Here is a 71,229-nt window from a genome sequence, read left to right on the forward strand (position 1 = left end):
GTGATGCAATTCCAAATTTCACCACATGACGGTGCCCAATTTCGACTTCATAGGACATATTAAACACTTAGCTTGTTATTATGTTCAAGGTAATCAGATTTGTTTATTATTCTAATGGCCTCTTCAAAACTATTCTGGATTACTACTTTGGATCTATTCTACATTACTTGGCAACAACATACTCTGTAACAGATTAGGCAGTATAATCATATATGTTAATTTGAGAGTGCCCACACTCAATCTACTTATCGTGATGTGTTAAATCAATTACTGTTAGACATTATTTGTCTGATAATCTACCAAATCTTTGAATTGAAGAATTTGTGATTTAATTAATAGCTTGTTCAGGGTAATCAGACTTGTATATAATTCTAATGGCCTTCTTTTGAAAACTATTCTGAATTACAACTTTGGATCTTATATTACTTTGCAACAATCTACTCGGTGACAGATTAGGCAGTATAATCACATATGTTAACTTCAGTGCCCACACTGTATTTATTTATGGTTATTTGTTAAATCAAGTACTGTTAGACATGAAATAGGAAGTGTTTAACATAAATGTTATGGCTACTCACCATTGTAGCTCGCTCCTGGTCAATGATATGAGCCTCTTCTTGCAGTGGAAAACTTGCAGCCAACAAACACCGTGGAACCTACAGGAATGAAATTAAACATTAACATTTCGCCTGGACCAACATTCACACGTACAACGCAACGCGGCTACACTTCTGCTATTACAAACGTAAATCTCCTTAAACACAACGAGTGTTACTTACCGTGTACGCTCTAGGCAAAATTGGATGTGATGCAATTCCAAATCTATCTGAAACGGCAGTTAAAAGTAGAGTTACATCAAGTTTTCTTTTTTAATCAACACAATCATTTACAACCGTTGACCAGAAAGAATCGTCGAAATTCGACGTCCCCCACAAACGCCACGCTCACTCGCTTTTCAGGGCAACAAAAGTACTTCTTTTTAAAAACGATGAGTTGTACTTACCGTGTACGCTCTGGACGGTCCAGTTGCAAGCAGAAAATAAAAATATTTCTCTTGTTAGTCGTATGTTACCATCCGCTGTGTCTTTGTCAACATCGCCGCCATTTTCCTACTTCCTGCTGCGAGCCACGCCCACGGATTTAAATTTGGGCGGAAGCTCTTTCCATTGGCGTCGTTTTCGCGTATAGCAAATCCGATTGGTTGGGAAGGGGGCACGGTTATGCAGCCGAGGGGTCCTGTGATCGGTGGGATGTAAAGTAGGCGTCGACGTCACGTCCGCGTCACGTGACCACGACGTGGCAGACGTCATATAGCAACCGCTGTTTTGTTTAGTAGACTTACAGTTGTTATGCATTGACATAATGGCGCACACACCAAATAGATTTAAATAAATTAAATAATTCTTCTGCCCACTCTCTTTTAAACAAGTTAACTCTCCCCGCGGATTTGAATTCCGGCGAAAGTTACGCCCATCGACGTCACGTATGTCACGTGACCACGACGTGGCAGATGTCATATAGCAACCGCTGTTTTGTTTAGTAGATTTACAGTTGTTATGCATTGGCATAATGGTGTGCACTCAAAATAGATTTAAATAAATTAAATATTTCTTCTGCCCACTCCCTTTTAAACAAGTTAACTCTGCCCACGTCCATTGACGTCTTGTCTGCGTCACGTGACCACGACGTAGTGACGTCATATAGTAACCGCTGTTTTGATCAGTAGACTTAGTTATTATGCGTTGACATAATGGCGCACTGGTTAGCATGGCCACCTCTTAAGCATGATGTTGCGGGTTCGACGCCTGATCAATGTTAGCATGGAGTGAGCTGAAGCGCATGGCGCTGAAGATTTGAATCTTTGAAATGCGCTGAGGTCTGACATATCAGGCAGAATGGTTTGCCATCACGTTCAACAAAAAATAGAAACTTTCCCACTCTGATTAAAACGTCCTGTGTTCATCTACGTATTTTCGTTTTGCTGTGCATCTTTTCCCTGCCATTTCGAGAGCCCAATTGACACTCATAGTTTAAAGAAATGTGTTTGCCCATCCTACTTTGTGGAATTTCACCACATGCGCTTTTGACCAAAATACCAAATTGAACTCAAGTGAAGCCAACACGCACAACCCCCCCCACACACACAAATGTTGATATGAACATAAAAGAGCCGCATGCGGTTCGGGAGTTGCGGCTTGGCCAAACCTGTACTATACAACTTTATTTGTATAAAATTTTCACAACAGCTGTCACACAAACAAAGCGGGAAAAACCGAAGACGTGCGTGTTCCGCCCACGCTGGATTTATTTGCACCTTTGAAAAGACACCGTATTGCCGCAGATGTGGCAAAGAGTACTTTTGGGCATCTGAGACGGAAGGATGTCCAAAGCATCACGTCACCTGCTCTGGTAGGCATGGTGGTGGGACGTTGAGGTCAACCGCTTTGGGGTTGGCTGAATCTTTGATCGCAGGATGCCACACACTTGAAGACAGAAGCAGAAAAGCAGAGCTAAATGCAAAATGTACTCACCGGTGACTCCAATTTTTTTCCCCCCTGAAGAAACAGCTGGACGGGTGGCCCCGGCTGGCCAGTGGGACTCTTGTTATTCTGACCCTTTTTAGTGCGCGTTTGGGGCAACAACCGTTTTTTGTGGCGCTCTCTTCTGGTTCAAAAGTGCCCTGCATGTGAATTTGCTTTTCCTGCCTTCTGATTGGATGAGCGCCGGTGTGACGCGGTGCCTCTGTCACCGTGGCGGGGGGTATACGTTGGCATCGGAGCGTCTGCCAACGTCTGAGACCGGCTGGCAGTGTATCGGAGGTGTCGAGTGCGGTGCCGCTGGAGCTCACTCACCAGCTGGTGTTAGGGCCACAGAATGAAGGCCAAGGAGAAGAATAGAAAGAGAAACAGAAACTTCTCCTCCAATTGTTTGATTTGTCTCTTCTGAGCTTCGATGAATTCTTTCAGCTCTTTGTTCCTCTAGGACGGACAAATGGAAAGTGGCATTCAAAAGCCAGTAAGCGTGCAAGTAAGTGCCGGGCTGGCTTTGGGCCCTTACCTGTTGCGCGCTGTGCAGCAGATCCATTCTCTCTTGGAGGATGCAAGCGTCGCGCTCCCTCAACTCGCACATCAGGGCTCGCTTCCATTGGTCCACGGCGCTCCTAAGCTCTTCTCTCTGATCCGCCGTCAGCACGTCATTCACGCCAGCGTGGCTGGCTTTTTCGCCGTCCGTGGCGGGGCAGTCCCGCTGCGGTAGCGCCTCGTACAACATGGCCTCCAGCTCCAGGATCCTCTGGGCCGCAATCCTCGTCCATCAGTGGTCCGGCGGGAGATTTGAGGGCGGCTTACCTTATGAGCCTGGTCCATGGAACACTTCCTGAAGTCCAACTCTTCATCCAGGTAGCCCTTCTGCTTGCAGAACATATCCTAGCACAGCTCAAGGTCAGAATTGTTGGGGCACATTGCCGGAGTTCCCCTTGGCTGATGTCGCGTGTCTGTCTACCTTCTCACTTTCAATGTCCAACATCTTCTGTTGAAGTGCTGACTTGGTCACTTTGATGTATTCTAACCACTGAGGAAAGGCTGCTGTCACATAAGCAGAATGCGAGAGCGTGCGTGGACGTGCGCGTTACCTTCTCGGCTAGGGTGAGAAGGGTCCTGGCGTGAATCACGACCACCTGCTCCTCGTTGGTGAGATTCTGCAAGAGCCCAAAGGCACAGCGTCAACAAGCTTCTTTCAGCGCAAAGCCTTCCAAAAGTCACATTTGAGCCGCCGAGTCTCGTGGAGTGCAAACATAAGGAGTTCGACATACACTTACGGCGTTATAGCCCAGGATGTCCAGCTTCTTCATCAGATCACTGATGACGATGTCCGGGGGAAAGGCGCAAGGAGCAATGTAAGGTGTTCTGGGACCTCGGGTTAAGGTTAGGGTTGCGAGGGACGCCTTACGTACGCTCACGCCCTCGGCCTCGCAGTAGATCTGCAAAGGGCTGAGGCCGTCTGGGAAACGGACTTGCAGAAACTTCAAGACGGGGGAGCGCCACTCCCTCTCCTGAAAGGCAGAGGCATGCATCCGTCCGTCCGTCCGTCCGTCCGTCCGTCCGTCACATCTCTGGCCTCAACACGCTTGTGCGAGTCTTCCCACCTCCAGCTCCAGGATGCGGAACTCAAGCAGTTCGTTTTGGTCTCGGATATCCTGGATGTGCTCTTTCAGACGCGCTTCTTCCGCCTCCATCCGCCTGACCTGAAAAGACAGTCAGACCTCATCTGCGGGGCTTCCCGACAGGTGTGACGCCAAGCGACTCCGCCCAGCGCCTTTCTTTCCGTCACCTTTTCGGCCAACTGCTGATTGCTCTGACGCAGCAGCTGCTTCTCCTCCACCCACTTGACATTCTAGAAGAGACAAACGCGTGGACAGCTTTGGAATGTTGTGTCATTTTCATCCACAAATTCTTTGGTTGACTGGAAAATGACATTTGCTTTTCTCCGCATTTTCCCAGCCACGTTCGGGGGGGGGGGGGTTGGTCCAGTAATGCCAGACGGATGAGTGACTGAAGAATGTAGCTATTTTGTCTGAGAAAAAGGTGTGCTCATTGATGAGCTTACCTGTCCTTGTTGCTTCAGCGCTGACTCCAGATCTGCTACTCTGCTTTGATAGTGACCCATTTCTACCATCAGCTTTTCTCTGGTCTGAAAGGAGGAGGAGGGAGGCTCCTCCTCCTCCTTATCAGACCAGAGAACACCCGAGGCTGGGTGAGAACGGGGAGGCTGCGACCCGGCCGGGGGTTGCGGGAAGGGGCGCCACCTTGATCTCCTTCTCGGCGTCGTAGTCCCCTTCGCTGGTCTGGGCTAGCAGAGCGTAGGCTCGTTGCAGCGCTTGATATTCTTGCGTCAGCTGGCGGTAGCGAAGCTCCGCCTCTTCATGCACACACCAATGCAACACAGCACTAGTACCAGAATCAGTCAGACCGGCGACAAAGCACCCGCGACGCAAAGACGAGTCCGATTCCAGGCTGAAGAGGAATGTTTGGTGCCAATACGCTGGCAGAAATGGCGGGCTACCTCTTCGGGTTCCGTGTCGGGGGTTCTGTCGGTGTGAAAAGACAAGGACGATCCGTCCGGGTCCACCAACACGTCTTCGTCGTAGCCGTAAAATGTTTCGATGACCTGCGGGCGCGGAAGCAAACATCTCTCTGAACAAACTGAAGCGACACCTCACGATGAATCGACGAGAGGAACGATAGCGAGAAAAAGGCCATTTCATCTTGCGCAACACCAAGCAGCCGCAAACAAACAGACTCACCTTGCAGGACCTCACGCTTTGTTCCTCCTCAGAGATTCTCGACGTCGGTATCGTAGCAGCAAATCTCTCTCCTGTCGACACAAATAATCCGCCTTTGAGATTCTTTGGATGCAAAGGGAACGAACGGCTCCGGCGCAGAAACAAACGCGACTCACAATGACATTTCTGACATGAGCTCCTGTCTCCAGAGCCTGAAAAACACGTCACCGGCGATGATTGGAGGGACGCTCGTCTTTTCCAAAAGTGACAACTACAGGGTGTGTCAGGGTTTTCCAGATTATCTTTATCGTATCATTGTGTTGCTTTGACTTTGACTGCGACCTGTAATAAATAATATTATTTATCCCTTATTTATCCCTATCGCTTATCCCTTCCTACACAAAGTCGTAAAACACCCCTTGCTATGTTTTGACTAGAGGTCAAGGGCTTCCTCTATTCAATCCACTCTTACACCCACCCTGTTTCTCTTAATTAAAATGCTCGTGCAGGAGCCGAGAGTCAGACTTCATTCGTACAACGGATGGACTCTCCACCTGCAGGTGTCCAAAAGAACTTACTTGTCTCCCGTGTGGTTCTTGCAAAATAAGTTGGAGCGAGCGCAACTCTAACAGGGTGCATTTGCCACTAGCTGCCTACGGACAATGACGTCGCGCTCGCGGCTCATGGTTGACGGGCTGAGCAGCCGGGCAAGTCCGTCGTTTTCAGCGCACAGCGAGTGGCAAAGGCGCTGACAAAACGGGAGCTTTGAGCTGCTGAAAACGGCAAAACAAGTCTAAAGCGTGTTCAAACGCGTGCGCACAATGCTCCTGCTTGAAAGGTCGGAATTTAAGGGGCCAATTTTTTGGATGGCGGCCGCCGGCCAAGCTTTGGACGGAAAAGGTTTCCTGGCGACAGCGAGCGAGCGCGGCGCTGCCGTACGTGCACCGAGTCGCCTGCCTGAAGACCTTGGACAAGTCGTCGATGATGTGCCGCTGCTCCACAACTTGAAGGAACTCCATTTCACCGTCCTGCTGGCCGCAACCGCGGTCCAGGTCATTGAGCGAACTAGGCCTTCTCTGTGGAACACAAATGCAGTGGACTCTGTTGGCACGCCGCCGTTGTCCGCGTCGACTTACCAAGCTTGCCATCTCCTCGTTCTCCTGGGTGACAAAGCGCACTTTGTTTTCAAGGCGACACAGCACCAGCGAGAGTTCTTCATTCTTCCTGCTCAGGCGTTTGTTTTTGTACAGGAGTGGCAGAAACTGGCTTTCTGTTTCTCTCAGTCGCTTTAGCTGCAAGCATGAAGTGCGGGATGTGAAAGACGCACAACACGCGGGCCAGAACGTATCCATTCCTTTTGCATCGGTTTGAACGGAATCGTGGCTTTGGCTCCCAATAAAAGACATCTACCAGGCAACCGACTCGCCGCGCCGCTCAACTAATAAGCAAGCGCAATGGGTGCCTCGCTGGATGGCGCGCATCAAACGTAGCGCAAACCTTCAAGCGTGCCGTCAATAAATTACCAGTTCATTGCGCTCTTCAGAAAGCAGGGCGTTTCGATCCTCCAGTTTCCTGATGACTGCGCTGAGCTCAGCGATTTTCAGATGAAACCGTCGCGTGTCCCGAGCCTCCTGAGACTGAAAACGCCCCGCAACACACACACACAAGCACTCGTTCAAAGTTCAAAACTGTTTTTGTGCTACCTTCCTCCAGCAACTAACTAAGTCATGCGTACTGCAAGTGTGTGATGAGGTGGCTTATGCAATGAAGAGGATTGCTAGTAGCGGCGTTGACCCCACTTCCAGGGTAGTTTAGGCCCGCCCTTTGGGAATCCCTCAGGGCAGCGATCTGCTGCTCGGCAGCCTGAGTCTGCAGCTGAAGGCGGTGGACGTGGCCGGCCCCAGGGCTTCATCCAAAACACTAACCGCTCTGTCTTTCAGCTTGATCTCATCCGTCTGGATGTACAAACGGGGAGCGCTCAGGCAGGCGGGCAAACTCATTTGCCAGAATTGTGACAAAAACAAAGAGAGCAACCGGCCAATTTTTTTCTTGAATCGACTAGAACACCTTTGCTGTGACAAAAGCGAAGCGAGCAACCGGACATTTTCTTCTTGTGAAATAGAATAGAATAGAATGCCTTAGGTGTCATTGCACTGCAGGTATACAACGAAATTGGGAACATAGCCACGCACCGCGCATCTGATCAGTCCTACCAGTCGGCGGATCTCCCTCTCGCAGTCTCTCTTGGTTCGGCTCATCTCCTCCCGATGCTGGTGATGAGCCGATCGGAGCTCGGCCGCTCGGGACTGCCAGGCCTGCTGGGCCGCTGCCAGGGCTTCTTCCGCGCTCCTGGTGGAGGCGACACCGCTCGGTCTCCCGACACCGCCGCGTCTCCTCCACCTCCGCCAGCAAAGCGCCCCCCCTCCTCACCTGAGCAGACATTGCGCCACACCGGGCCGTTGAGACCGCAACGGAGCGCCGCGACGCTTACTGGGGACAAGCTACACAATACGGTAGCGGCCGCATCGAAGCCCGACGTGGCGTGCGGATAGTCAGACACGGATAGAGCGGATCACCTTGTCCATGGAGCCGTCCCTCAGGCTGAGGACCAAGGCATTCAGTCGCTGGATCTCTCCATCTTTGATTTTGATCACTCTCATCAGCTCCATTTCATGCTGCCGCAGTAATGTCTCCCTGGTAATGGATAACTCTTTCTGCTTCTCCTCATGGAGTTTGCTTTTGAGTTCCGTCATGGCGGCGGTGGCACGGTGGTGCTCCGCCCGCAGGTCCTGACTTCTCTCTCTCTCCAGACAGCTGACCTGACATGACTTAGACTTAGACAAACTTTATTGTCATCTTGTCTGCACATGGTGCATACAAAACGAAATTCCGTTGCATACGTCTTACAACAAAGTAGTGATATTGCAGTTGAATAGAAGTAACATATCCTATGAAAAAAAAAAAAATATATATATATATATATATATATATATATATTAAAAATAAGTATAAAGTGCAGCAGTGATAATTATGCAATAGTGCAAGTAGGCAAAACAGTATTCAAGAGTGTGCAGAGGAATGCTAAACCATGTATTAAACTTCTATTTAAAGGGTTTATACAAGTTCAGTAAAGTTGGTAGTGCGAGATAGTGCAAGATAGAGGTCCGTAGTGTCATAAAGTACAGTTCTGTGAATGTGTGATGCAGAGTTCAGTTTAGAGCTCAACAGTTCTAGTGTTCAACAGTCTGATGACAGCAGGGAAAAAGCTGTTGCAGAACCTGGTGGACCTGCAGCGGATGCTGCAAACCTCTTCCCAGAGGGCAGCAGGGAGAACAGTCCATGGTGGGGGTGTGATGGGTCATTGATGATGTTACGGGCACGGGACATGCAGCGCTGAGATGAAATGTCCTGAATGGAGGGAAGAGGAGCCCCTATGATCCTCTCTGCTGTCCTCACCACTCTCCTCACGTTCTTCCAATCGGAGGCGGTGCAGCCTCCACACCACACAGAGAGACAGCTTGTCAGAATGCTCTCTATGGTGCTCCTGTAGAACGTCCTCATGATGGGTGGGGGCAGGTGGGCTCTCCTCATCCTCCGCAGGAAGTACAAGCGCTTCTGTGCCCTCTTGACCAGTGCCGTAGTGTTCATAGTCCAGGTGAGGTCTTCTGTGATGTGGACCCCCAGGAATTTGGTGCTGCTGACCACCTCCACAGCTGAGCTGTTGATGATCAGTGGAGCGTGGTGAGGCTGTTTTTTCCTGAAGTCGACGATGATCTCCTTCATCTTCTCCTCATTCAGGATCAGGCTGTTTTCTCTGCACCAGCCCACCAGCTGCTCCACCTCCTCTCTGTAGTCCAGGTCGTTGTTGTCTCTGATGAGCCCCACCACCGTTGTGTCGTCTGCTGACTTCACGATGTGATTGGTGGTGAACCTGAGGACGCAGTCGTGTGTCATCAGGGTGCACAGCAGGGGGCTCAGGACGCAGCCCTGAAGGGAGCCTGTGCTGAGGGTGATGACATCAGAGGTGTTCTGTCCGACCCGGACTGACTGAGGTCTGTTGGTGAGGAAGTCTAGCAGCCAGTTGCGAAGGGGGGTGTTGAAGCCCAGGTGTTCCAATTTTCCTACCAGATGCTGTGGGATGATGGTGTTAAACGCTGAGCTGAAGTCCAGGAACAGCCTCCGCACATGGGTGTTCTTCTCCTCCAGGTGAGCCAGGCTCAGGTGAAGAACGGAGGAGATGGCTTCCTGAGTGGAGCGGTTTTGCCGGTCGGCAAACTGGAACGGGTCAAATAATAGGGGGAGTCTGGAAACGATGTGACCTTTAAGCAGCCTTTCGAAGCACTTCATCATAACCGGAGTCAGTGCAACAGGCCGGTAATCATTAAATGAGGTGATTTGAGGTTTCTTCGGCACCGGAATGATGGAGGCAGTCTTAAAGCACGCCGGCACTGTGGCTTGGCCCAGCGAGGTGTTAAAAATGTCTGTGATGACCCCAGCCAGATGACTTGCACATTCCCTGAACACACGCCCAGGAATGTTGTCCGGGCCAGGGGCCTTACAGGGGTTGACTCTCCTCAGGGTCTTCAACACATCGGCGGAGTCAAGGCAGAGTACCTCCTCTTCCTGATGGGGGACAGTTTTAACTGCTGGAGTGCCGTTTAGTGCCTCGAACCTCCCAAAGAAGTTATTTAGACCATTTAGAAAGTCAGCATCAACTACACCCACCGGGGGGGGGAGGGTGAGTTGTCGTCTGTAATCGCCCGTATGCCTTGCCACATACTCCTGATGTTTTTGACGTCGTGGAAACGATCCTGAAATTTTCGACTGCGGTCTCGCTTCGCTATCCTGATGGCACGGTTCAAGTTGGCTCTCGCTGTCCTCAGTGTCTCCTTGTCGCCAGACTTGAAGGCAGAGTTCCGCGCTCGTAGCGTTTGACGTACCTCCTCAGTCATCCAGGGTCGTTGGTTGCCCCGGGTGATGATATTCTTAGTGGTGCTGACGTCCTCGGTGCATTTGTTGATGTAGGCTGACACAGTCATGGCACACGCATGTCTAATCTACATCGGGAAAACTGGGAGGGAGGGAGGCAGGCAGGGAGGCAGGCAGTGTCTGTCTGTTGAGGTTTTCACCTTGTTCTTCTCCTGCTGAAGTTCTAACTGGACGTCCATCAGTTTGGTTCTCAGCTCGTCATTGGCGGCCTGAAGGGCGTCCGTTCGCTCCGCCTTGGCCCGCCCTGCCGGAGCTCGTTTGGACATCTCTTACTCGAGTCTCGCCCGGTCGTCAGTCAGAGATCACAACATTTGTACCTGGAGAGCACAAACGCAGCGCTGTTTTCCACTGGCTTCGAACTCAACTTCAATCGGTACCGTAACTTACAACATCATAAACATAGAACTAGCTTGACTTATTCATTGAATAAATGCATTTGGTTCTTCAAAACTGCATCACGCAACATAGCGTGACCGAGACGGCCGTTATCCACCTGCGTGAAGTTATTTGGTGAAATGAATGAGATGTTTAAGACACCATCGTTCTGTCTCTATGTAGATGAAGGGAAATAATCGATTGCTGAAGGTCCAAAGGTGTTGTGATAAACAAATAAACATATTAGTGATTAGTGACATATTTGTGATAGACATATTAGGCAGGATAATCACATATGTTAACGTGACTGCCCACACTGTATTTATTTATGGTTATTTGTTAAATCGAGTACTGTTAGACATGAAATAGGAAGTGTTTAACATAAATGGAAGACGAAAGGGGTACTCACCATTGTAGCTCCTGCTGGTCAATGATACGAGCCTCTTCTTGCAGTGGAAAACATACAGCCAACAAACACCGTGGAACCTAAAGGAATGAAATTAAACATTAACATTTAGCCTCAACCAACATTCACAGATACAACGCAACGCAAACTACACAAACGTAAATCTTTTTAAACACAATGAGTTGTACTTACCGTGTACGCTCTAGACGGTCCACTTGCAAGCAGAAAATAAAGATATTTCTGTTGATAATCGTCGTGTTTGTATCCGGTGTCTCGCTCAAGGCCATTGCGCCCACAGATTTGAATTTTGGCGAGAGTTCAGCCTATTGACGTCATTTCCGCGGTGTAATACCCGCATATCTGAAACGGCAAAGTTAAGAGTAGAGTTAAATAAAGTTTTTAGTCAACGCAATAATTTACAACCGTTGACCAGTCGAAATAATCGTCGAAATTTGGCGTCTGTGGCTGGAAGCAGACGCCGAGTTCGACATTCCTCCCAAACGCCACACTCCCTTGCTTTTCAGGGCTAAAAAAAAACAGTTGTAATTACCTTGTACGCTCTAGACGGTCAAGTTGCAAGCTGAAAACAAAAATATTTGCCTTGTAAGTCATCGTGTTACTAACCGCTGTGTCTTGTTTGCCAGAATTGCCGCTTTCCTACTTCCTGTTGCAAGCCACGCCCACGGATTATAATTTTGCCGTGAGTTCCGCCTATTGACGTCATGTCCGCGTCACATGACTGCGACGTAATATTATCTAAAACTGTTTGTGCGGTATTGTGTTGTTCTGTGCGGTATTGTGTTATTCTGTGCGGCGTCGTGTTGTTCTGTGCGGCGTCGTGTTGTTCAGTGCGACGTCGTGTTGTTCAGTGCGGCATGGTGTTGTTCAGTGCGGCATGGTGTTGTTCAGTGCGGCATGGTGTTGTTCAGTGCGGCATAATGTTGTTCAGTGCGGCATAATGTTGTTCAGTGCGGCATGGTGTTGTTCAGTGCGGCATGGTGTTGTTCAGTGCGGCATGGTGTTGTTCAGTGCGGCATAATGTTGTTCAGTAGGCCATAATGTTGTTCAGTGCGGCATGGTGTTGTTCAGTGCGGGATGGTGTTGTTCAGTGCAGGATGGTGTTGTTCAGTGCGGCATGGTGTTGTTCAATGCGGCATGGTGTTGTTCAGTGCGGGATGGTGTTGTTCAGTGCAGGATGGTGTTGTTCAGTGCGGCATGGTGTTGTTCAATGCGGCATGGTGTTGTTCAGTGCGGCATGGTGTTGTTCAGTGCGGCATGGTGTTGTTCAGTGCGGCATGGTGTTGTTCAATGCGGCATGGTGTTGTTCAGTGCGGGATGGTGTTGTTCAGTGCGGCATGGTGTTTTTCAGTGCGGCATAATGTTGTTCAGTGCAGCATGGTGTTGTTCAGTGCGGCATGGTGTTGTTCAGTGCGACATAATGTTGTTCAGTGCGGCATAATGTTGTTCAATGCAGGATCGTGTTGTTCAGTGCAGCATGGTGTTGTTCAGTGCAGCATGGTGTTGTTCAGTGCGGCATGGTGTTGTTCAATGCGGCATGGTGTTGTTCAGTGCGGGATGGTGTTGTTCAGTGCGGCATGGTGTTTTTCAGTGCGGCATAATGTTGTTCAGTGCAGCATGGTGTTGTTCAGTGCGGCATGGTGTTGTTCAGTGCGACATAATGTTGTTCAGTGCGGCATAATGTTGTTCAGTGCGGCATGGTGTTTTTCAGTGCGGCATGGTGTTGTTCAGTGCGGCATGGTGTTGTTCAGTGCGGCATGGTGTTGTTCAGTGCAGGATGGTGTTGTTCAGTGCAGGATGGTGTTGTTCAATGCGGCATGGTGTTGTTCAGTGCGGGATGGTGTTGTTCAGTGCAGGATGGTGTTGTTCAGTGCGGCATGGTGTTGTTCAGTGCGGAATGGTGTTGTTCAGTGCGGCATGGTGTTGTTCAGTGCGGCATGGTGTTGTTCAGTGCGGCATGGTGTTGTTCAGTGCAGGATGGTGTTGTTCAGTGCGGGATGGTGTTGTTCAGTGCGGGATGGTGTTGTTCAGTGCAGGATGGTGTTGTTCAGTGCAGGATGGTGTTGTTCAGTGCGGCATGGTGTTGTTCAATGCGGCATGGTGTTGTTCAGTGCAGGATGGTGTTGTTCAGTGCGGCATGGTGTTGTTCAATGCGGCATGGTGTTGTTCAATGCGGCATGGTGTTGTTCAGTGCGGCATGGTGTTGTTCAGTGCGGCATGGTGTTGTTCAGTGCAGCGTAATGTTGTTCAGTGCGGCATGGTGTTGTTCAGTGCGGAATGGTGTTGTTCAGTGCGGAATGGTGTTGTTCAGTGCGGCATGGTGTTGTTCAGTGCGGGATGGTGTTGTTCAGTGCGGCATGGTGTTGCTCAGTGCGGCATGGTGTTGTTCAGTGCGGGATGGTGTTGTTCAGTGCGGCATGGTGTTGTTCAGTGCGGCATGGTGTTGTTCAGTGCGGCATGGTGTTGTTCAGTGCGGCATAATGTTGTTCAGTGCGCCATAATGTTGTTCAGTGCGGCATGGTGTTGTTCAGTGCGGGATGGTGTTGTTCAGTGCAGGATGGTGTTGTTCAGTGCGGCATGGTGTTGTTCAATGCGGGATCGTGTTGTTCAGTGCGGCATGGTGTTGTTCAGTGCGGCATGGTGTTGTTCAGTGCGGCATGGTGTTGTTCAGTGCGGCATGGTGTTGTTCAGTGCGGCATAATGTTGTTCAGTGCGGCATAATGTTGTTCAGTGCGGCATAATGTTGTTCAGTGCGGCATAATGTTGTTCAGTGCGGCATAATGTTGTTCAGTGCGGCATAATGTTGTTCAGTGCGGGATGGTGTTGTTCATTGCGGCATGGTGTTGTTCAGTGCGGCATGGTGTTGTTCAGTGCGGCATGGTGTTGTTCAGTGCGGGATGGTGTTGTTCAGTGCAGGATGGTGTTGTTCAGTGCGGCATGGTGTTGTTCAATGCGGCATGGTGTTGTTCAGTTCGGGATGGTGTTGTTCAGTGCGGCATGGTGTTGTTCAGTGCGGCATAATGTTTTTCAGTGCGGCATAATGTTTTTCAGTGCGGCATGTTGTTGTTCAGTGCGGCATGGTGTTGTTCAGTGCAGCATAATGTTGTTCAGTGCGGCATGGTGTTGTTCAGTGCGGAATGGTGTTGTTCAGTGCGGCATGGTGTTGTTCAGTGCGGCATGGTGTTGTTCAGTGCGGCATGGTGTTGTTCAGTGCGGCATGGTGTTGTTCAGTGCGGCATGGTGTTGTTCAGTGCGGCATGGTGTTGTTCAGTGCGGGATGGTGTTCAATGCGGGATCGTGTTGTTCAGTGCGGCATGGTGTTGTTCAGTGCGGCATGGTGTTGTTTAGTGCGGCATGGTGTTGTTCATTTCGGCATAATGTTGTTCAGTGCGGCATAATGTTGTTTAGTGCGGCATGGTGTTGTTCAGTGCGGGATGGTGTTGTTCAGTGCGTTATAATGTTGTTCAGTGCGGCATGGTGTTGTTCAGTGCGGCATGGTGTTGTTCAGTGCGGCATGGTGTTGTTCAGTGCGGCATAATGTTGTTCAGTGCGGCATAATGTTGTTCAGTGCGGGATGGTGTTGTTCAGTGCGGGATGGTGTTGTTCAGTGCGGCATGGTCAATGCGGAATGGTGTTGTTCAGTGCAGGATGGTGTTGTTCAGTGCGGCATGGTGTTGTTCAGTGCGGCATAATGTTGTTCAGTGCGGCATGGTGTTGTTCAGTGCGGCATGGTGTTGTTCAGTGCGGCATGGTGTTGTTCAGTGCGGCATGGTGTTGTTCAGTGCGGCATGGTGTTGTTCAGTGCGGCATGGTGTTGTTCAGTGCGGCATGGTGTTGTTCAGTGCGGCATAATGTTCAGTGCGGCATAATGTTCAGTGCGGCATAATGTTGTTCAGTGCGGCATAATGTTGTTCAGTGCGGCATGGTGTTGTTCAGTGCGGGATGGTGTTGTTCAGTGCGGGATGGTGTTGTTCAGTGCAGGATGGTGTTGTTCAGTGCGGCATGGTGTCTTTCAGTGCGGCATGGTGTCTTTCAGTGCGGCATGGTGTCGTTCAGTGCGGCATGGTGTCTTTCAGTGCGGCATGGTGTCGTTCAGTGAGGCATGGTGTTGTTCAGTGCGGCATGGTGTTGTTTAGTGCGGCATGGTGTTGTTCAGTGCGGGATGGTGTTGTTCAGTGTGGCATGGTGTTCAGTGCGGCATGGTGTTGTTCAGTGCGGTATCGTGTTGTTCAGTGCGGTATCGTGTTTCTCAGTGCGGTATCGTGTTGTTCAGTGCAGTATCGTTGTGTTGTTCGTATTGTGTTGTGTTGTTCGTAATGTGTTGTGTTGTTCGTAATGTGTTGTGTTGTTCGTATTGTGTTGTGTTGTTCGTATTGTGTTGTGTTGTTCGTATTGTGTTGTGTTGTTCATATTGTGTTGTTCATATTGTGTTGAGTTGTTCGTATTGTGTTGTGTTGTTCGTATTGTGTTGCCTTTAACACTTAGCCTCTAACACTTAGCCTCTAACACTTAGCCTCTAGCATCTAGAAGGTAAATAAATAGGAAGGAAGGACTCACCGGTGACGTCTTCGCCCACGTCCAAGCGTTGTACTTTGTATTTTCATCCTTCTGACAGTGGAAAACATAGCCAACAAACACCGTGGAACCTAAACGAATGAAAGAAAACTATCATTTGGCCACAACCAACATTCACAGATACAACACAATGTGACGTGCGGGGTTGAGGTTAAAGGTTGAGTGAAGGGCCCTCGTTTTAAACTACTTTTTTGAAAAGGATTGGGAACAAGTAAGACGTATTTAATTTATTTAATGGGAAGTAGTAAGAGCTATTGAATTTAATCTATGTATTATATTCTATTGTATTGTATTCTGTTGTATTCTTTTGGATTGTATTCACACTAACCCCACTAAAACTTCAGCCCACAAAAACTCGCCTCTGGCGCCTAGCCTCTGGCACTTAGCCTCTAACACTTAGCCTTTAACACTTAGCCTTTAACACTTAGCCTTTAACACTTAGCCTTTAACACTTAGCCTTTAACACTTAGCCTAGAAGGTGAATAAATAGGGTTAAAGGTTGAGTGAAGGGCCCTCGTTTTAAACTACTGTTTTGAAAAGGAGTGGGAACAAGTAAGACGTATTTAATTTATTTAATGGGAAGTAGTAAGACTTATTAAATTTATTTAATCTACTTTTCTTCCCAGGCAAAATTTGATGTGCTGCAATTCCAAATTTCCAAAGTGAATGAAGGAATGAAGTCCTTTAAATTATGATTTTGTATAAATACTAGGCATTAACACAAAATCAACGGCACAAAATGGGCAGACTTTACTTGTTTGAAAAGGACTGGTTACAAGACAGACTTTTTTAATTTATTTAATGGGAAGAAGACTTAGTTTAATTGATCTATTTTTGTTCCCTGGCAAAATTCGATTTGCTGCAATTCCAAATTTCCAAAGTGAATGAAGGCAAGAAGTCGTTTAAATTATGATTTTGTTTAAATACTAGGCATGGACACAAAATCTACGGCACAAAATGGGCAGACTTTACTTGTTTGAAGAGGACTGGTTACAAGACAGACTTTTCTGATTTATTTATTGGGAAGAAGACTTATTTAGTTTATTTAATCTATTTTTGTTCCCTGGCAAAATTGGATTTGCTGAAACTGTATTTTGCCAAATCTTGCCTTGAGACCTGATAGGAAGTATTAAACGCTTAGTTAAATCAATACAAGTTGGTAGTAAGAGCGAGTAATGTTGGTTGAACCGATGAATGAAGGTTGAAAGCAATTTAAATTATGACTTTGTATAAATACTAGATATTAACAGAACATCTACTGCGCGAAATGGGCAGAGTTTACTTGTTTGAGAAGGAGTGGCTTATTCAAAACTAAGATTTATTTAATCTGTTTGTTCCCAGGCAAAATTGGATGTGATGCAATTCCAAATTTCACCACATGACGGTGCCCAATTTCGACTTCATAGGACATATTAAACACTTAGCTTGTTATTATGTTCAAGGTAATCAGATTTGTTTATTATTCTAATGGCCTCTTCAAAACTATTCTGGATTACTACTTTGGATCTATTCTACATTACTTGGCAACAACATACTCTGTAACAGATTAGGCAGTATAATCATATATGTTAATTTGAGAGTGCCCACACTCAATCTACTTATCGTGATGTGTTAAATCAATTACTGTTAGACATTATTTGTCTGATAATCTACCAAATCTTTGAATTGAAGAATTTGTGATTTAATTAATAGCTTGTTCAGGGTAATCAGACTTGTATATAATTCTAATGGCCTTCTTTTGAAAACTATTCTGAATTACAACTTTGGATCTTATATTACTTTGCAACAATCTACTCGGTGACAGATTAGGCAGTATAATCACATATGTTAACTTCAGTGCCCACACTGTATTTATTTATGGTTATTTGTTAAATCAAGTACTGTTAGACATGAAATAGGAAGTGTTTAACATAAATGTTATGGCTACTCACCATTGTAGCTCGCTCCTGGTCAATGATATGAGCCTCTTCTTGCAGTGGAAAACTTGCAGCCAACAAACACCGTGGAACCTACAGGAATGAAATTAAACATTAACATTTCGCCTGGACCAACATTCACACGTACAACGCAACGCGGCTACACTTCTGCTATTACAAACGTAAATCTCCTTAAACACAACGAGTGTTACTTACCGTGTACGCTCTAGGCAAAATTGGATGTGATGCAATTCCAAATCTATCTGAAACGGCAGTTAAAAGTAGAGTTACATCAAGTTTTCTTTTTTAATCAACACAATCATTTACAACCGTTGACCAGAAAGAATCGTCGAAATTCGACGTCCCCCACAAACGCCACGCTCACTCGCTTTTCAGGGCAACAAAAGTACTTCTTTTTAAAAACGATGAGTTGTACTTACCGTGTACGCTCTGGACGGTCCAGTTGCAAGCAGAAAATAAAAATATTTCTCTTGTTAGTCGTATGTTACCATCCGCTGTGTCTTTGTCAACATCGCCGCCATTTTCCTACTTCCTGCTGCGAGCCACGCCGACGGATTTAAATTTGGGCGGAAGCTCTTTCCATTGGCGTCGTTTTCGCGTATAGCAAATCCGATTGGTTGGGAAGGGGGCACGGTTATGCAGCCGAGGGGTCCTGTGATCGGTGGGATGTAAAGTAGGCGTCGACGTCACGTCCGCGTCACGTGACCACGACGTGGCAGACGTCATATAGCAACCGCTGTTTTGTTTAGTAGACTTACAGTTGTTATGCATTGACATAATGGCGCACACACCAAATAGATTTAAATAAATTAAATAATTCTTCTGCCCACTCTCTTTTAAACAAGTTAACTCTCCCCGCGGATTTGAATTCCGGCGAAAGTTACGCCCATCGACGTCACGTATGTCACGTGACCACGACGTGGCAGATGTCATATAGCAACCGCTGTTTTGTTTAGTAGATTTACAGTTGTTATGCATTGGCATAATGGTGTGCACTCAAAATAGATTTAAATAAATTAAATATTTCTTCTGCCCACTCCCTTTTAAACAAGTTAACTCTGCCCACGTCCATTGACGTCTTGTCTGCGTCACGTGACCACGACGTAGTGACGTCATATAGTAACCGCTGTTTTGATCAGTAGACTTAGTTATTATGCGTTGACATAATGGCGCACTGGTTAGCATGGCCACCTCTTAAGCATGATGTTGCGGGTTCGACGCCTGATCAATGTTAGCATGGAGTGAGCTGAAGCGCATGGCGCTGAAGATTTGAATCTTTGAAATGCGCTGAGGTCTGACATATCAGGCAGAATGGTTTGCCATCACGTTCAACAAAAAATAGAAACTTTCCCACTCTGATTAAAACGTCCTGTGTTCATCTACGTATTTTCGTTTTGCTGTGCATCTTTTCCCTGCCATTTCGAGAGCCCAATTGACACTCATAGTTTAAAGAAATGTGTTTGCCCATCCTACTTTGTGGAATTTCACCACATGCGCTTTTGACCAAAATACCAAATTGAACTCAAGTGAAGCCAACACGCACAACCCCCCCCCACACACACAAATGTTGATATGAACATAAAAGAGCCGCATGCGGTTCGGGAGTTGCGGCTTGGCCAAACCTGTACTATACAACTTTATTTGTATAAAATTTTCACAACAGCTGTCACACAAACAAAGCGGGAAAAACCGAAGACGTGCGTGTTCCGCCCACGCTGGATTTATTTGCACCTTTGAAAAGACACCGTATTGCCGCAGATGTGGCAAAGAGTACTTTTGGGCATCTGAGACGGAAGGATGTCCAAAGCATCACGTCACCTGCTCTGGTAGGCATGGTGGTGGGACGTTGAGGTCAACCGCTTTGGGGTTGGCTGAATCTTTGATCGCAGGATGCCACACACTTGAAGACAGAAGCAGAAAAGCAGAGCTAAATGCAAAATGTACTCACCGGTGACTCCAATTTTTTTCCCCCCTGAAGAAACAGCTGGACGGGTGGCCCCGGCTGGCCAGTGGGACTCTTGTTATTCTGACCCTTTTTAGTGCGCGTTTGGGGCAACAACCGTTTTTTGTGGCGCTCTCTTCTGGTTCAAAAGTGCCCTGCATGTGAATTTGCTTTTCCTGCCTTCTGATTGGATGAGCGCCGGTGTGACGCGGTGCCTCTGTCACCGTGGCGGGGGGTATACGTTGGCATCGGAGCGTCTGCCAACGTCTGAGACCGGCTGGCAGTGTATCGGAGGTGTCGAGTGCGGTGCCGCTGGAGCTCACTCACCAGCTGGTGTTAGGGCCACAGAATGAAGGCCAAGGAGAAGAATAGAAAGAGAAACAGAAACTTCTCCTCCAATTGTTTGATTTGTCTCTTCTGAGCTTCGATGAATTCTTTCAGCTCTTTGTTCCTCTAGGACGGACAAATGGAAAGTGGCATTCAAAAGCCAGTAAGCGTGCAAGTAAGTGCCGGGCTGGCTTTGGGCCCTTACCTGTTGCGCGCTGTGCAGCAGATCCATTCTCTCTTGGAGGATGCAAGCGTCGCGCTCCCTCAACTCGCACATCAGGGCTCGCTTCCATTGGTCCACGGCGCTCCTAAGCTCTTCTCTCTGATCCGCCGTCAGCACGTCATTCACGCCAGCGTGGCTGGCTTTTTCGCCGTCCGTGGCGGGGCAGTCCCGCTGCGGTAGCGCCTCGTACAACATGGCCTCCAGCTCCAGGATCCTCTGGGCCGCAATCCTCGTCCATCAGTGGTCCGGCGGGAGATTTGAGGGCGGCTTACCTTATGAGCCTGGTCCATGGAACACTTCCTGAAGTCCAACTCTTCATCCAGGTAGCCCTTCTGCTTGCAGAACATATCCTAGCACAGCTCAAGGTCAGAATTGTTGGGGCACATTGCCGGAGTTCCCCTTGGCTGATGTCGCGTGTCTGTCTACCTTCTCACTTTCAATGTCCAACATCTTCTGTTGAAGTGCTGACTTGGTCACTTTGATGTATTCTAACCACTGAGGAAAGGCTGCTGTCACATAAGCAGAATGCGAGAGCGTGCGTGGACGTGCGCGTTACCTTCTCGGCTAGGGTGAGAAGGGTCCTGGCGTGAATCACGACCACCTGCTCCTCGTTGGTGAGATTCTGCAAGAGCCCAAAGGCACAGCGTCAACAAGCTTCTTTCAGCGCAAAGCCTTCCAAAAGTCACATTTGAGCCGCCGAGTCTCGTGGAGTGCAAACATAAGGAGTTCGACATACACTTACGGCGTTATAGCCCAGGATGTCCAGCTTCTTCATCAGATCACTGATGACGATGTCCGGGGGAAAGGCGCAAGGAGCAATGTAAGGTGTTCTGGGACCTCGGGTTAAGGTTAGGGTTGCGAGGGACGCCTTACGTACGCTCACGCCCTCGGCCTCGCAGTAGATCTGCAAAGGGCTGAGGCCGTCTGGGAAACGGACTTGCAGAAACTTCAAGACGGGGGAGCGCCACTCCCTCTCCTGAAAGGCAGAGGCATGCATCCGTCCGTCCGTCCGTCCGTCCGTCACATCTCTGGCCTCAACACGCTTGTGCGAGTCTTCCCACCTCCAGCTCCAGGATGCGGAACTCAAGCAGTTCGTTTTGGTCTCGGATATCCTGGATGTGCTCTTTCAGACGCGCTTCTTCCGCCTCCATCCGCCTGACCTGAAAAGACAGTCAGACCTCATCTGCGGGGCTTCCCGACAGGTGTGACGCCAAGCGACTCCGCCCAGCGCCTTTCTTTCCGTCACCTTTTCGGCCAACTGCTGATTGCTCTGACGCAGCAGCTGCTTCTCCTCCACCCACTTGACATTCTAGAAGAGACAAACGCGTGGACAGCTTTGGAATGTTGTGTCATTTTCATCCACAAATTCTTTGGTTGACTGGAAAATGACATTTGCTTTTCTCCGCATTTTCCCAGCCACGTTCGGGGGGGGGGGGGGTTGGTCCAGTAATGCCAGACGGATGAGTGACTGAAGAATGTAGCTATTTTGTCTGAGAAAAAGGTGTGCTCATTGATGAGCTTACCTGTCCTTGTTGCTTCAGCGCTGACTCCAGATCTGCTACTCTGCTTTGATAGTGACCCATTTCTACCATCAGCTTTTCTCTGGTCTGAAAGGAGGAGGAGGGAGGCTCCTCCTCCTCCTTTCAGACCAGAGAACACCCGAGGCTGGGTGAGAACGGGGAGGCTGCGACCCGGCCGGGGGTTGCGGGAAGGGGCGCCACCTTGATCTCCTTCTCGGCGTCGTAGTCCCCTTCGCTGGTCTGGGCTAGCAGAGCGTAGGCTCGTTGCAGCGCTTGATATTCTTGCGTCAGCTGGCGGTAGCGAAGCTCCGCCTCTTCATGCACACACCAATGCAACACAGCACTAGTACCAGAATCAGTCAGACCGGCGACAAAGCACCCGCGACGCAAAGACGAGTCCGATTCCAGGCTGAAGAGGAATGTTTGGTGCCAATACGCTGGCAGAAATGGCGGGCTACCTCTTCGGGTTCCGTGTCGGGGGTTCTGTCGGTGTGAAAAGACAAGGACGATCCGTCCGGGTCCACCAACACGTCTTCGTCGTAGCCGTAAAATGTTTCGATGACCTGCGGGCGCGGAAGCAAACATCTCTCTGAACAAACTGAAGCGACACCTCACGATGAATCGACGAGAGGAACGATAGCGAGAAAAAGGCCATTTCATCTTGCGCAACACCAAGCAGCCGCAAACAAACAGACTCACCTTGCAGGACCTCACGCTTTGTTCCTCCTCAGAGATTCTCGACGTCGGTATCGTAGCAGCAAATCTCTCTCCTGTCGACACAAATAATCCGCCTTTGAGATTCTTTGGATGCAAAGGGAACGAACGGCTCCGGCGCAGAAACAAACGCGACTCACAATGACATTTCTGACATGAGCTCCTGTCTCCAGAGCCTGAAAAACACGTCACCGGCGATGATTGGAGGGACGCTCGTCTTTTCCAAAAGTGACAACTACAGGGTGTGTCAGGGTTTTCCAGATTATCTTTATCGTATCATTGTGTTGCTTTGACTTTGACTGCGACCTGTAATAAATAATATTATTTATCCCTTATTTATCCCTATCGCTTATCCCTTCCTACACAAAGTCGTAAAACACCCCTTGCTATGTTTTGACTAGAGGTCAAGGGCTTCCTCTATTCAATCCACTCTTACACCCACCCTGTTTCTCTTAATTAAAATGCTCGTGCAGGAGCCGAGAGTCAGACTTCATTCGTACAACGGATGGACTCTCCACCTGCAGGTGTCCAAAAGAACTTACTTGTCTCCCGTGTGGTTCTTGCAAAATAAGTTGGAGCGAGCGCAACTCTAACAGGGTGCATTTTGCCACTAGCTGCCTACGGACAATGACGTCGCGCTCGCGGCTCATGGTTGACGGGCTGAGCAGCCGGGCAAGTCCGTCGTTTTCAGCGCACAGCGAGTGGCAAAGGCGCTGACAAAACGGGAGCTTTGAGCTGCTGAAAACGGCAAAACAAGTCTAAAGCGTGTTCAAACGCGTGCGCACAATGCTCCTGCTTGAAAGGTCGGAATTTAAGGGGCCAATTTTTTGGATGGCGGCCGCCGGCCAAGCTTTGGACGGAAAAGGTTTCCTGGCGACAGCGAGCGAGCGCGGCGCTGCCGTACGTGCACCGAGTCGCCTGCCTGAAGACCTTGGACAAGTCGTCGATGATGTGCCGCTGCTCCACAACTTGAAGGAACTCCATTTCACCGTCCTGCTGGCCGCAACCGCGGTCCAGGTCATTGAGCGAACTAGGCCTTCTCTGTGGAACACAAATGCAGTGGACTCTGTTGGCACGCCGCCGTTGTCCGCGTCGACTTACCAAGCTTGCCATCTCCTCGTTCTCCTGGGTGACAAAGCGCACTTTGTTTTCAAGGCGACACAGCACCAGCGAGAGTTCTTCATTCTTCCTGCTCAGGCGTTTGTTTTTGTACAGGAGTGGCAGAAACTGGCTTTCTGTTTCTCTCAGTCGCTTTAGCTGCAAGCATGAAGTGCGGGATGTGAAAGACGCACAACACGCGGGCCAGAACGTATCCATTCCTTTTGCATCGGTTTGAACGGAATCGTGGCTTTGGCTCCCAATAAAAGACATCTACCAGGCAACCGACTCGCCGCGCCGCTCAACTAATAAGCAAGCGCAATGGGTGCCTCGCTGGATGGCGCGCATCAAACGTAGCGCAAACCTTCAAGCGTGCCGTCAATAAATTACCAGTTCATTGCGCTCTTCAGAAAGCAGGGCGTTTCGATCCTCCAGTTTCCTGATGACTGCGCTGAGCTCAGCGATTTTCAGATGAAACCGTCGCGTGTCCCGAGCCTCCTGAGACTGAAAACGCCCCGCAACACACACACACAAGCACTCGTTCAAAGTTCAAAACTGTTTTTGTGCTACCTTCCTCCAGCAACTAACTAAGTCATGCGTACTGCAAGTGTGTGATGAGGTGGCTTATGCAATGAAGAGGATTGCTAGTAGCGGCGTTGACCCCACTTCCAGGGTAGTTTAGGCCCGCCCTTTGGGAATCCCTCAGGGCAGCGATCTGCTGCTCGGCAGCCTGAGTCTGCAGCTGAAGGCGGTGGACGTGGCCGGCCCCAGGGCTTCATCCAAAACACTAACCGCTCTGTCTTTCAGCTTGATCTCATCCGTCTGGATGTACAAACGGGGAGCGCTCAGGCAGGCGGGCAAACTCATTTGCCAGAATTGTGACAAAAACAAAGAGAGCAACCGGCCAATTTTTTTCTTGAATCGACTAGAACACCTTTGCTGTGACAAAAGCGAAGCGAGCAACCGGACATTTTCTTCTTGTGAAATAGAATAGAATAGAATGCCTTAGGTGTCATTGCACTGCAGGTATACAACGAAATTGGGAACATAGCCACGCACCGCGCATCTGATCAGTCCTACCAGTCGGCGGATCTCCCTCTCGCAGTCTCTCTTGGTTCGGCTCATCTCCTCCCGATGCTGGTGATGAGCCGATCGGAGCTCGGCCGCTCGGGACTGCCAGGCCTGCTGGGCCGCTGCCAGGGCTTCTTCCGCGCTCCTGGTGGAGGCGACACCGCTCGGTCTCCCGACACCGCCGCGTCTCCTCCACCTCCGCCAGCAAAGCGCCCCCCCTCCTCACCTGAGCAGACATTGCGCCACACCGGGCCGTTGAGACCGCAACGGAGCGCCGCGACGCTTACTGGGGACAAGCTACACAATACGGTAGCGGCCGCATCGAAGCCCGACGTGGCGTGCGGATAGTCAGACACGGATAGAGCGGATCACCTTGTCCATGGAGCCGTCCCTCAGGCTGAGGACCAAGGCATTCAGTCGCTGGATCTCTCCATCTTTGATTTTGATCACTCTCATCAGCTCCATTTCATGCTGCCGCAGTAATGTCTCCCTGGTAATGGATAACTCTTTCTGCTTCTCCTCATGGAGTTTGCTTTTGAGTTCCGTCATGGCGGCGGTGGCACGGTGGTGCTCCGCCCGCAGGTCCTGACTTCTCTCTCTCTCCAGACAGCTGACCTGACATGACTTAGACTTAGACAAACTTTATTGTCATCTTGTCTGCACATGGTGCATACAAAACGAAATTCCGTTGCATACGTCTTACAACAAAGTAGTGATATTGCAGTTGAATAGAAGTAACATATCCTATGAAAAAAAAAAAAAAAATATATATATATATATATATATATATTAAAAATAAGTATAAAGTGCAGCAGTGATAATTATGCAATAGTGCAAGTAGGCAAAACAGTATTCAAGAGTGTGCAGAGGAATGCTAAACCATGTATTAAACTTCTATTTAAAGGGTTTATACAAGTTCAGTAAAGTTGGTAGTGCGAGATAGTGCAAGATAGAGGTCCGTAGTGTCATAAAGTACAGTTCTGTGAATGTGTGATGCAGAGTTCAGTTTAGAGCTCAACAGTTCTAGTGTTCAACAGTCTGATGACAGCAGGGAAAAAGCTGTTGCAGAACCTGGTGGACCTGCAGCGGATGCTGCAAACCTCTTCCCAGAGGGCAGCAGGGAGAACAGTCCATGGTGGGGGTGTGATGGGTCATTGATGATGTTACGGGCACGGGACATGCAGCGCTGAGATGAAATGTCCTGAATGGAGGGAAGAGGAGCCCCTATGATCCTCTCTGCTGTCCTCACCACTCTCCTCACGTTCTTCCAATCGGAGGCGGTGCAGCCTCCACACCACACAGAGAGACAGCTTGTCAGAATGCTCTCTATGGTGCTCCTGTAGAACGTCCTCATGATGGGTGGGGGCAGGTGGGCTCTCCTCATCCTCCGCAGGAAGTACAAGCGCTTCTGTGCCCTCTTGACCAGTGCCGTAGTGTTCATAGTCCAGGTGAGGTCTTCTGTGATGTGGACCCCCAGGAATTTGGTGCTGCTGACCACCTCCACAGCTGAGCTGTTGATGATCAGTGGAGCGTGGTGAGGCTGTTTTTTCCTGAAGTCGACGATGATCTCCTTCATCTTCTCCTCATTCAGGATCAGGCTGTTTTCTCTGCACCAGCCCACCAGCTGCTCCACCTCCTCTCTGTAGTCCAGGTCGTTGTTGTCTCTGATGAGCCCCACCACCGTTGTGTCGTCTGCTGACTTCACGATGTGATTGGTGGTGAACCTGAGGACGCAGTCGTGTGTCATCAGGGTGCACAGCAGGGGGCTCAGGACGCAGCCCTGAAGGGAGCCTGTGCTGAGGGTGATGACATCAGAGGTGTTCTGTCCGACCCGGACTGACTGAGGTCTGTTGGTGAGGAAGTCTAGCAGCCAGTTGCGAAGGGGGGTGTTGAAGCCCAGGTGTTCCAATTTTCCTACCAGATGCTGTGGGATGATGGTGTTAAACGCTGAGCTGAAGTCCAGGAACAGCCTCCGCACATGGGTGTTCTTCTCCTCCAGGTGAGCCAGGCTCAGGTGAAGAACGGAGGAGATGGCTTCCTGAGTGGAGCGGTTTTGCCGGTCGGCAAACTGGAACGGGTCAAATAATAGGGGGAGTCTGGAAACGATGTGACCTTTAAGCAGCCTTTCGAAGCACTTCATCATAACCGGAGTCAGTGCAACAGGCCGGTAATCATTAAATGAGGTGATTTGAGGTTTCTTCGGCACCGGAATGATGGAGGCAGTCTTAAAGCACGCCGGCACTGTGGCTTGGCCCAGCGAGGTGTTAAAAATGTCTGTGATGACCCCAGCCAGATGACTTGCACATTCCCTGAACACACGCCCAGGAATGTTGTCCGGGCCAGGGGCCTTACAGGGGTTGACTCTCCTCAGGGTCTTCAACACATCGGCGGAGTCAAGGCAGAGTACCTCCTCTTCCTGATGGGGGACAGTTTTAACTGCTGGAGTGCCGTTTAGTGCCTCGAACCTCCCAAAGAAGTTATTTAGACCATTTAGAAAGTCAGCATCAACTACACCCACCGGGGGGGGGGTTGGGTGAGTTGTCGTCTGTAATCGCCCGTATGCCTTGCCACATACTCCTGATGTTTTTGACGTCGTGGAAACGATCCTGAAATTTTCGACTGCGGTCTCGCTTCGCTATCCTGATGGCACGGTTCAAGTTGGCTCTCGCTGTCCTCAGTGTCTCCTTGTCGCCAGACTTGAAGGCAGAGTTCCGCGCTCGTAGCGTTTGACGTACCTCCTCAGTCATCCAGGGTCGTTGGTTGCCCCGGGTGATGATATTCTTAGTGGTGCTGACGTCCTCGGTGCATTTGTTGATGTAGGCTGACACAGTCATGGCACACGCATGTCTAATCTACATCGGGAAAACTGGGAGGGAGGGAGGCAGGCAGGGAGGCAGGCAGTGTCTGTCTGTTGAGGTTTTCACCTTGTTCTTCTCCTGCTGAAGTTCTAACTGGACGTCCATCAGTTTGGTTCTCAGCTCGTCATTGGCGGCCTGAAGGGCGTCCGTTCGCTCCGCCTTGGCCCGCCCTGCCGGAGCTCGTTTGGACATCTCTTACTCGAGTCTCGCCCGGTCGTCAGTCAGAGATCACAACATTTGTACCTGGAGAGCACAAACGCAGCGCTGTTTTCCACTGGCTTCGAACTCAACTTCAATCGGTACCGTAACTTACAACATCATAAACATAGAACTAGCTTGACTTATTCATTGAATAAATGCATTTGGTTCTTCAAAACTGCATCACGCAACATAGCGTGACCGAGACGGCCGTTATCCACCTGCGTGAAGTTATTTGGTGAAATGAATGAGATGTTTAAGACACCATCGTTCTGTCTCTATGTAGATGAAGGGAAATAATCGATTGCTGAAGGTCCAAAGGTGTTGTGATAAACAAATAAACATATTAGTGATTAGTGACATATTTGTGATAGACATATTAGGCAGGATAATCACATATGTTAACGTGACTGCCCACACTGTATTTATTTATGGTTATTTGTTAAATCGAGTACTGTTAGACATGAAATAGGAAGTGTTTAACATAAATGGAAGACGAAAGGGGTACTCACCATTGTAGCTCCTGCTGGTCAATGATACGAGCCTCTTCTTGCAGTGGAAAACATACAGCCAACAAACACCGTGGAACCTAAAGGAATGAAATTAAACATTAACATTTAGCCTCAACCAACATTCACAGATACAACGCAACGCAAACTACACAAACGTAAATCTTTTTAAACACAATGAGTTGTACTTACCGTGTACGCTCTAGACGGTCCACTTGCAAGCAGAAAATAAAGATATTTCTGTTGATAATCGTCGTGTTTGTATCCGGTGTCTCGCTCAAGGCCATTGCGCCCACAGATTTGAATTTTGGCGAGAGTTCAGCCTATTGACGTCATTTCCGCGGTGTAATACCCGCATATCTGAAACGGCAAAGTTAAGAGTAGAGTTAAATAAAGTTTTTAGTCAACGCAATAATTTACAACCGTTGACCAGTCGAAATAATCGTCGAAATTTGGCGTCTGTGGCTGGAAGCAGACGCCGAGTTCGACATTCCTCCCAAACGCCACACTCCCTCGCTTTTCAGGGCTAAAAAAAAACAGTTGTAATTACCTTGTACGCTCTAGACGGTCAAGTTGCAAGCTGAAAACAAAAATATTTGCCTTGTAAGTCATCGTGTTACTAACCGCTGTGTCTTGTTTGCCAGAATTGCCGCTTTCCTACTTCCTGTTGCAAGCCACGCCCACGGATTATAATTTTGCCGTGAGTTCCGCCTATTGACGTCATGTCCGCGTGACATGACTGCGACGTAATATTATCTAAAACTGTTTGTGTGGTATTGTGTTGTTCTGTGCGGTATTGTGTTATTCTGTGCGGCGTCGTGTTGTTCTGTGCGGCGTCGTGTTGTTCAGTGCGACGTTGTGTTGTTCAGTGCGGCATGGTGTTGTTCAGTGCGGCATGGTGTTGTTCAGTGCGGCATGGTGTTGTTCAGTGCGGCATGGTGTTGTTCAGTGCGGCATAATGTTGTTCAGTGCGGCATGGTGTTGTTCAGTGCGGCATGGTGTTGTTCAGTGCGGCATGGTGTTGTTCAGTGCGGCATAATGTTGTTCAGTAAGCCATAATGTTGTTCAGTGCGGCATGGTGTTGTTCAGTGCGGGATGGTGTTGTTCAGTGCAGGATGGTGTTGTTCAGTGCGGCATGGTGTTGTTCAATGCAGCATGGTGTTGTTCAGTGCGGGATGGTGTTGTTCAGTGCAGGATGGTGTTGTTCAGTGCGGCATGGTGTTGTTCAATGCGGCATGGTGTTGTTCAGTGCGGCATGGTGTTGTTCAGTGTGGCATGGTGTTGTTCAGTGCGGCATGGTGTTGTTCAGTGCGGAATGGTGTTGTTCAGTGCGGCATGGTGTTGTTCAGTGTGGGATGGTGTTGTTCAATGCGGGATCGTGTTGTTCAGTACGGGGTGGTGTTGTTCAGTGCAGGATGGTGTTGTTCAGTGCAGGATGGTGTTGTTCAGTGCGGCATGGTGTTGTTCAATGCAGGATCGTGTTGTTCAGTGCAGCATGGTGTTGTTCAGTGCAGCATGGTGTTGTTCAGTGCGGCATGGTGTTGTTCAATGCGGCATGGTGTTGTTCAGTGCGGGATGGTGTTGTTCAGTGCGGCATAATGTTGTTCAGTGCAGCATGGTGTTGTTCAGTGCGGCATGGTGTTGTTCAGTGCGACATAATGTTGTTCAGTGCGGCATAATGTTGTTCAGTGCGGCATGGTGTTGTTCAGTGCGGCATGGTGTTGTTCAGTGCGGCATGGTGTTGTTCAGTGCGGCATGGTGTTGTTCAGTGCGGCATGGTGTTGTTCAGTGCAGGATGGTGTTGTTCAGTGCAGGATGGTGTTGTTCAATGCGGCATGGTGTTGTTCAGTGCGGGATGGTGTTGTTCAGTGCAGGATGGTGTTGTTCAGTGCGGCATGGTGTTGTTCAGTGCGGAATGGTGTTGTTCAGTGCGGCATGGTGTTGTTCAGTGCGGCATGGTGTTGTTCAGTGCAGGATGGTGTTGTTCAATGCGGGATGGTGTTGTTCAGTGCGGGATGGTGTTGTTCAGTGCAGGATGGTGTTGTTCAGTGCGGCATGGTGTTGTTCAATGCGGCATGGTGTTGTTCAGTGCAGGATGGGCAGGATGGTGTTGTTCAGTGCGGCATGGTGTTGTTCAATGCGGCATGGTGTTGTTCAATGCGGCATGGTGTTGTTCAGTGCGGCATGGTGTTGTTCAGTGCGGCATGGTGTTGTTCAGTGCAGCGTAATGTTGTTCAGTGCGGCATGGTGTTGTTCAGTGCGGAATGGTGTTCAGTGCGGCATGGTGTTGTTCAGTGCGGGATGGTGTTGTTCAGTGCGGCATGGTGTTGTTCAGTGCGGCATGGTGTTGCTCAGTGCGGCATGGTGTTGTTCAGTGCGGGATGGTGTTGTTCAGTGCGGCATGGTGTTGTTCAGTGCGGCATGGTGTTGTTCAGTGCGGCATGGTGTTGTTCAGTGCAGGATGGTGTTGTTCAGTGCGGCATGGTGTTGTTCAATGCGGGATCGTGTTGTTCAGTGCGGCATGGTGTTGTTCAGTGCGGCATGGTGTTGTTCAGTGCGGCATGGTGTTGTTCAGTGCGGCATGGTGTTGTTCAGTGCGGCATAATGTTGTTCAGTGCGGCATAATGTTGTTCAGTGCGGCATAATGTTGTTCAGTGCGGCATAATGTTGTTCAGTGCGGCATAATGTTGTTCAGTGCGGCATAATGTTGTTCAGTGCGGGATGGTGTTGTTCATTGCGGCATGGTGTTGTTCAGTGCGGCATGGTGTTGTTCAGTGCGGCATGGTGTTGTTCAGTGCGGGATGGTGTTGTTCAGTGCAGGATGGTGTTGTTCAGTGCGGCATGGTGTTGTTCAATGCGGCATGGTGTTGTTCAGTTCGGGATGGTGTTGTTCAGTGCGGCATGGTGTTGTTCAGTGCGGCATAATGTTTTTCAGTGCGGCATGTTGTTGTTCAGTGCGGCATGGTGTTGTTCAGTGCAGCATAATGTTGTTCAGTGCGGCATGGTGTTGTTCAGTGCGGAATGGTGTTGTTCAGTGCGGCATGGTGTTGTTCAGTGCGGCATGGTGTTGTTCAGTGCGGCGTGGTGTTGTTCAGTGCGGCATGGTGTTGTTCAGTGCGGGATGGTGTTCAATGCGGGATCGTGTTGTTCAGTGCGGCATGGTGTTGTTCAGTGCGGCATGGTGTTGTTCAGTGCGGCATGGTGTTGTTTAGTGCGGCATGGTGTTGTTCATTTCGGCATAATGTTGTTCAGTGCGGCATAATGTTGTTTAGTGCGGCATGGTGTTGTTCAGTGCGGGATGGTGTTGTTCAGTGCGTTATAATGTTGTTCAGTGCGGCATGGTGTTGTTCAGTGCGGCATGGTGTTGTTCAGTGCGGCATAATGTTGTTCAGTGCGGCATAATGTTGTTCAGTGCGGGATGGTGTTGTTCAGTGCGGGATGGTGTTGTTCAGTGCGGCATGGTGTTCAATGCGGAATGGTGTTGTTCAGTGCAGGATGGTGTTGTTCAGTGCGGCATGGTGTTGTTCAGTGCGGCATAATGTTGTTCAGTGCGGCATGGTGTTGTTCAGTGCGGCATGGTGTTGTTCAGTGCGGCATGGTGTTGTTCAGTGCGGCATGGTGTTGTTCAGTGCGGCATGGTGTTGTTCAGTGCGGCATGGTGTTGTTCAGTGCGGCATAATGTTCAGTGAGGCATAATGTTGTTCAGTGCGGCATAATGTTGTTCAGTGCGGCATGGTGTTGTTCAGTGCGGGATGGTGTTGTTCAGTGCAGGATGGTGTTGTTCAGTGCGGCATGGTGTTCAGTGCGGGATGGTGTCTTTCAGTGCGGCATGGTGTCGTTCAGTGCGGCATGGTGTCTTTCAGTGCGGCATGGTGTCGTTCAGTGAGGCATGGTGTTGTTCAGTGCGGCATGGTGTTGTTTAGTGCGGCATGGTGTTGTTCAGTGCGGGATGGTGTTCAGTGCGGCATGGTGTTGTTCAGTGCGGTATCGTGTTGTTCAGTGCGGTATCGTGTTTCTCAGTGCGGTATCGTGTTGTTCAGTGCAGTATCGTTGTGTTGTTCGTATTGTGTTGTGTTGTTCATAATGTGTTGTGTTGTTCGTATTGTGTTGTGTTGTTCGTATTGTGTTGTGTTGTTCGTATTGTGTTGTGTTGTTCATATTGTGTTGTTCATATTGTGTTGAGTTGTTCGTATTGTGTTGTGTTGTTCGTATTGTGTTGCCTTTAACACTTAGCCTCTAACACTTAGCCTCTAACACTTAGCCTCTAGCATCTAGAAGGTAAATAAATAGGAAGGAAGGACTCACCGGTGACGTCTTCGCCCACGTCCAAGCGTTGTACTTTGTATTTTCATCCTTCTGACAGTGGAAAACATAGCCAACAAACACCGTGGAACCTAAACGAATGAAAGAAAACTATCATTTGGCCACAACCAACATTCACAGATACAACACAATGTGACGTGCGGGGTTGAGGTTAAAGGTTGAGTGAAGGGCCCTCGTTTTAAACTACTTTTTTGAAAAGGATTGGGAACAAGTAAGACGTATTTAATTTATTTAATGGGAAGTAGTAAGAGCTATTGAATTTAATCTATGTATTATATTCTATTGTATTGTATTCTGTTGTATTCTTTTGGATTGTATTCACACTAACCCCACTAAAACTTCAGCCCACAAAAACTCGCCTCTGGCGCCTAGCCTCTGGCACTTAGCCTCTAACACTTAGCCTTTAACACTTAGCCTTTAACACTTAGCCTTTAACACTTAGCCTTTAACACTTAGCCTTTAACACTTAGCCTTTAACACTTAGCCTTTAACACTTAGCCTTTAACACTTAGCCTAGAAGGTGAATAAATAGGGTTAAAGGTTGAGTGAAGGGCCCTCGTTTTAAACTACTGTTTTGAAAAGGAGTGGGAACAAGTAAGACGTATTTAATTTATTTAATGGGAAGTAGTAAGACTTATTAAATTTATTTAATCTACTTTTCTTCCCAGGCAAAATTTGATGTGCTGCAATTCCAAATTTCCAAAGTGAATGAAGGAATGAAGTCCTTTAAATTATGATTTTGTATAAATACTAGGCATTAACACAAAATCGACGGCACAAAATGGGCAGACTTTACTTGTTTGAAAAGGACTGGTTACAAGACAGACTTTTTTAATTTATTTAATGGGAAGAAGACTTAGTTTAATTGATCTATTTTTGTTCCCTGGCAAAATTCGATTTGCTGCAATTCCAAATTTCCCAAAGTGAATGAAGGCAAGAAGTCGTTTAAATTATGATTTTGTTTAAATACTAGGCATGGACACAAAATCTACGGCACAAAATGGGCAGACTTTACTTGTTTGAAGAGGACTGGTTACAAGACAGACTTTTCTGATTTATTTATTGGGAAGAAGACTTATTTAGTTTATTTAATCTATTTTTGTTCCCTGGCAAAATTGGATTTGCTGAAACTGTATTTTGCCAAATCTTGCCTTGAGACCTGATAGGAAGTATTAAACGCTTAGTTAAATCAATACAAGTTGGTAGTAAGAGCGAGTAATGTTGGTTGAACCGATGAATGAAGGTTGAAAGCAATTTAAATTATGACTTTGTATAAATACTAGATATTAACAGAACATCTACTGCGCGAAATGGGCAGAGTTTACTTGTTTGAGAAGGAGTGGCTTATTCAAAACTAAGATTTATTTAATCTGTTTGTTCCCAGGCAAAATTGGATGTGATGCAATTCCAAATTTCACCACATGACGGTGCCCAATTTCGACTTCATAGGACATATTAAACACTTAGCTTGTTATTATGTTCAAGGTAATCAGATTTGTTTATTATTCTAATGGCCTCTTCAAAACTATTCTGGATTACTACTTTGGATCTATTCTACATTACTTGGCAACAACATACTCTGTAACAGATTAGGCAGTATAATCATATATGTTAACTTGAGAGTGCCCACACTCAATCTACTTATCGTGATGTGTTAAATCAATTACTGTTAGACATTATTTGTCTGATAATCTACCAAATCTTTGAATTGAAGAATTTGTGATTTAATTAATAGCTTGTTCAGGGTAATCAGACTTGTATATAATTCTAATGGCCTTCTTTTGAAAACTATTCTGAATTACAACTTTGGATCTTATATTACTTTGCAACAATCTACTCGGTGACAGATTAGGCAGTATAATCACATATGTTAACTTCAGTGCCCACACTGTATTTATTTATGGTTATTTGTTAAATCAAGTACTGTTAGACATGAAATAGGAAGTGTTTAACATAAATGTTATGGCTACTCACCATTGTAGCTCGCTCCTGGTCAATGATATGAGCCTCTTCTTGCAGTGGAAAACTTGCAGCCAACAAACACCGTGGAACCTAAAGGAATGAAATTAAACATTAACATTTCGCCTGGACCAACATTCACACGTACAACGCAACGCGGCTACACTTCTGCTATTACAAACGTAAATCTCCTTAAACACAACGAGTGTTACTTACCGTGTACGCTCTAGGCAAAATTGGATGTGATGCAATTCCAAATCTATCTGAAACGGCAGTTAAAAGTAGAGTTACATCAAGTTTTCTTTTTTAATCAACACAATCATTTACAACCGTTGACCAGAAAGAATCGTCGAAATTCGACGTCCCCCACAAACGCCACGCTCACTCGCTTTTCAGGGCAACAAAAGTACTTCTTTTTAAAAACGATGAGTTGTACTTACCGTGTACGCTCTGGACGGTCCAGTTGCAAGCAGAAAATAAAAATATTTCTCTTGTTAGTCGTATGTTACCATCCGCTGTGTATTTGTCAACATCGCCGCCGTTTTCCTACTTCCTGCTGCGAGCCACGCCCACGGATTTAAATTTGGGCGGAAGCTCTTTCCATTGGCGTCGTTTTCGCGTATAGCAAATCCGATTGGTTGGGAAGGGGGCACGGTTATGCAGCCGAGGGGTCCTGTGATCGGTGGGATGTAAAGTAGGCGTCGACGTCACGTCCGCGTCACGTGACCACGACGTGGCAGACGTCATATAGCAACCGCTGTTTTGTTTAGTAGACTTACAGTTGTTATGCATTGACATAATGGCGCACACACCAAATAGATTTAAATAAATTAAATAATTCTTCTGCCCACTCTCTTTTAAACAAGTTAACTCTCCCCGCGGATTTGAATTCCGGCGAAAGTTACGCCCATCGACGTCACGTATGTCACGTGACCACGACGTGGCAGATGTCATATAGCAACCGCTGTTTTGTTTAGTAGATTTACAGTTGTTATGCATTGGCATAATGGTGTGCACTCAAAATAGATTTAAATAAATTAAATATTTCTTCTGCCCACTCCCTTTTAAACAAGTTAACTCTGCCCACGTCCATTGACGTCTTGTCTGCGTCACGTGACCACGACGTAGTGACGTCATATAGTAACCGCTGTTTTGATCAGTAGACTTAGTTATTATGCGTTGACATAATGGCGCACTGGTTAGCATGGCCACCTCTTAAGCATGATGTTGCGGGTTCGACGCCTGATCAATGTTAGCATGGAGTGAGCTGAAGTGCATGGCGCTGAAGATTTGAATCTTTGAAATGCGCTGAGGTCTGACGTATCAGGCAGAATGGTTTGCCATCACGTTCAACAAAAAATAGAAACTTTCCCACTCTGATTAAAACGTCCTGTGTTCATCTACGTATTTTCGTTTTGCTGTGCATCTTTTCCCTGCCATTTCGAGAGCCCAATTGACACTCATAGTTTAAAGAAATGTGTTTGCCCATCCTACTTTGTGGAATTTCACCACATGCGCTTTTGACCAAAATACCAAATTGAACTCAAGTGAAGCCAACACGCACAACCCCCCACACACACACAAATGTTGATATGAACATAAAAGAGCCGCATGCGGTTCGGGAGTTGCGGCTTGGCCAAACCTGTACTATACAACTTTATTTGTATAAAATTTTCACAACAGCTGTCACACAAACAAAGCGGGAAAAACCGAAGACGTGCGTGTTCCGCCCACGCTGGATTTATTTGCACCTTTGAAAAGACACCGTATTGCCGCAGATGTGGCAAAGAGTACTTTTGGGCATCTGAGACGGAAGGATGTCCAAAGCATCACGTCACCTGCTCTGGTAGGCATGGTGGTGGGACGTTGAGGTCAACCGCTTTGGGGTTGGCTGAATCTTTGATCGCAGGATGCCACACACTTGAAGACAGAAGCAGAAAAGCAGAGCTAAATGCAAAATGTACTCACCGGTGATTCCAATTTTTTCCCCCCTGAAGAAACAGCTGGACGGGTGGCCCCGGCTGGCCAGTGGGACTCTTGTTATTCTGACCCTTTTTAGTGCGCGTTTGGGGCAACAACCGTTTTTTGTGGCGCTCTCTTCTGGTTCAAAAGTGCCCTGCATGTGAATTTGCTTTTCCTGCCTTCTGATTGGATGAGCGCCGGTGTGACGCGGTGCCTCTGTCACCGTGGCGGGGGGTATACGTTGGCATCGGAGCGTCTGCCAACGTCTGAGACCGGCTGGCAGTGTATCGGAGGTGTCGAGTGCGGTGCCGCTGGAGCTCACTCACCAGCTGGTGTTAGGGCCACAGAATGAAGGCCAAGGAGAAGAATAGAAAGAGAAACAGAAACTTCTCCTCCAATTGTTTGATTTGTCTCTTCTGAGCTTCGATGAATTCTTTCAGCTCTTTGTGTCACGCCCGTGCCACAGCACGCTCGGCCTGCACTTTGCTCGGCCACACCCCTTTCGTTACCATAATGTCTGTCACCTGCTTCCTATTGTTACCCTGTGTATTTAAGCCCTGCCCGTGTGTTTCTCCCTGTCGGTGTCTACTGTTGTGTCCATTCCTGTTCGTGCCCAGTGTTCCTGTTCGTGTCATCTGGTTTTCCCTCGGTCTGTCTGAAGGCTCACGGTCAGAATTTTAATCTTGTCCAAGGGGACTTCATGTCGGTCAGTCTGTCTGTTTTGCTGGCCGTGAGCCTTCCTCCCGTCTGTGTCGTTCGTTCCCCACCTGCCTCCCTTCCAACTCCTTTTCCCTGCAATAAATCCTGGTTCAAGCTGCATTTGGTCGCCCTGGCTCAACTCATTCCTGACAGAAGACACCGACCATCACAGCGACCAGCGCTTGGACCAACCCTTTGCCGGCTCCCGCAACTGTTGCATGGTCGCCAAGGAGATGAGTTCAAGCGACGCAAGATGCACGGTTGCCCCCCCCCCCAAAACAGATCCGACGGCGCGGATGTTGCGGCCGCCACTTGTTCCGGCGGCGCGGATCCAGCGGCTGTCACCGTCGGCCTTCAACGGTGCATGACGCACGGCCGCCCCCCGACCCAGTCCCGACGGCGCGGATGCTGCGGCCGCCACCAGTTCCGGCAGCGCGGATCCAGCGGCCGTCACCCCGTCGGCTTCAACGGCGCATGACGCACGGCCGCCCCCCGATCCAATCCCGACGGCGCGGATGCTGCGGCCGCCACCAGTTCCGGCGGCGTGGATCCAGCGGCCGTCACCCAGTCGGCCTTCGGCGGTGTGTGACATGCGGCCACCTCCCCATTTCCTCCCGGCTCTTGTTGGACAGTCTTGGACTTTTTCTTTTTTGGGACGTCGGGAGCCGTCCCTTGTGGGAGGGGTACTGTCACGCCCGTGCCACAGCACGCTCGGCCTGCACTTTGCTCGGCCACACCCCTTTCGTTACCATAATGTCTGTCACCTGCTTCCTATTGTTACCCTGTGTATTTAAGCCCTGCCCGTGTGTTTCTCCCTGTCGGTGTCTACTGTTGTGTCCATTCCTGTTCGTGCCCAGTGTTCCTGTTCGTGTCATCTGGTTTTCCCTCGGTCTGTCTGAAGGCTCACGGTCAGAATTTTAATCTTGTCCAAGGGGACTTCATGTCGGTCAGTCTGTCTGTTTTGCTGGCCGTGAGCCTTCCTCCCGTCTGTGTCGTTCGTTCCCCACCTGCCTCCCTTCCAACTCCTTTTCCCTGCAATAAATCCTGGTTCAAGCTGCATTTGGTCGCCCTGGCTCAACTCATTCCTGACACTTTGTTCCTCTAGGACGGACAAATGGAAAGTGGCATTCAAAAGCCAGTAAGCGTGCAAGTAAGTGCCGGGCTGGCTTTGGGCCCTTACCTGTTGCGCGCTGTGCAGCAGATCCATTCTCTCTTGGAGATTGCAAGCGTCGCGCTCCCTCAACTCGCACATCAGGGCTCGCTTCCATTGGTCCACGGCGCTCCTAAGCTCTTCTCTCTGATCCGCCGTCAGCACGTCATTCACGCCAGCGTGGCTGGCTTTTTCGCCGTCCGTGGCGGGGCAGTCCCGCTGCGGTAGCGCCTCGTACAACATGGCCTCCAGCTCCAGGATCCTCTGGACCGCAATCCTCGTCCATCAGTGGTCCGGCGGGAGATTTGAGGGCGGCTTACCTTATGAGCCTGGTCCATGGAACACTTCCTGAAGTCCAACTCTTCATCCAGGTAGCCCTTCTGCTTGCAGAACATATCCTAGCACAGCTCAAGGTCAGAATTGTTGGGGCACATTGCCGGAGTTCCCCTTGGCTGATGTCGCGTGTCTGTCTACCTTCTCACTTTCAATGTCCAACATCTTCTGTTGAAGTGCTGACTTGGTCACTTTGATGTATTCTAACCACTGAGGAAAGGCTGCTGTCACATAAGCAGAATGCGAGAGCGTGCGTGGACGTGCGCGTTACCTTCTCGGCTAGGGTGAGAAGGGTCCTGGCGTGAATCACGACCACCTGCTCCTCGTTGGTGAGATTCTGCAAGAGCCCAAAGGCACAGCGTCAACAAGCTTCTTTCAGCGCAAAGCCTTCCAAAAGTCACATTTGAGCCGCCGAGTCTCGTGGAGTGCGAACATAAGGAGTTCGACATACACTTACGGCGTTATAGCCCAGGATGTCCAGCTTCTTCATCAGATCACTGATGACGATGTCCGGGGGAAAGGCGCAAGGAGCAATGTAAGGTGTTCTGGGACCTCGGGTTAAGGTTAGGGTTGCAAGGGACGCCTTACGTACGCTCACGCCCTCGGCCTCGCAGTAGATCTGCAAAGGGCTGAGGCCGTCTGGGAAACGGACTTGCAGAAACTTCAAGACGGGGGAGCGCCACTCCCTCTCCTGAAAGGCAGAGGCATGCATCCGTCCGTCCGTCCGTCCGTCCGTCCGTCACATCTCTGGCCTCAACACGCTCGTGCGAGTCTTCCCACCTCCAGCTCCAGGATGCGGAACTCAAGCAGTTCGTTTTGGTCTCGGATATCCTGGATGTGCTCTTTCAGACGCGCTTCTTCCGCCTCCATCCGCCTGACCTGAAAAGACAGTCAGACCTCATCTGCGGGGCTTCCCGACAGGTGTGACGCCAAGCGACTCCGCCCAGCGCCTTTCTTTCCGTCACCTTTTCGGCCAACTGCTGATTGCTCTGACGCAGCAGCTGCTTCTCCTCCACCCACTTGACATTCTAGAAGAGACAAACGCGTGGACAGCTTTGGAATGTTGTGTCATTTTCATCCACAAATTCTTTGGTTGACTGGAAAATGACATTTGCTTTTCTCCGCATTTTCCCAGCCACGTTCGGGGGGGGGGGGGGGGGTTGGTCCAGTAATGCCAGACGGATGAGTGACTGAAGAATGTAGCTATTTTGTCTGAGAAAAAGGTGTGCTCATTGATGAGCTTACCTGTCCTTGTTGCTTCAGCGCTGACTCCAGATCTGCTACTCTGCTTTGATAGTGACCCATTTCTACCATCAGCTTTTCTCTGGTCTGAAAGGAGGAGGAGGGAGGCTCCTCCTCCTCCTTTCAGACCAGAGAACACCCGAGGCTGGGTGAGAACGGGGAGGCTGCGACCCGGCCGGGGGTTGCGGGAAGGGGCGCCACCTTGATCTCCTTCTCGGCGTCGTAGTCCCCTTCGCTGGTCTGGGCTAGCAGAGCGTAGGCTCGTTGCAGCGCTTGATATTCTTGCGTCAGCTGGCGGTAGCGAAGCTCCGCCTCTTCATGCACACACCAATGCAACACAGCACTAATACCAGAATCAGTCAGACCGGCGACAAAGCACCCGCGACGCAAAGACGAGTCCGATTCCAGGCTGAAGAGGAATGTTTGGTGCCAATACGCTGGCAGAAATGGCGGGCTACCTCTTCGGGTTCCGTGTCGGGGGTTCTGTCGGTGTGAAAAGACAAGGACGATCCGTCCGGGTCCACCAACACGTCTTCGTCGTAGCCGTAAAATGTTTCGATGACCTGCGGGCGCGGAAGCAAACATCTCTCTGAACAAACTGAAGCGACACCTCACGATGAATCGACGAGAGGAACGATAGCGAGAAAAAGGCCATTTCATCTTGCGCAACACCAAGCAGCCGCAAACAAACAGACTCACCTTGCAGGACCTCACGCTTTGTTCCTCCTCAGAGATTCTCGACGTCGGTATCGTAGCAGCAAATCTCTCTCCTGTCGACACAAATAATCCGCCTTTGAGATTCTTTGGATGCAAAGGGAACGAACGGCTCCGGCGCAGAAACAAACGCGACTCACAATGACATTTCTGACATGAGCTCCTGTCTCCAGAGCCTGAAAAACACGTCACCGGCGATGATTGGAGGGACGCTCGTCTTTTCCAAAAGTGACAACTACAGGGTGTGTCAGGGTTTTCCAGATTATCTTTATCGTATCATTGTGTTGCTTTGACTTTGACTGCGACCTGTAATAAATAGTATTATTTATCCCTTATTTATCCCTATCGCTTATCCCTTCCTACACAAAGTCGTAAAACACCCCTTGCTATGTTTTGACTAGAGGTCAAGGGCTTCCTCTATTCAATCCACTCTTACACCCACCCTGTTTCTCTTAATTAAAATGCTCGTGCAGGAGCCGAGAGTCAGACTTCATTCGTACAACGGATGGACTCTCCACCTGCAGGTGTCCAAAAGAACTTACTTGTCTCCCGTGTGGTTCTTGCAAAATAAGTTGGAGCGAGCGCAACTCTAACAGGGTGCATTTTGCCACTAGCTGCCTACGGACAATGACGTCGCGCTCGCGGCTCATGGTTGACGGGCTGAGCAGCCGGGCAAGTCCGTCGTTTTCAGCGCACAGCGAGTGGCAAAGGCGCTGACAAAACGGGAGCTTTGAGCTGCTGAAAACGGCAAAACAAGTCTAAAGCGTGTTCAAACGCGTGCGCACAATGCTCCTGCTTGAAAGGTCGGAATTTAAGGGGCCAATTTTTTGGATGGCGGCCGCCGGCCAAGCTTTGGACGGAAAAGGTTTCCTGGCGACAGCGAGCGAGCGCGGCGCTGCCGTACGTGCACCGAGTCGCCTGCCTGAAGACCTTGGACAAGTCGTCGATGATGTGCCGCTGCTCCACAACTTGAAGGAACTCCATTTCACCGTCCTGCTGGCCGCAACCGCGGTCCAGGTCATTGAGCGAACTAGGCCTTCTCTGTGGAACACAAATGCAGTGGACTCTGTTGGCACGCCGCCGTTGTCCGCGTCGACTTACCAAGCTTGCCATCTCCTCGTTCTCCTGGGTGACAAAGCGCACTTTGTTTTCAAGGCGACACAGCACCAGCGAGAGTTCTTCATTCTTCCTGCTCAGGCGTTTGTTTTTGTACAGGAGTGGCAGAAACTGGCTTTCTGTTTCTCTCAGTCGCTTTAGCTGCAAGCATGAAGTGCGGGATGTGAAAGACGCACAACACGCGGGCCAGAACGTATCCATTCCTTTTGCATCGGTTTGAACGGAATCGTGGCTTTGGCTCCCAATAAAAGACATCTACCAGGCAACCGACTCGCCGCGCCGCTCAACTAATAAGCAAGCGCAATGGGTGCCTCGCTGGATGGCGCGCATCAAACGTAGCGCAAACCTTCAAGCGTGCCGTCAATAAATTACCAGTTCATTGCGCTCTTCAGAAAGCAGGGCGTTTCGATCCTCCAGTTTCCTGATGACTGCGCTGAGCTCAGCGATTTTCAGATGAAACCGTCGCGTGTCCCGATCCTCCTGAGACTGAAAACGCCCCGCAACACACACACACAAGCACTCGTTCAAAGTTCAAAACTGTTTTTGTGCTACCTTCCTCCAGCAACGAACTAAGTCATGCGTACTGCAAGTGTGTGATGAGGTGGCTTATGCAATGAAGAGGATTGCTAGTAGCGGCGTTGACCCCACTTCCAGGGTAGTTTAGGCCCGCCCTTTGGGAATCCCTCAGGGCAGCGATCTGCTGCTCGGCAGCCTGAGTCTGCAGCTGAAGGCGGTGGACGTGGCCGGCCCCAGGGCTTCATCCAAAACACTAACCGCTCTGTCTTTCAGCTTGATCTCATCCGTCTGGATGTACAAACGGGGAGCGCTCAGGCAGGCGGGCAAACTCATTTGCCAGAATTGTGACAAAAACAAAGAGAGCAACCGGCCAATTTTTTTCTTGAATCGACTAGAACACCTTTGCTGTGACAAAAGCGAAGCGAGCAACCGGACATTTTCTTCTTGTGAAATAGAATAGAATAGAATGCCTTAGGTGTCATTGCACTGCAGGTATACAACGAAATTGGGAACATAGCCACGCACCGCGCATCTGATCAGTCCTACCAGTCGGCGGATCTCCCTCTCGCAGTCTCTCTTGGTTCGGCTCATCTCCTCCCGATGCTGGTGATGAGCCGATCGGAGCTCGGCCGCTCGGGACTGCCAGGCCTGCTGGGCCGCTGCCAGGGCTTCTTCCGCGCTCCTGGTGGAGGCGACACCGCTCGGTCTCCCGACACCGCCGCGTCTCCTCCACCTCCGCCAGCAAAGCGCCCCCCCTCCTCACCTGAGCAGACATTGCGCCACACCGGGCCGTTGAGACCGCAACGGAGCGCCGCGACGCTTACTGGGGACAAGCTACACAATACGGTAGCGGCCGCATCGAAGCCCGACGTGGCGTGCGGATAGTCAGACACGGATAGAGCGGATCACCTTGTCCATGGAGCCGTCCCTCAGGCTGAGGACCAAGGCATTCAGTCGCTGGATCTCTCCATCTTTGATTTTGATCACTCTCATCAGCTCCATTTCATGCTGCCGCAGTAATGTCTCCCTGGTAATGGCTAACTCTTTCTGCTTCTCCTCATGGAGTTTGCTTTTGAGTTCCGTCATGGCGGCGGTGGCACGGTGGTGCTCCGCCCGCAGGTCCTGACTTCTCTCTCTCTCCAGACAGCTGACCTGACATGACTTAGACTTAGACTTAGACAAACTTTATTGTCATCTTGTCTGCACATGGTGCATACAAAACGAAATTCCGTTGCATACGTCTTACAACAAAGTAGTGATATTGCAGTTGAATAGAAGTAACATATCCTATGAAAATATATATATATATATATACATATACTATATATATATATATATATATATATATATATATATATATATATATATATATATATATATTAAAAATAAGTATAAAGATGAATGAAATGATGAAATGTCCTGAATGGAGGGAAGAGGAGCCCCTATGATCCTCTCTGCTGTCCTCACCACTCTCCTCACGTTCTTCCAATCGGAGGCGGTGCAGCCTCCACACCACACAGAGAGACAGCTTGTCAGAATGCTCTCTATGGTGCTCCTGTAGAACGTCCTCATGATGGGTGGGGGCAGGTGGGCTCTCCTCATCCTCCGCAGGAAGTACAAGCGCTTCTGTGCCCTCTTGACCAGTGCCGTAGTGTTCATAGTCCAGGTGAGGTCTTCTGTGATGTGGACCCCCAGGAATTTGGTGCTGCTGACCACCTCCACAGCTGAGCTGTTGATGATCAGTGGAGCGTGGTGAGGCTGTTTTTTCCTGAAGTCGACGATGATCTCCTTCATCTTCTCCTCATTCAGGATCAGGCTGTTTTCTCTGCACCAGCCCACCAGCTGCTCCACCTCCTCTCTGTAGTCCAGGTCGTTGTTGTCTCTGATGAGCCCCACCACCGTTGTGTCGTCTGCTGACTTCACGATGTGATTGGTGGTGAACCTGAGGACGCAGTCGTGTGTCATCAGGGTGCACAGCAGGGGGCTCAGGACGCAGCCCTGAAGGGAGCCTGTGCTGAGGGTGATGACATCAGAGGTGTTCTGTCCGACCCGGACTGACTGAGGTCTGTTGGTGAGGAAGTCTAGCAGCCAGTTGCGAAGGGGGGTGTTGAAGCCCAGGTGTTCCAATTTTCCTACCAGATGCTGTGGGATGATGGTGTTAAACGCTGAGCTGAAGTCCAGGAACAGCCTCCGCACATGGGTGTTCTTCTCCTCCAGGTGAGCCAGGCTCAGGTGAAGAACGGAGGAGATGGCTTCCTGAGTGGAGCGGTTTTGCCGGTCGGCAAACTGGAACGGGTCAAATAATAGGGGGAGTCTGGAAACGATGTGACCTTTAAGCAGCCTTTCGAAGCACTTCATCATAACCGGAGTCAGTGCAACAGGCCGGTAATCATTAAATGAGGTGATTTGAGGTTTCTTCGGCACCGGAATGATGGAGGCAGTCTTAAAGCACGCCGGCACTGTGGCTTGGCCCAGCGAGGTGTTAAAAATGTCTGTGATGACCCCAGCCAGATGACTTGCACATTCCCTGAACACACGCCCAGGAATGTTGTCCGGGCCAGGGGCCTTACAGGGGTTGACTCTCCTCAGGGTCTTCAACACATCGGCGGAGTCAAGGCAGAGTACCTCCTCTTCCTGATGGGGGACAGTTTTAACTGCTGGAGTGCCGTTTAGTGCCTCGAACCTCCCAAAGAAGTTATTTAGACCATTTAGAAAGTCAGCATCAACTACACCCACCGGGGGGGGGGTTGGGTGAGTTGTCGTCTGTAATCGCCCGTATGCCTTGCCACATACTCCTGATGTTTTTGACGTCGTGGAAACGATCCTGAAATTTTCGACTGCGGTCTCGCTTCGCTATCCTGATGGCACGGTTCAAGTTGGCTCTCGCTGTCCTCAGTGTCTCCTTGTCGCCAGACTTGAAGGCAGAGTTCCGCGCTCGTAGCGTTTGACGTACCTCCTCAGTCATCCAGGGTCGTTGGTTGCCCCGGGTGATGATATTCTTAGTGGTGCTGACGTCCTCGGTGCATTTGTTGATGTAGGCTGACACAGTCATGGCACACGCATGTCTAATCTACATCGGGAAAACTGGGAGGGAGGGAGGCAGGCAGGGAGGCAGGCAGTGTCTGTCTGTTGAGGTTTTCACCTTGTTCTTCTCCTGCTGAAGTTCTAACTGGACGTCCATCAGTTTGGTTCTCAGCTCGTCATTGGCGGCCTGAAGGGCGTCCGTTCGCTCCGCCTTGGCCCGCCCTGCCGGAGCTCGTTTGGACATCTCTTACTCGAGTCTCGCCCGGTCGTCAGTCAGAGATCACAACATTTGTACCTGGAGAGCACAAACGCAGCGCTGTTTTCCACTGGCTTCGAACTCAACTTCAATCGGTACCGTAACTTACAACATCATAAACATAGAACTAGCTTGACTTATTCATTGAATAAATGCATTTGGTTCTTCAAAACTGCATCACGCAACATAGCGTGACCGAGACGGCCGTTATCCACCTGCGTGAAGTTATTTGGTGAAATGAATGAGATGTTTAAGACACCATCGTTCTGTCTCTATGTAGATGAAGGGAAATAATCGATTGCTGAAGGTCCAAAGGTGTTGTGATAAACAAATAAACATATTAGTGATTAGTGACATATTTGTGATAGACATATTAGGCAGGATAATCACATATGTTAACGTGACTGCCCACACTGTATTTATTTATGGTTATTTGTTAAATCGAGTACTGTTAGACATGAAATAGGAAGTGTTTAACATAAATGGAAGACGAAAGGGGTACTCACCATTGTAGCTCCTGCTGGTCAATGATACGAGCCTCTTCTTGCAGTGGAAAACATACAGCCAACAAACACCGTGGAACCTAAAGGAATGAAATTAAACATTAACATTTAGCCTCAACCAACATTCACAGATACAACGCAACGCAAACTACACAAACGTAAATCTTTTTAAACACAATGAGTTGTACTTACCGTGTACGCTCTAGACGGTCCACTTGCAAGCAGAAAATAAAGATATTTCTGTTGATAATCGTCGTGTTTGTATCCGGTGTCTCGCTCAAGGCCATTGCGCCCACAGATTTGAATTTTGGCGAGAGTTCAGCCTATTGACGTCATTTCCGCGGTGTAATACCCGCATATCTGAAACGGCAAAGTTAAGAGTAGAGTTAAATAAAGTTTTTAGTCAACGCAATAATTTACAACCGTTGACCAGTCGAAATAATCGTCGAAATTTGGCGTCTGTGGCTGGAAGCAGACGCCGAGTTCGACATTCCTCCCAAACGCCACACTCCCTCGCTTTTCAGGGCTAAAAAAAAAACAGTTGTAATTACCTTGTACGCTCTAGACGGTCAAGTTGCAAGCTGAAAACAAAAATATTTGCCTTGTAAGTCATCGTGTTACTAACCGCTGTGTCTTGTTTGCCAGAATTGCCGCTTTCCTACTTCCTGTTGCAAGCCACGCCCACGGATTATAATTTTGCCGTGAGTTCCGCCTATTGACGTCATGTCCGCGTGACATGACTGCGACGTAATATTATCTAAAACTGTTTGTGTGGTATTGTGTTGTTCTGTGCGGTATTGTGTTATTCTGTGCGGCGTCGTGTTGTTCTGTGCGGCGTCGTGTTGTTCAGTGCGACGTTGTGTTGTTCAGTGCGGCATGGTGTTGTTCAGTGCGGCATGGTGTTGTTCAGTGCGGCATGGTGTTGTTCAGTGCGGCATGGTGTTGTTCAGTGCGGCATAATGTTGTTCAGTGCGGCATGGTGTTGTTCAGTGCGGCATGGTGTTGTTCAGTGCGGCATGGTGTTGTTCAGTGCGGCATAATGTTGTTCAGTAAGCCATAATGTTGTTCAGTGCGGCATGGTGTTGTTCAGTGCGGGATGGTGTTGTTCAGTGCAGGATGGTGTTGTTCAGTGCGGCATGGTGTTGTTCAATGCGGCATGGTGTTGTTCAGTGCGGGATGGTGTTGTTCAGTGCAGGATGGTGTTGTTCAGTGCGGCATGGTGTTGTTCAATGCGGCATGGTGTTGTTCAGTGCGGCATGGTGTTGTTCAGTGCGGCATGGTGTTGTTCAGTGCGGCATGGTGTTGTTCAGTGCGGAATGGTGTTGTTCAGTGCGGCATGGTGTTGTTCAGTGTGGGATGGTGTTGTTCAATGCGGGATCGTGTTGTTCAGTACGGGGTGGTGTTGTTCAGTGCAGGATGGTGTTGTTCAGTGCAGGATGGTGTTGTTCAGTGCGGCATGGTGTTGTTCAATGCAGGATCGTGTTGTTCAGTGCAGCATGGTGTTGTTCAGTGCAGCATGGTGTTGTTCAGTGCGGCATGGTGTTGTTCAATGCGGCATGGTGTTGTTCAGTGCGGGATGGTGTTGTTCAGTGCGGCATGGTGTTTTTCAGTGCGGCATAATGTTGTTCAGTGCAGCATGGTGTTGTTCAGTGCGGCATGGTGTTGTTCAGTGCGACATAATGTTGTTCAGTGCGGCATAATGTTGTTCAGTGCGGCATGGTGTTGTTCAGTGCGGCATGGTGTTGTTCAGTGCGGCATGGTGTTGTTCAGTGCGGCATGGTGTTGTTCAGTGCAGGATGGTGTTGTTCAGTGCAGGATGGTGTTGTTCAATGCGGCATGGTGTTGTTCAGTGCGGGATGGTGTTGTTCAGTGCAGGATGGTGTTGTTCAGTGCGGCATGGTGTTGTTCAGTGCGGAATGGTGTTGTTCAGTGCGGCATGGTGTTGTTCAGTGCGGCATGGTGTTGTTCAGTGCAGGATGGTGTTGTTCAATGCGGGATGGTGTTGTTCAGTGCGGGATGGTGTTGTTCAGTGCAGGATGGTGTTGTTCAGTGCGGCATGGTGTTGTTCAATGCGGCATGGTGTTGTTCAGTGCAGGATGGTGTTGTTCAGTGCGGCATGGTGTTGTTCAATGCGGCATGGTGTTGTTCAATGCGGCATGGTGTTGTTCAGTGCGGCATGGTGTTGTTCAGTGCGGCATGGTGTTGTTCAGTGCAGCGTAATGTTGTTCAGTGCGGCATGGTGTTGTTCAGTGCGGAATGGTGTTGTTCAGTGCGGCATGGTGTTGTTCAGTGCGGGATGGTGTTGTTCAGTGCGGCATGGTGTTGCTCAGTGCGGCATGGTGTTGTTCAGTGCGGGATGGTGTTGTTCAGTGCGGCATGGTGTTGTTCAGTGCGGCATGGTGTTGTTCAGTGCGGCATGGTGTTGTTCAGTGTGGCATGGTGTTGTTCAGTGCGGCATAATGTTGTTCAGTGCGCCATAATGTTGTTCAGTGCGGCATGGTGTTGTTCAGTGCGGGATGGTGTTGTTCAGTGCAGGATGGTGTTGTTCAGTGCGGCATGGTGTTGTTCAATGCGGGATCGTGTTGTTCAGTGCGGCATGGTGTTGTTCAGTGCGGCATGGTGTTGTTCAGTGCGGCATGGTGTTGTTCAGTGCGGCATGGTGTTGTTCAGTGCGGCATAATGTTGTTCAGTGCGGCATAATGTTGTTCAGTGCGGCATAATGTTGTTCAGTGCGGCATAATGTTGTTCAGTGCGGCATAATGTTGTTCAGTGCGGCATAATGTTGTTCAGTGCGGCATAATGTTGTTCATTGCGGCATGGTGTTGTTCAGTGCGGCATGGTGTTGTTCAGTGCGGCATGGTGTTGTTCAGTGCGGGATGGTGTTGTTCAGTGCAGGATGGTGTTGTTCAGTGCGGCATGGTGTTGTTCAATGCGGCATGGTGTTGTTCAGTTCGGGATGGTGTTGTTCAGTGCGGCATGGTGTTGTTCAGTGCGGCATAATGTTTTTCAGTGCGGCATGTTGTTGTTCAGTGCGGCATGGTGTTGTTCAGTGCAGCATAATGTTGTTCAGTGCGGCATGGTGTTGTTCAGTGCGGAATGGTGTTGTTCAGTGCGGCATGGTGTTGTTCAGTGCGGCATGGTGTTGTTCAGTGCGGCATGGTGTTGTTCAGTGCGGCATGGTGTTGTTCAGTGCGGGATGGTGTTCAATGCGGGATCGTGTTGTTCAGTGCGGCATGGTGTTGTTCAGTGCGGCATGGTGTTGTTCAGTGCGGCATGGTGTTGTTTAGTGCGGCATGGTGTTGTTCATTTCGGCATAATGTTGTTCAGTGCGGCATAATGTTGTTTAGTGCGCCATGGTGTTGTTCAGTGCGGGATGGTGTTGTTCAGTGCGTTATAATGTTGTTCAGTGCGGCATGGTGTTGTTCAGTGCGGCATGGTGTTGTTCAGTGCGGCATAATGTTGTTCAGTGCGGCATAATGTTGTTCAGTGCGGGATGGTGTTGTTCAGTGCGGGATGGTGTTGTTCAGTGCGGCATGGTGTTCAATGCGGAATGGTGTTGTTCAGTGCAGGATGGTGTTGTTCAGTGCGGCATGGTGTTGTTCAGTGCGGCATAATGTTGTTCAGTGCGGCATGGTGTTGTTCAGTGCGGCATGGTGTTGTTCAGTGCGGCATGGTGTTGTTCAGTGCGGCATGGTGTTGTTCAGTGCGGCATGGTGTTGTTCAGTGCGGCATGGTGTTGTTCAGTGCGGCATAATGTTCAGTGAGGCATAATGTTGTTCAGTGCGGCATAATGTTGTTCAGTGCGGCATGGTGTTGTTCAGTGCGGGATGGTGTTGTTCAGTGCAGGATGGTGTTGTTCAGTGCGGCATGGTGTTCAGTGCGGGATGGTGTCTTTCAGTGCGGCATGGTGTCGTTCAGTGCGGCATGGTGTCTTTCAGTGCGGCATGGTGTCGTTCAGTGAGGCATGGTGTTGTTCAGTGCGGCATGGTGTTGTTTAGTGCGGCATGGTGTTGTTCAGTGCGGGATGGTGTTCAGTGCGGCATGGTGTTGTTCAGTGCGGTATCGTGTTGTTCAGTGCGGTATCGTGTTTCTCAGTGCGGTATCGTGTTGTTCAGTGCAGTATCGTTGTGTTGTTCGTATTGTGTTGTGTTGTTCGTAATGTGTTGTGTTGTTCGTATTGTGTTGTGTTGTTCGTATTGTGTTGTGTTGTTCGTATTGTGTTGTGTTGTTCATATTGTGTTGTTCATATTGTGTTGAGTTGTTCGTATTGTGTTGTGTTGTTCGTATTGTGTTGCCTTTAACACTTAGCCTCTAACACTTAGCCTCTAACACTTAGCCTCTAGCATCTAGAAGGTAAATAAATAGGAAGGAAGGACTCACCGGTGACGTCTTCGCCCACGTCCAAGCGTTGTACTTTGTATTTTCATCCTTCTGACAGTGGAAAACATAGCCAACAAACACCGTGGAACCTAAACGAATGAAAGAAAACTATCATTTGGCCACAACCAACATTCACAGATACAACACAATGTGACGTGCGGGGTTGAGGTTAAAGGTTGAGTGAAGGGCCCTCGTTTTAAACTACTTTTTTGAAAAGGATTGGGAACAAGTAAGACGTATTTAATTTATTTAATGGGAAGTAGTAAGAGCTATTGAATTTAATCTATGTATTATATTCTATTGTATTGTATTCTGTTGTATTCTTTTGGATTGTATTCACACTAACCCCACTAAAACTTCAGCCCACAAAAACTCGCCTCTGGCGCCTAGCCTCTGGCACTTAGCCTCTAACACTTAGCCTTTAACACTTAGCCTTTAACACTTAGCCTTTAACACTTAGCCTTTAACACTTAGCCTTTAACACTTAGCCTAGAAGGTGAATAAATAGGGTTAAAGGTTGAGTGAAGGGCCCTCGTTTTAAACTACTGTTTTGAAAAGGAGTGGGAACAAGTAAGACGTATTTAATTTATTTAATGGGAAGTAGTAAGACTTATTAAATTTATTTAATCTACTTTTCTTCCCAGGCAAAATTTGATGTGCTGCAATTCCAAATTTCCAAAGTGAATGAAGGAATGAAGTCCTTTAAATTATGATTTTGTATAAATACTAGGCATTAACACAAAATCGACGGCACACAATGGGCAGACTTTACTTGTTTGAAAAGGACTGGTTACAAGACAGACTTTTTTAATTTATTTAATGGGAAGAAGACTTAGTTTAATTGATCTATTTTTGTTCCCTGGCAAAATTCGATTTGCTGCAATTCCAAATTTCCAAAGTGAATGAAGGCAAGAAGTCGTTTAAATTATGATTTTGTTTAAATACTAGGCATGGACACAAAATCTACGGCACAAAATGGGCAGACTTTACTTGTTTGAAGAGGACTGGTTACAAGACAGACTTTTCTGATTTATTTATTGGGAAGAAGACTTATTTAGTTTATTTAATCTATTTTTGTTCCCTGGCAAAATTGGATTTGCTGAAACTGTATTTTGCCAAATCTTGCCTTGAGACCTGATAGGAAGTATTAAACGCTTAGTTAAATCAATACAAGTTGGTAGTAAGAGCGAGTAATGTTGGTTGAACCGATGAATGAAGGTTGAAAGCAATTTAAATTATGACTTTGTATAAATACTAGATATTAACAGAACATCTACTGCGCGAAATGGGCAGAGTTTACTTGTTTGAGAAGGAGTGGCTTATTCAAAACTAAGATTTATTTAATCTGTTTGTTCCCAGGCAAAATTGGATGTGATGCAATTCCAAATTTCACCACATGACGGTGCCCAATTTCGACTTCATAGGACATATTAAACACTTAGCTTGTTATTATGTTCAAGGTAATCAGATTTGTTTATTATTCTAATGGCCTCTTCAAAACTATTCTGGATTACTACTTTGGATCTATTCTACATTACTTGGCAACAACATACTCTGTAACAGATTAGGCAGTATAATCATATATGTTAACTTGAGAGTGCCCACACTCAATCTACTTATCGTGATGTGTTAAATCAATTACTGTTAGACATTATTTGTCTGATAATCTACCAAATCTTTGAATTGAAGAATTTGTGATTTAATTAATAGCTTGTTCAGGGTAATCAGACTTGTATATAATTCTAATGGCCTTCTTTTGAAAACTATTCTGAATTACAACTTTGGATCTTATATTACTTTGCAACAATCTACTCGGTGACAGATTAGGCAGTATAATCACATATGTTAACTTCAGTGCCCACACTGTATTTATTTATGGTTATTTGTTAAATCAAGTACTGTTAGACATGAAATAGGAAGTGTTTAACATAAATGTTATGGCTACTCACCATTGTAGCTCGCTCCTGGTCAATGATATGAGCCTCTTCTTGCAGTGGAAAACTTGCAGCCAACAAACACCGTGGAACCTAAAGGAATGAAATTAAACATTAACATTTCGCCTGGACCAACATTCACACGTACAACGCAACGCGGCTACACTTCTGCTATTACAAACGTAAATCTCCTTAAACACAACGAGTGTTACTTACCGTGTACGCTCTAGGCAAAATTGGATGTGATGCAATTCCAAATCTATCTGAAACGGCAGTTAAAAGTAGAGTTACATCAAGTTTTCTTTTTTAATCAACACAATCATTTACAACCGTTGACCAGAAAGAATCGTCGAAATTCGACGTCCCCCACAAACGCCACGCTCACTCGCTTTTCAGGGCAACAAAAGTACTTCTTTTTAAAAACGATGAGTTGTACTTACCGTGTACGCTCTGGACGGTCCAGTTGCAAGCAGAAAATAAAAATATTTCTCTTGTTAGTCGTATGTTACCATCCGCTGTGTATTTGTCAACATCGCCGCCATTTTCCTACTTCCTGCTGCGAGCCACGCCCACGGATTTAAATTTGGGCGGAAGCTCTTTCCATTGGCGTCGTTTTCGCGTATAGCAAATCCGATTGGTTGGGAAGGGGGCACGGTTATGCAGCCGAGGGGTCCTGTGATCGGTGGGATGTAAAGTAGGCGTCGACGTCACGTCCGCGTCACGTGACCACGACGTGGCAGACGTCATATAGCAACCGCTGTTTTGTTTAGTAGACTTACAGTTGTTATGCATTGACATAATGGCGCACACACCAAATAGATTTAAATAAATTAAATAATTCTTCTGCCCACTCTCTTTTAAACAAGTTAACTCTCCCCGCGGATTTGAATTCCGGCGAAAGTTACGCCCATCGACGTCACGTATGTCACGTGACCACGACGTGGCAGATGTCATATAGCAACCGCTGTTTTGTTTAGTAGATTTACAGTTGTTATGCATTGGCATAATGGTGTGCACTCAAAATAGATTTAAATAAATTAAATATTTCTTCTGCCCACTCCCTTTTAAACAAGTTAACTCTGCCCACGTCCATTGACGTCTTGTCTGCGTCACGTGACCACGACGTAGTGACGTCATATAGTAACCGCTGTTTTGATCAGTAGACTTAGTTATTATGCGTTGACATAATGGCGCACTGGTTAGCATGGCCACCTCTTAAGCATGATGTTGCGGGTTCGACGCCTGATCAATGTTAGCATGGAGTGAGCTGAAGTGCATGGCGCTGAAGATTTGAATCTTTGAAATGCGCTGAGGTCTGACGTATCAGGCAGAATGGTTTGCCATCACGTTCAACAAAAAATAGAAACTTTCCCACTCTGATTAAAACGTCCTGTGTTCATCTACGTATTTTCGTTTTGCTGTGCATCTTTTCCCTGCCATTTCGAGAGCCCAATTGACACTCATAGTTTAAAGAAATGTGTTTGCCCATCCTACTTTGTGGAATTTCACCACATGCGCTTTTGACCAAAATACCAAATTGAACTCAAGTGAAGCCAACACGCACAACCCCCCACACACACACAAATGTTGATATGAACATAAAAGAGCCGCATGCGGTTCGGGAGTTGCGGCTTGGCCAAACCTGTACTATACAACTTTATTTGTATAAAATTTTCACAACAGCTGTCACACAAACAAAGCGGGAAAAACCGAAGACGTGCGTGTTCCGCCCACGCTGGATTTATTTGCACCTTTGAAAAGACACCGTATTGCCGCAGATGTGGCAAAGAGTACTTTTGGGCATCTGAGACGGAAGGATGTCCAAAGCATCACGTCACCTGCTCTGGTAGGCATGGTGGTGGGACGTTGAGGTCAACCGCTTTGGGGTTGGCTGAATCTTTGATCGCAGGATGCCACACACTTGAAGACAGAAGCAGAAAAGCAGAGCTAAATGCAAAATGTACTCACCGGTGATTCCAATTTTTTTCCCCCCTGAAGAAACAGCTGGACGGGTGGCCCCGGCTGGCCAGTGGGACTCTTGTTATTCTGACCCTTTTTAGTGCGCGTTTGGGGCAACAACCGTTTTTTGTGGCGCTCTCTTCTGGTTCAAAAGTGCCCTGCATGTGAATTTGCTTTTCCTGCCTTCTGATTGGATGAGCGCCGGTGTGACGCGGTGCCTCTGTCACCGTGGCGGGGGGTATACGTTGGCATCGGAGCGTCTGCCAACGTCTGAGACCGGCTGGCAGTGTATCGGAGGTGTCGAGTGCGGTGCCGCTGGAGCTCACTCACCAGCTGGTGTTAGGGCCACAGAATGAAGGCCAAGGAGAAGAATAGAAAGAGAAACAGAAACTTCTCCTCCAATTGTTTGATTTGTCTCTTCTGAGCTTCGATGAATTCTTTCAGCTCTTTGTTCCTCTAGGACGGACAAATGGAAAGTGGCATTCAAAAGCCAGTAAGCGTGCAAGTAAGTGCCGGGCTGGCTTTGGGCCCTTACCTGTTGCGCGCTGTGCAGCAGATCCATTCTCTCTTGGAGATTGCAAGCGTCGCGCTCCCTCAACTCGCACATCAGGGCTCGCTTCCATTGGTCCACGGCGCTCCTAAGCTCTTCTCTCTGATCCGCCGTCAGCACGTCATTCACGCCAGCGTGGCTGGCTTTTTCGCCGTCCGTGGCGGGGCAGTCCCGCTGCGGTAGCGCCTCGTACAACATGGCCTCCAGCTCCAGGATCCTCTGGGCCGCAATCCTCGTCCATCAGTGGTCCGGCGGGAGATTTGAGGGCGGCTTACCTTATGAGCCTGGTCCATGGAACACTTCCTGAAGTCCAACTCTTCATCCAGGTAGCCCTTCTGCTTGCAGAACATATCCTAGCACAGCTCAAGGTCAGAATTGTTGGGGCACATTGCCGGAGTTCCCCTTGGCTGATGTCGCGTGTCTGTCTACCTTCTCACTTTCAATGTCCAACATCTTCTGTTGAAGTGCTGACTTGGTCACTTTGATGTATTCTAACCACTGAGGAAAGGCTGCTGTCACATAAGCAGAATGCGAGAGCGTGCGTGGACGTGCGCGTTACCTGCTCGGCTAGGGTGAGAAGGGTCCTGGCGTGAATCACGACCACCTGCTCCTCGTTGGTGAGATTCTGCAAGAGCCCAAAGGCACAGCGTCAACAAGCTTCTTTCAGCGCAAAGCCTTCCAAAAGTCACATTTGAGCCGCCGAGTCTCGTGGAGTGCGAACATAAGGAGTTCGACATACACTTACGGCGTTATAGCCCAGGATGTCCAGCTTCTTCATCAGATCACTGATGACGATGTCCGGGGGAAAGGCGCAAGGAGCAATGTAAGGTGTTCTGGGACCTCGGGTTAAGGTTAGGGTTGCGAGGGACGCCTTACGTAATAAAGGGAAATGTGCTTTTGGGAGTTTGCAAACATATTTTTTAAGTTTGTGTTAAACTTATAATCATATTAATATAATATCTAGTATTAGAGTGCACGTGTGGATTGGTGGGGGGCGAGGAATGTGCAGACAAACTGCATGAACTTGTTTTCTTCAAAGTGTTGTGGAATAGGCCCGGATAGGGAGTACCGGAGGAGATCATCTCAAGGTCGGTTAGGAACAAGAACAACAGCACGTCTATGAGACCGGCCTACGAGGGAAAAACCCAACTGTCTGACCTCAGCGACACCTGGACCGGGGAGGAGATGGCCATCGACCAATCATCTCACAATATTTTGCATGCTTTAATATTCATATTGTGTTTCTTTAAAACTGGGCAACCCGGAAGAATGTGTCGTCTTTTGGTGGTCACAAAAACGCACGAGTTTTAGTGTGAGGGACCCGGGACCCAGGCCTGTATTAGTGCGCTCTGTCAGGAATAAATAATTGGTAAATTTGGTCTGATTGATCTACTGGTCTTCTCTTTGACAGAACGAACTCGCAAAATTGTTAGGTGCGCCAGTGTGTGGATTAGGACATAGCAATTTATGTGTTAAGTGTTGATCGCAATTTGGAGTCAGATCAATAACTAGAATCCGTAACCTAACAATTTCTTGGTGACCGCGGACGTGATGTCAAGAGAAGGGTAATTGACAACTCGTGGTCTTTAGCCAAGACACCGGACAGTGTCAGGGACACTGTCTCCCGGTCGGCGAACCGTTTGGAATAAGCGCACAACGTTGAGCTGGTACGACGTCTCCTAAACCCTGAGCTCATCACCGATAAGGTAAGCAGAATACCTGTTACTATAAGTCAAAATGCTGCAAATTGAAAGAGGAAATTTAAGAGGAGACTGTCGTTCAGATCAAATAAGGTGTGCATGAAGTTAAGATACATACGGTGAATAAGTTTGGAACTTACGTGTGTAACGTGTACGGTAAAGTCAGGGACTTACGCGTACTAAGGATAGGTCAGGGACCTAGTGCTTCGTCGTGGCGGACAAGGGTGCGGTGACGATCGTATTCAAATAGCTGGGGTTAATAAAGAGATCCCCGAGGGGAAGTGAGGCCTCCTCAAAAAATATCCGGTGGTAACAGTTCCTCCTGTGAGAGATCAGACCGCTAAAACATCCAAAATGAACCAAATTGGGGGGAGAGAGAGTGTGCGCGCAGAGGATCCTCATGAGTGGGTGTGTATATGAGTGTGTGTGAGTGATGTGTATTCTATGGAAGAATGGTGTGTTTAAGTTAAGTTGGTTAGAGAAACTAAGATGAGCAAGGTGTGGCAGTAGAGAAAATAAGGTGTGTGACAGAAAGTTACTAGAACGGTGGCTTGATAGGATGAGAATAAGAGACAACAAATGTTGTGTAGAAGACATTGAAAGATGTCGAATGTGAACATGATGAAGGGCGCAACAGCAAAGTTGGCCTGCCCTTTGAGAGGTTGCGACTGATGAGCGTGCCTGCACTCGCGCGTAGTCGCGGGTCTGGGCTGTGCGCGTGGGCCTGTGCTATGCTCGTGCGGGCGGTGGGCCGGCATCATGATTGTTGCAGGAAATGGCCAGCCTGTAACCGGTCAACATTGATGCCGCGACCCCCTCGCACGGGGGGTGCTATAGCCCGGGCGGGGCAGGGACAGTGTGAGTTTCTCAGTGAATGTTTGAAGCAGTGAGATTGAAGGAATGTATATGCTGATGTGGAAGCGCAAATTGTGAGTGGTATTGACCGATAGAAAGTGGCAAAGAAGCTACATGAGAGATGGATTGTGCGTGCGTGCGTGCGTGCGTGCGTGCGTGCGTATGCGTGTGTGTGTGTGTGTGTGTGTGTGTGTGTACGTGCGGTTGTGTGCGCGCTCGGTGTGTGCGTTTATGTGCACACCCTGTGTGCTGCATCCACACAGTGTGAGGAGGAAGACGGCATGGATCAGAGAATGTTCAAGAAAGGGGGGCTAACTCGTAAATAATGAGGAGCTATTGGGAGTAATCTGTTTGTCCTTTCTTTAAGGTTAGGTTAGGTTAGCAACACGAGCGATTTAGAGGTTCAAAAGAAAGACAGTTAAAAGAAAAAAACATTTTTGATTTGGACAATGGCAGGCTAACAAGAGCATGAGAAAGAAGGGTAGAGAAAGCGGTGAAAATAGACAAGGAAAGAAATAAATACAAGGGCATTTATCCATCTTTGCATGATGTGACACACCCGAGTGCCCCAAAACTCGGAGTGAGCTATGTTGGACCGCTGCCGTACGGCGACCCCGGAGTAATGGTTCCGGTGGTGACGCTGGGTGGCAGGATGGTAGTGGATGTCGAGGGCGAAGGCGAAAGGGCGGATCAGAGTATTGTACAATTGATTGAACAAGCAGTAAATAAAGAGAGGCGACGGGCCCGGGAGGGGGACACATCCCGCGTGGACACATCCCGCGTGGACACCTCCACCCCCGGTCTGAGCCTTCAACCGTCCAATGTGACGAAAGGAGAAAGCTGGCATAGACTTACTGCCGAGAATGAGGAGCTAAAAAAGAAAATTGATCAAGCCGATGAGCAGCGTAGACAGGAAGCGCAGATGTTAAAATGGGCAACAGAGAGAGAGAGAGAGAGAGACACGGAGAAAATATAATTTGCGGAGTGGTCAGGGACAGATGACACAGGCCGAGGTGCAGAAAAATGAATTGATGTGTCCGCTGGTGACCACATCGGGCGGTCAGCACTACGAGCCCATGGTGCTCCGTGATGTGACCGCGATAATGGAAAATATGCCCCCACTTCACAGAGGAGGCAAGGTGTGGCTGAACAAATTTTTGGCTCTGATGAGTGGGCAGAGCTGTACACTCGGTGACATGCGCCAGATGTTGGCAGGAGCATGCTCCCCGGTGCAACTGCAGGCAATTGAGGAAGCAGCAGGCACAGCGAGACTGGGGAGGGAGGTGCCCTTGCCACAAGTAGCAGCGCCCCTGTTTGAAAACATTAAATTGACTTTCCCACAACCCACCGATCTGTTTCCTTATGATGTGAAAATGTCACCTGCACAACATTATGTAACATGTGTGGAGAGTTGGATTGAAACCACAGGTCGACATCCGGCTCTCACGCACGAGGCAGAGGTGCTCTTCCGAACGGCGCTGCTGGATGGACTTCCGCCAGATGTGAAGAAGCAGCTAATGTCAGACCCTGACATTCTGGTTTGTGCCGAAGAACGATTTAAACGTCATGTTTTGCATCACTGCAGAATGTTCACTGAGTCACAAGCTAAAGTTGAAAACGAGACAGACGCATTATCTAAACAGTTGTTGAAATTACAGTTGGCAAAAATGCATGGTGAAGCTAAACAGTCTAAATCACAGAAAAAGGAAATGCAAATGTCACAGGCTCTTCAGGTGGTGGGGCGCGGAAGGGGCCAGTTCCGGGGCGGATACAGAGGGAGTGCACCTGCTTACCCGGGGAGGGCAGCATACAAACCCCATTCGCCCAACGCATGTTTCATCTGCGGCGAAACCGACCACTGGGCAAAAGAATGCCCACAGTATCGACCGCGCGGAGCCACCCGCCCACAAACGCACGGAGGTCAGTACTACCAACATGATGATCTCTGGTGTGGACAATTTGAATAGGGCTGCCCAGGGAGCCAGGAAAGCAGTGGCCCGGCGGAGCCAATGCTTCATGTGACAGTGGAAAGAAAAACCTGTGAAGATGCCGGTGGACACAGGAGCAACTTATTCATCAATAAACACTGCCCTTCCTGTATCCTCACTGTCAAAGAAAACAACAACTTTAGTCGGCTTCTCGGGACAACCACGTACTCTGCCTTTTACCAAACCACTTGAAACTGTGATCACCCGGACAGGGTGTAGACTGTGGTACAAATACATCCATTCCACAGACACTCCGATCAATTTGATGGGAAGGGACTTGCTGTCAGCCGTTCAAGCCAGAATTCTGTGTGGGCCAGAGGGAGTGATTATTCAATTTCCAGATGGCATCAGCATCCAGTGCTCACAGCAGCTACAACAACATGGTCAGTGGCTGATGGCGCCCCTACCGGCAGAAGCAGAAACTGCAACCATCTACTGGGCCAGGCTGGAGCCAGAGACCCCTGCTGGTGGCGGTGTGTTCTCGACCTACCTACTGTGGAAGCCTGGATCTGCTCACTGGCGCCATACCACCCACCTGTTGATCCTTTGCATTGCACTCTATTTTATGACCGAAAAAGTGATGATGTATATCGGGATTTGTTTGAAGAAATTGAAGGGCACATGTGGGATTTAACTTCATCGTGCATTTTGATTGGTAAAGAGGGAGTCGCAGCGGCAACTGAATTGACATATGAACAAATGCAGTGGTTCAAAATGACAGAGAAAGGGGTGCCACACATTTCGCTGGCTCTTGCCCCAGGACACGAGGCCAGACAATTGGGCTCAATGGTCAAGCAGTTGTTGCAACAGACTGATTGGCGGAAAACTCACATTCCTAATTTGTACTGGTCTGAGTCTCAGAATGCATACCAAATTAAACAACCCATGGCAGACACAGGATTGCTGGAGGAGATTATGGTGTCCCGCACACACGGTAGGGAGTTTACTGATCATGAGGACGCTGAAGTAATGCTGGCGGCCTTGCCCGACACACTGTGGTCCCAGGGTCCATTTGATGTCGGGTTTTGTCATTCGGTGGCCCCTATTGATCTCCAAATGGATGAGACGCAGCCTATCAAACGGCCTCAATATCGTTGGCCGAAAGAGGCGGACCAAGGCATGGAAGACACTCTGTGTGGCCTCTGGGACGCAGGGGTGTTGGAAGTGTCCGACGGCCAAATCGCACTCCTTGCTGTGGCGTTACCAAACTGGGTGGAGCTCGGGTCAAGGTGGACAGGAGCTTCATTGTGCACTGAGTTTGACAGAACTGAGGAGATTTGATAAAAATTGAATAATGCGTAGAGCTACAGAGAAAAGCATCATAGTCAGAGATTGAACAGATTTGGATAAAACAAATAGGCTAAAACGGTAAGAAACAAGAGCGAGATCTGATATTTTGGCTCGTCAGGCTTAAGAAGTAGAAGTCGAGTTAGATACATTTTAGAATAGGACATTTGGACTAAAGTGGATTCGGTCAAGAGGAACAGGGGCATTTTGGCATTTTAACAGGGATTGACAGCAAGGGAGATTGAGGATAGAAGATCTGGACAGCAATGACGTAAATTACATTAAAAACTGCCCACACCTGGATGGTGTGACAGGCAGGATTTTTAGGAAGAGAAAAAGGGGCGAGTTAGACTCGCCAAGAGGGGCAATAAAGAGAAGCAGACTGAGAAACATATTTGAGCTAGACAACAGGAAAAAGGGGGAGAGCCAAATGATGATGTAAAAATCCAGAGGGAATAGTCGGACCCATCTTTATTGAATTTAATTAGGATAATTAATAGAGATCGAGTTTGTAGGAGCAATCTGAGGTTATGGAGGCTCCCCTGACACGCGGGTCCCACAGTCGTCTCCCCCCCAGATAGACATATATGACAATTTGCGATGAATCTGATGGGCGAGTTTATGGAAAATTGAATTGGAGATTTTACAATAGGTCATGTTGACAAGTATGTCCAAATGTGAAGAGTTACTATTAGGAGTCAATGTTTGCCTGCACACTAACATACTAACTTTGCTTAGTGTGGGAGGAGAGCTGAGTGATAGAGACGGATGTGTGTGTCTGCGAGTGTGTGGATGGGTGTGTGCGCATGTGATCATCTATGACTGTGTGTGCGCAGTATGATTGGCCAGAGAGGTCTGAAGTTGGGGTGATGTGTTTGCAATTGAGGATAAAATTCCTCTCACCTGAAGGGGTGGTACAGACTGGAGGGTCTGGAACTGGTAAATGATGAGTTCTGACCGGAACCATGGCTCAATGATCAAATCAGGGGCACCATCGACAACAAAACGATGTGATGGAGAAGGCCCATTTCAGTGATATGGTCAGACAAGACAGAACTAGTATCGAACAGCAAGACTTTGGACGATTTGACGTGTGACGACTTTGAGCTCACCCGACGGGGTGACGGACTAGGTGGACAGTGACCAATTGTTTGACGCTTGAACGTGTTTGCGACAATAGCACGCTCTGCTTTGTTTTTCTGTGTGACTTGATTTTTTTTTTTTTTTTTTTTTTTTTTTTTTTTTGCAGCATCAGCCACCAGCCAAGGAGCGGATTGCGCGTTGCTTGCGTAACTTGTTTTCATTCTTGCAGGTTGTCGATTGCATTTGTGGAAAGTTTGTGTTGGATTTACAAGAATATGTTAACCCTTGCCCTTTTGGTTTTTATGATGAACTTGTTGATGACGTGGTTTTCAGGACATGATCCGCGGGCGCCAGGATTCATTTTATGACTGTTTTTATTTTGATACTTGATGTCTGTTTTTGTGTGTACAAATGTCCGCTGTCAGCCGGGCTATAAGCTCACTGACAGCAGTGCGATGATTTTTGTTTGTGTTGCCGAGTGTGTGTGGTGGACAGTCAAGTTTCAAGGACTTGGGGTGATGGTCCCGGGGCCCAGATGGTAACTAGAGGTTCCGCAGGCCTGGCTACAATGAGTGTGGTGATGAGAGGGGACGCTTTGCAGGTTCCTTTTGCTACGTAATGACACATTGGGTGAATGTGTCAAAAGGGGGGAGTGGTAAAATAGAAATGGGTGAGTAGGTTTCAATTTGTAATTGTGATATACAAAGTTTTTTTCCAAATTCACTTGCTTTCAAGCTTTAACAGGACATGCCAGAATTCACCCAGCAATGATGGAAGGAGCAGAGGAAGACCAGTGACATCTGGTTGTGGTGTGGAGATGACAAATTATAGGATCGCTTGCCGAAGAATGCATCAGGTATCTGTGCCCTCGTGTCGTTGATAATGCCTGTGGTGGTTGTCCCCATTGAAATACAGAATCTCAATTGGAACCTGGAGTCCCCACTGGCGGGGCTCCTGAAGCGAGCCAAAAGAGACATTTTGCCCCCGTGGTTGAGCGACGACCATCCAACATATATTGGCACTATAGGAGTGCCCCGGGGTGTGCCAGATAAGTATAAACTCGCTAATCAAGTGTCCTCGGGATTCGAAAGTATCTTCCTATGGATCACCCCCAGTAAAAATGTAGACCGTATTAATTACGTTCATTACAATGTCCAACGACTGGGTAATTATACAGCTGAATCATTTGCCGCAGTTCATGAACAATTGGCTGCAACGTCGTTAATGGCGTTCCAAAATAGAATTGCGTTGGACATGCTATTGGCTAAGGAACATGGTGTGTGTGGAATGTTTGGTGATGCATGTTGTACTTTCATCCCAAACAACACGGCACCAGGAGGCCGACTGACCAGGGCGTTGGAAGGACTAAGGACACTGAACAAAAAGATGAAAGATCATTCAGGCGTACACACCGATATTTGGTCTGATTGGATGAAAACGTTCGGAAGCTGGAAAGGCCTCATCATGTCTGTGCTTGTTGCTGTAGCTATTTTTATTACAATTATGATTTTATGCGATTGTTGTTGTATTCCATGTATTAGGTCACTCACTGTCCGGTTGATCGAGAAAACCGTTGGCCCGTTGCCACCGATGGGCCAATATGCCCTGGTGACTCAACATGAGCAGCGGGGGGAAGGAAGGATCGACAGCGCGCTGGTAGCTGTTTGCTAGGGTAACGGGTGATGACCTCATAAATGAGGTCATGAGAGGGAATAAAGGGAAATGTGCTTTTGGGAGTTTGCAAACATATTTTTTAAGTTTGTGTTAAACTTATAATCATATTAATATAATATCTAGTATTAGAGTGCACGTGTGGATTGGTGGGGGGCGAGGAATGTGCAGACAAACTGCATGAACTTGTTTTCTTCAAAGTGTTGTGGAATAGGCCCGGATAGGGAGTACCGGAGGAGATCATCTCAAGGTCGGTTAGGAACAAGAACAACAGCACGTCTATGAGACCGGCCTACGAGGGAAAAACCCAACTGTCTGACCTCAGCGACACCTGGACCGGGGAGGAGATGGCCATCGACCAATCATCTCACAATATTTTGCATGCTTTAATATTCATATTGTGTTTCTTTAAAACTGGGCAACCCGGAAGAATGTGTCGTCTTTTGGTGGTCACAAAAACGCACGAGTTTTAGTGTGAGGGACCCGGGACCCAGGCCTGTATTAGTGCGCTCTGTCAGGAATAAATAATTGGTAAATTTGGTCTGATTGATCTACTGGTCTTCTCTTTGACAGAACGAACTCGCAAAATTGTTAGGTGCGCCAGTGTGTGGATTAGGACATAGCAATTTATGTGTTAAGTGTTGATCGCAATTTGGAGTCAGATCAATAACTAGAATCCGTAACCTAACAGTACGCTCACGCCCTCGGCCTCGCAGTAGATCTGCAAAGGGCTGAGGCCGTCTGGGAAACGGACTTGCAGAAACTTCAAGACGGGGGAGCGCCACTCCCTCTCCTGAAAGGCAGAGGCATGCATCCGTCCGTCCGTCCGTCCGTCCGTCCGTCACATCTCTGGCCTCAACACGCTTGTGCGAGTCTTCCCACCTCCAGCTCCAGGATGCGGAACTCAAGCAGTTCGTTTTGGTCTCGGATATCCTGGATGTGCTCTTTCAGACGCGCTTCTTCCGCCTCCATCCGCCTGACCTGAAAAGACAGTCAGACCTCATCTGCGGGGCTTCCCGACAGGTGTGACGCCAAGCGACTCCGCCCAGCGCCTTTCTTTCCGTCACCTTTTCGGCCAACTGCTGATTGCTCTGACGCAGCAGCTGCTTCTCCTCCACCCACTTGACATTCTAGAAGAGACAAACGCGTGGACAGCTTTGGAATGTTGTGTCATTTTCATCCACAAATTCTTTGGTTGACTGGAAAATGACATTTGCTTTTCTCCGCATTTTCCCAGCCACGTTCGGGGGGGGGGGGGGGGTTGGTCCAGTAATGCCAGACGGATGAGTGACTGAAGAATGTAGCTATTTTGTCTGCTCAGGTGGGATTGAGCAGACAATCGTCAATGGACGTGGGCAGAGTTAACTTGTTTAAAAGGGAGTGGGCAGAAGAAATATTTAATTTATTTAAATCTATTTTGAGTGCACACCATTATGCCAATGCATAACAACTGTAAATCTACTAAACAAAACAGCGGTTGCTATATGACATCTGCCACGTCGTGGTCACGTGACATACGTGACGTCGATGGGCGTAACTTTCGCCGGAATTCAAATCCGCGGGGAGAGTTAACTTGTTTAAAAGAGAGTGGGCAGAAGAATTATTTAATTTATTTAAATCTATTTGGTGTGTGCGCCATTATGTCAATGCATAACAACTGTAAGTCTACTAAACAAAACAGCGGTTGCTATATGACGTCTGCCACGTCGTGGTCACGTGACGCGGACGTGACGTCGACGCCTACTTTACATCCCACCGATCACAGGACCCCTCGGCTGCATAACCGTGCCCCCTTCCCAACCAATCGGATTTGCTATACGCGAAAACGACGCCAATGGAAAGAGCTTCCGCCCAAATTTAAATCCGTGGGCGTGGCTCGCAGCAGGAAGTAGGAAAACGGCGGCGATGTTGACAAAGACACAGCGGATGGTAACATACGACTAACAAGAGAAATATTTTTATTTTCTGCTTGCAACTGGACCGTCCAGAGCGTACACGGTAAGTACAACTCATCGTTTTTAAAAAGAAGTACTTTTGTTGCCCTGAAAAGCGAGTGAGCGTGGCGTTTGTGGGGGACGTCGAATTTCGACGATTCTTTCTGGTCAACGGTTGTAAATGATTGTGTTGATTAAAAAAGAAAACTTGATGTAACTCTACTTTTAACTGCCGTTTCAGATAGATTTGGAATTGCATCACATCCAATTTTGCCTAGAGCGTACACGGTAAGTAACACTCATTGTGTTTAAGGAGATTTACGTTTGTAATAGCAGAAGTGTAGCCGCGTTGCGTTGTACGTGTGAAAATTGGTCGAGGCGAAATGTTAATGTTTAATTTCATTCCTTTAGGTTCCACGGTGTTTGTTGGCTGCAAGTTTTCCACTGCAAGAAGAGGCTCGTATCATTGACCAGGAGCGAGCTACAATGGTGAGTAGCCATAACATTTATGTTAAACACTTCCTATTTCATGTCTAACAGTACTTGATTTAACAAATAACCATAAATAAATACAGTGTGGGCACTGAAGTTAACATATGTGATTATACTGCCTAATCTGTCACCGAGTAGATTGTTGCAAAGTAATATAAGATCCAAAGTTGTAATTCAGAATAGTTTTCAAAAGAAGGCCATTAGAATTATATACAAGTCTGATTACCCTGAACAAGCTATTAATTAAATCACAAATTCTTCAATTCAAAGATTTGGTAGATTATCAGACAAATAATGTCTAACAGTAATTGATTTAACACATCACGATAAGTAGATTGAGTGTGGGCACTCTCAAGTTAACATATGTGATTATACTGCCTAATCTGTTACAGAGTATGTTGTTGCCAAGTAATGTAGAATAGATCCAAAGTAGTAATCCAGAATAGTTTTGAAGAGGCCATTAGAATGATAAACAAATCTGATTACCTTGAACATAATAACAAGCTAAGTGTTTAATATGTCCTATGAAGTCAAAATTGGGCACCATCATGTGGTGAAATTTGGAATTGCATCACATCCAATTTTGCCTGGGAACAAACAGATTACATAAATCTTAGTTTTGAATAAACCACTCCTTCTCAAACAAGTAAACTCTGCCCATTTTGCGCAGTAGATGTTCTGTTAATATCTAGTATTTATACAAAGTCATAATTTAAATTGCTTTCAACCTTCATTCATCGGTTCAACCAACATTACTCGCTCTTATTACCAACTTGTATTGATTTAACTAAGCGTTTAATACTTCCTATCAGGTCTCAAATCGAGATTTGGCAAAATACAATTTCAGCAAATCCAATTTTGCCAGGGAACAAAAATAGATTAAATAAACTAAATAAGTCCTCTTCCCATTAAATAAATCAGAAAAGTCTGTCTTGTAACCAGTCCTCTTCAAACAAGTAAAGTCTGCCCATTTTGTGCCGTAGATTTTGTGTCTATGCCTAGTATTTAAACAAAATCATAATTTAAACGACTTCTTTCCTTCATTCACTTTGGAAATTTGGAATTGCAGCAAATCGAATTTTGCCAGGGAACAAAAATAGATCAATTAAACTAAATAAGTCTTCTTCCCATTAAATAAATTAAAAAAGTCTGTCTTGTAACCAGTCCTTTTCAAACAAGTAAAGTCTGCCCATTTTGTGCCGTCGATTTTGTGTTTATGCCTAGTATTTATACAAAATCATAATTTAAAGGACTTCATTCCTTCATTCACTTTGGAAATTTGGAATTGCAGCACATCAAATTTTGCCTGGGAAGAAAAGTAGATTAAATAAATTTAATAAGTCTTACTACTTCCCATTAAATAAATTAAATACGTCTTACTTGTTTCCACTCCTTTTCAAAACAGTAGTTTAAAACGAGGGCCCTTCACTCAATCTTTAACCTCAACCCCGCACGTTGTGTTGTATCTGTGAATGTTGGTTGTGGCCAAATGATAGTTTTCTTTCATTCGTTTAGGTTCCAAGAAAACTTGATGTAACTCTACTTTTAACTGCCGTTTCAGATAAGCGGGTATTACGTCGCAGTCATGTGCCGCGGATATGACGTAATTGCCGGAACCTCCGCCAAAATTCAAATCTGTTGGCGCGATGGCCGTGAGCCACTGAGCAGCGACGATTATCAACAGAAATATCTTTATTTTCTGCTTGCAACTGGACCGTCTAGAGCGTACACGGTAAGTAACACTCATTGTGTTTAAGGAGATTTACGTTTGTAATAGCAGAAGTGTAGCCGCGTTGCGTTGTACGTGTGAAAATTGGTCGAGGCGAAATGTTAATGTTTAATTTCATTCCTTTAGGTTCCACGGTGTTTGTTGGCTGCAAGTTTTCCACTGCAAGAAGAGGCTCGTATCATTGACCAGGAGCGAGCTACAATGGTGAGTAGCCATAACATTTATGTTAAACACTTCCTATTTCATGTCTAACAGTACTTGATTTAACAAATAACCATAAATAAATACAGTGTGGGCACTGAAGTTAACATATGTGATTATACTGCCTAATCTGTCACCGAGTAGATTGTTGCAAAGTAATATAAGATCCAAAGTTGTAATTCAGAATAGTTTTCAAAAGAAGGCCATTAGAATTATATACAAGTCTGATTACCCTGAACATAACAACAAGCTATTAATTAAATCACAAATTCTTCAATTCAAAGATTTGGTAGATTATCAGACAAATAATGTCTAACAGTAATTGATTTAACACATCACAATAAGTAGATTGAGTGTGGGCACTCTCAAGTTAACATATATGATTATACTGCCTAATCTGTTACAGAGTATGTTGTTGCCAAGTAATGTAGAATAGATCCAAAGTAGTAATCCAGAATAGTTTTGAAGAGGCCATTAGAATAATAAACAAATCTGATTACCTTGAACATAATAACAAGCTAAGTGTTTAATATGTCCTATGAAGTCGAAATTGGGCACCGTCATGTGGTGAAATTTGGAATTGCATCACATCCAATTTTGCCTGGGAACAAACAGATTAAATAAATCTTAGTTTTGAATAAGCCACTCCTTCTCAAACAAGTAAACTCTGCCCATTTCGCGCAGTAGATGTTCTGTTAATATCTAGTATTTATACAAAGTCATAATTTAAATTGCTTTCAACCTTCATTCATCGGTTCAACCAACATTACTCGCTCTTACTACCAACTTGTATTGATTTAACTAAGCGTTTAATACTTCCTATCAGGTCTCAAGGCAAGATTTGGCAAAATACAGTTTCAGCAAATCCAATTTTGCCAGGGAACAAAAATAGATTAAATAAACTAAATAAGTCTTCTTCCCAATAAATAAATCAGAAAAGTCTGTCTTGTAACCAGTCCTCTTCAAACAAGTAAAGTCTGCCCATTTTGTGCCGTAGATTTTGTGTCCATGCCTAGTATTTAAACAAAATCATAATTTAAACGACTTCTTGCCTTCATTCACTTTGGAAATTTGGAATTGCAGCAAATCGAATTTTGCCAGGGAACAAAAATAGATCAATTAAACTAAGTCTTCTTCCCATTAAATAAATTAAAAAAGTCTGTCTTGTAACCAGTCCTTTTCAAACAAGTAAAGTCTGCCCATTTTGTGCCGTTGATTTTGTGTTAATGCCTAGTATTTATACAAAATCATAATTTAAAGGACTTCATTCCTTCATTCACTTTGGAAATTTGGAATTGCAGCACATCAAATTTTGCCTGGGAAGAAAAGTAGATTAAATAAATTTAATAAGTCTTACTACTTCCCATTAAATAAATTAAATACGTCTTACTTGTTCCCACTCCTTTTCAAAACAGTAGTTTAAAACGAGGGCCCTTCACTCAACCTTTAACCCTATTTATTCACCTTCTAGGCTAAGTGTTAAAGGCTAAGTGTTAAAGGCTAAGTGTTAAAGGCTAAGTGTTAAAGGCTAAGTGTTAAAGGCTAAGTGTTAGAGGCTAAGTGCCAGAGGCTAGGCGCCAGAGGTGAGTTTTTGTGGGCTGAAGTTTTAGTGGGGTTAGTGTGAATACAATCCAAAAGAATACAACAGAATACAATACAATAGAATATAATACATAGATTAAATTCAATAGCTCTTACTACTTCCCATTAAATAAATTAAATACGTCTTACTTGTTCCCAATCCTTTTCAAAAAAGTAGTTTAAAACGAGGGCCCTTCACTCAACCTTTAACCTCAACCCCGCACGTCATATTGTGTTGTATCTGTGAATGTTGGTTGTGGCCAAATGATAGTTTTCTTTCATTCGTTTAGGTTCCACGGTGTTTGTTGGCTATGTTTTCCACTGTCAGAAGGATGAAAATACAAAGTACAACGCTTGGACGTGGGCGAAGACGTCACCGGTGAGTCCTTCCTTCCTATTTATTTACCTTCTAGATGCTAGAGGCTAAGTGTTAGAGGCTAAGTGTTAGAGGCTAAGTGTTAAAGGCAACACAATACGAACAACACAACACAATACGAACAACTCAACACAATATGAACAACACAATATGAACAACACAACACAATACGAACAACACAACACAATACGAACAACACAACACAATACGAACAACACAACACATTACGAACAACACAACACAATACGAACAACACAACGATACTGCACTGAACAACACGATACCGCACTGAGAAACACGATACCGCACTGAACAACACGATACCGCACTGAACAACACCATGCCGCACTGAACACCATGCCACACTGAACAACACCATCCCGCACTGAACAACACCATGCCGCACTAAACAACACCATGCCGCACTGAACAACACCATGCCTCACTGAACGACACCATGCCGCACTGAAAGACACCATGCCGCACTGAACGACACCATGCCGCACTGAAAGACACCATGCCGCACTGAACAACACCATCCTGCACTGAACAACACCATCCCGCACTGAACAACACCATCCCGCACTGAACAACACCATGCCGCACTGAACAACATTATGCCGCACTGAACAACATTATGCCGCACTGAACATTATGCCGCACTGAACAACACCATGCCGCACTGAACAACACCATGCCGCACTGAACAACACCATGCCGCACTGAACAACACCATGCCGCACTGAACAACACCATGCCGCACTGAACAACACCATGCCGCACTGAACAACACCATGCCGCACTGAACAACATTATGCCGCACTGAACAACACCATGCCGCACTGAACAACACCATCCTGCACTGAACAACACCATTCCGCATTGAACACCATGCCGCACTGAACAACACCATCCCGCACTGAACAACACCATCCCGCACTGAACAACATTATGCCGCACTGAACAACATTATGCCGCACTGAACAACACCATGCCGCACTGAACAACACCATGCCGCACTGAACAACACCATGCCGCACTGAACAACATTATAACGCACTGAACAACACCATCCCGCACTGAACAACACCATGCCGCACTAAACAACATTATGCCGCACTGAACAACATTATGCCGAAATGAACAACACCATGCCGCACTAAACAACACCATGCCGCACTGAACAACACCATGCCGCACTGAACAACACCATGCCGCACTGAACAACACGATCCCGCATTGAACACCATCCCGCACTGAACAACACCATGCCGCACTGAACAACACCATGCCGCACTGAACAACACCATGCCGCACTGAACAACACCATGCCGCACTGAACAACACCATGCCGCACTGAACAACACCATTCCGCACTGAACAACACCATGCCGCACTGAACAACATTATGCTGCACTGAACAACACCATGCCGCACTGAACAACAACATGCCGCACTGAAAAACATTATGCCGCACTGAACAACACCATGCCGCACTGAACAACACCATGCCGCACTGAACAACACCATCCCGAACTGAACAACACCATGCCGCATTGAACACCATGCCGCACTGAACAACACCATCCTGCACTGAACAACACCATCCCGCACTGAACAACACCATGCCGCACTGAACAACACCATGCCGCACTGAACAACACCATGCCG

The 71,229-nt window shown here is 47.7% G+C and overlaps 2 protein-coding genes, 1 long non-coding RNA gene and 1 pseudogene across 3 annotated transcripts; 1 reads left to right on the forward strand and 3 right to left on the reverse strand.

The window, feature by feature from the left end:
• Positions 1–2,873: 2,873 nt before the first annotated feature.
• Positions 2,874–10,552, reverse strand: LOC125993333 (janus kinase and microtubule-interacting protein 3-like; annotated as a pseudogene).
• A 9,307-nt stretch (positions 10,553–19,859) lies between these two features.
• LOC137839947 (janus kinase and microtubule-interacting protein 3-like) lies at positions 19,860–27,542 on the reverse strand. The gene is made up of 13 exons (XM_068649762.1): positions 27,401–27,542; positions 24,852–25,091; positions 21,795–21,902; positions 21,597–21,680; positions 21,320–21,382; positions 21,135–21,233; positions 20,952–21,049; positions 20,816–20,870; positions 20,630–20,695; positions 20,500–20,568; positions 20,346–20,423; positions 20,056–20,289; positions 19,860–19,976 (listed from the first exon to the last, which is right to left on the reverse strand). The coding sequence occupies exons 1-13, from the start codon at positions 27,524–27,526 to the stop codon at positions 19,860–19,862; spliced, it is 1,437 nt and encodes a 478-aa protein (XP_068505863.1). The 5' UTR covers positions 27,527–27,542.
• A 26,905-nt stretch (positions 27,543–54,447) lies between these two features.
• Positions 54,448–55,258, reverse strand: LOC125993343 (janus kinase and microtubule-interacting protein 3-like). Its single transcript, XM_068649767.1, has 2 exons — positions 54,647–55,258; positions 54,448–54,567 (listed from the first exon to the last, which is right to left on the reverse strand). The coding sequence occupies exons 1-2, from the start codon at positions 54,857–54,859 to the stop codon at positions 54,451–54,453; spliced, it is 330 nt and encodes a 109-aa protein (XP_068505868.1). The 5' UTR covers positions 54,860–55,258; the 3' UTR covers positions 54,448–54,450.
• Positions 55,259–55,538: 280 nt separating this feature from the next.
• Positions 55,539–60,099, forward strand: LOC137839959 (uncharacterized). The gene is made up of 2 exons (XR_011086349.1): positions 55,539–56,367; positions 58,645–60,099. It is a non-coding gene; the product is annotated as an uncharacterized lncRNA (long non-coding RNA).
• The last annotated feature ends 11,130 nt before the right edge of the window (positions 60,100–71,229 follow it).

Source organism: Syngnathus scovelli, unplaced genomic scaffold, assembly GCF_024217435.2.
Source record: "Syngnathus scovelli strain Florida unplaced genomic scaffold, RoL_Ssco_1.2 HiC_scaffold_28, whole genome shotgun sequence".
Taxonomy (NCBI): Eukaryota; Metazoa; Chordata; class Actinopteri; order Syngnathiformes; family Syngnathidae; genus Syngnathus; species Syngnathus scovelli.

Coding starts and splice junctions, on each gene's coding strand:
- LOC137839947 (XM_068649762.1), bottom strand. CDS start 27,526: ATGTCCAAACGAGCTCCGGCAGGGCGGGCCAAGGCGGAGCGAACGGAC. Junction 21,383..21,596: donor CGCTGAAGCAACAAGGACAG/GTAAGCTCATCA, acceptor TGTCTCTTCTAG/AATGTCAAGTGGGTGGAGGA. Junction 20,569..20,629: donor TTCTCACCCTAGCCGAGAAG/GTAACGCGCACG, acceptor GCCTTTCCTCAG/TGGTTAGAATACATCAAAGT.
- LOC125993343 (XM_068649767.1), bottom strand. CDS start 54,859: ATGTTGTACGAGGCGCTACCGCAGCGGGACTGCCCCGCCACGGACGGC. Junction 54,568..54,646: donor TGCTGCACAGCGCGCAACAG/GTAAGGGCCCAA, acceptor TGTCCGTCCTAG/AGGAACAAAGAGCTGAAAGA.